General features: G+C 44.1%; 2 protein-coding genes across 2 annotated transcripts; both read left to right on the plus strand.

Moving 5' to 3' along the window:
- Positions 1–23,854: 23,854 nt before the first annotated feature.
- Positions 23,855–28,304, plus strand: LOC100769265 (doublesex- and mab-3-related transcription factor C1-like). The gene is given in 9 exon segments (XM_035453945.1): positions 23,855–23,902; positions 24,279–24,327; positions 24,330–24,381; positions 24,456–24,613; positions 25,033–25,091; positions 25,393–25,526; positions 26,836–26,896; positions 27,079–27,221; positions 28,196–28,304. Coding segments are annotated over 9 exon segments (813 nt in total).
- Positions 28,305–42,086: 13,782 nt separating this feature from the next.
- LOC100768212 lies at positions 42,087–45,489 on the plus strand. The gene is made up of 6 exons (XM_035453946.1): positions 42,087–42,150; positions 42,458–42,516; positions 42,872–43,008; positions 43,953–44,019; positions 44,192–44,513; positions 45,473–45,489. Exons 1-6 carry the CDS (start codon positions 42,087–42,089, stop codon positions 45,487–45,489), a joined length of 666 nt encoding a protein of 221 aa, XP_035309837.1.
- Positions 45,490–72,089: the final 26,600 nt, after the last annotated feature.

Consider the following 72,089-nt stretch of genomic DNA (forward strand, 5'->3'; position numbering starts at 1 on the left):
GCAGTTCCGTGTGCAGCAGCTATGTTGGAGAAGAGTACATTGTGAGCCAATGTGCATGTGTTCGTTTGCGTGCCCTCACAAGCTCAGTAGAAGCAGAGAGCATCCTCAAATCTGGAGTGCTCTGAGAAGAGAGAAGGGGGTAGAAGGGAGATTGGGGAGAAAGGGGAGGGCACGCAAGAAGGGCAAAGGAGGGAAGAAGGGAGGCTTCCAGGGGAGATAGAGAAACAATTTGTCCTCTGCATCAGCATCATGGCCTCATTCTGCTTTGATAAGGCTCCTACATCCTGGCCAGAATTCCTCAACAAAGTATCCACACTGATCTGCTCCCCATCCGGAGAACAATTGCTTTTGTGCTTTGTACTGGGAAGATCTTTGGCCTGCAGTTAGTTTTGAGCATCACAGACCCAGAAAGCAAGTGAAACCCTTGTAGGGGAATGGTGGGTCCAGAGGGAAGTATTAAGCGCAAAGGCCCCAAGTGGGGGGGGGAGAATTGGAGGATCTCTGTTGAGAGAAGTTAAAGGAGAGAGCACCGTGGAGAATTCCAAGGCTGCAGGATAGATGGAAGGTGTGTGGAATGTGAGGCAAAGACTCCTACAGAATCATTTCATTTGGAAATGCCTGATGGGTAGAGAAGCCTCCACAAGGCTGCTTAGCAATGTATCCCGCCATGTATATGTTGGGCTTTCTTAATGAACCATCTCTAGGTCATGATGGAAAGGACAAAGTAGTGCCCATCTGAGTGGTTACCCAAATGGCAGTGCCCAGGTAATATCCCTGGCTCTGGGGGAGCCTGAAGGATCCATATAACAAAGACATTGATACTACTTAGCCTGTTCATCAGCCTGGCTGCAGAAAGAATGATGGGAGTTCCCAGCTCATATGAAATGCATGACAAGAGGCAGAATTTTGGGGTCAGGCCCCTGAGACAAGAAGTCAAGGAGGGCATAGAGATTTCAGGAGTATGAGAGGGAGAATACAGGAGAGTCGAGAGGCCTGGAGGCTTCAGAAGCAACACGTCTGGCCCTCTGTCCAAGCCATATGGTCTCATTCTGTGTCACGACCAGGCTCCCATTCTCTTCCTCATAGTAGAATTGTTTAGAAATGTATCCTGTCTGATCTTCCCCCTTCTAGGAGAACAAAGGCTTCTGTGCTCCCTTCTGGATAGATCCTTTGCCTGCAGTTTCCTTTTCTGCACCAGAAGCCTCCCGAGACAGTGGGAGAGCTTCTGAGAGGTGGATGGTGGGTACCAGGTCACCTTCCTATTTTAGTAACTGCCTAGAATAATTAGCCCCTTAAATAGGTGTGTACTCTGATCAGTCTTGCAAGGGCAGGGACAGTTGAGTTTGCCAAAGGACTGACTCAGGCCAGGGGCATCAAGAGATTTGTTCAAAGTTACAGGGGTGACACACACCAGACATTGGACTTGAACCCGAGTCTGACTGAAAGGCATGGGCACCCTGTGCCTCCTGGGTCACATGAAACTCTCCAAGTCCATCTCAGGCATTCTATCACTTGCCCATATTCCCAGCGCTCAGGTGATCCTGGTGTCTTTAATGTTGGTGACTGATATGTAGCAAATCACACTGGATATACCAGGTTAACAGAATATAGTGTTTTCCTCCCAGAGTTTGATGGACCATGTGTTCTGCATGAATTATCTGGGTCCTCCATATCTCAGCCTTTCTGACACCTAGTTGCACTCAAGGTGTCAGACACCTGGGGACTGTGGTCTCTATATCATAGGCTTGACTGAAAGGCTTGACTGAAGGTGAGCCAGTTGTTGACATGAACCAGTTCCTAATGGTTGCAGCACGAGGGCCTCAGCCTGTTTCTCTCTGTCAGATATATTACTGCCACCAGTTCCTTGCCAGCTGTCCATCTCAACAGGAATATGTGTAGTTAGTGCTGGAGGGAGGGAGTTTGCCTGCAGGATGGATGGCTTTAGTCTTGCGATAGCCTGCCCTTGGATGGAAATGACATATTTTCCAGATTCTGTTGGCTAGGTGTGTGCCATTGGGTTGGGTCCAATGTTAGGGACAAGGTTCCCGAAAGGAGGGTGTCACTGAGGGCTGTTTTACAAATGTGCTAACCACATATGTTGCTGCACTTACTTGGAATATGCAGTGAGGACAGGTGGTGACGGACCTTCTCAAGGAAGGAAGACATTGAATATAGATTGGAGAACACTGAATGCCGGACCTGTACTTAGTGACAATTCCGGGGAAAGCAGAAGCGCTTTCAGCAATCTAGAATTAGGTAAGCTGTGGGGCTCCCATGTTATTCTCTGTGGTTTTCTGAGGATTTGTGGTGTCACAGTGGAAAATATTCTAAAAATGGAAAGCATAAGACCAAGTGGAGCTCCAGTGGCCTCTGCACACTGCATTCCAGAGCCTAAGACATCACAGTGAGGAGAATGTTGAACTGAAGGCAGTTCCATGAGCCCAACAATTTCCTTTGGCATGATTCCCAGTTACCTAGGGAGCCGGAACCCCTAATCACAGCCTGAGCCAAGATCCAACCAGTTTTGTGCCAGTAGTGTGGATGCTGTGCATTTTTTCCAGCACCTGGACACAGACAGGGATCATGCTCTACTGTAATTTTATGATTGAATTCTCCCCAAAGGCAGAGCAGACAGGGTGAACCATTGTGCCCTAAACAACCGGAGGTCATGGAGGATGCCTTGTAGCGGTTAAACTGTGTTGGGAGGGGTTATTTGTCGTTGTCAGAATAAAAGTCATCACTCCCCTCTAAGCCCTACATGTGATTTCTGGGATGTTAAGACTCTGTATGTTCCATCTCCACAACCTTTAACCCACAGCCCTCTCGTTCAGCACTACAGTTGTCACTCAGTCCCTGATAGAGACAACCACTCTCAATGAAATACTTGAAAGCAGTGCTATGCTATTCTTTGTGTCTCAGAGTCACTTACTGCCACCTTTACCAAAACACACAAACCATTTACCAAGGAGGTACAGAAGATATTATAAAGTCAACCACTGAAGTGTGCTTAGCAGTGGGAAGGCAGCAGCAGTCAGAACTTGGTCACCAACTGTGAGTTATGTCTGTGGCACTATTGGTCTCTGAGCTTCTGAGCATCTCTGTTGTGCAGGGAAACAGAGGGTGGTCCTTGAGCACCCCGGGGAAGGGACTCATGGGCTATGTTTTGGTATCTTCTTGGGACAGGAATGGAGACAGCTTGGCTTGCTGCTGTGAGGGAGGCAGAGCTTGTGGTCACAAATATGTATAGTCCCAGGGTCCAAATGTGGCGGCAGGTGGTTCAGAAGCTCAAGGACATGGTAGTGATGTCTATGGCAGCCTGGGCTACAGGCCTTGTCTTGAAACAAAGATGGGGAGAGGGATTCATGTGAAGAGGGAGATGGAGGGGACTACAATGGTAAATAGAAAGCACCATGTTTTGTGCAGAGCTAGCCCTCTTCAGGAAAACCTTCATGGCCTCTTGTGACATCTGCTGACTTTCCCCATGTGTTAACTGGGAGTTTATGTGGATAAGAGTAGGGCCAGCGTTATATTTGTGATCCCCCAGACTCGGGGACCTCAACATATCCTACTGGTATGGGCCACCACAGCCCTCCCTGATCTATATATATTTGATAACAGCAGTGATATACAGAGAACTGGGTCACTGGCCTTTTGTGGGAAGCGTTCAATCTCATTGGAGAGAGAACAGACTCGAAAAGTTCTTGAGTTTGATTAGCATGGAGAAGGAAAGAAGATCCATCCACCCACACTACAAAGCTAGGACCCCACCCTTTCCATTGCACAGGAGGGTCTCCAATAGGACAGTTGTCCTCATAGAGAAAGGTCCAGTCTGAGCCACAGCAGGGTACAGAGGCATTCAGATTCTTCCAGGAGTGCGATGTACATTTGGGGTATGAAAGGAGTTAGTGTCAGAGAAAGGCAAACTCCTTGATCTCATTGTTCTTGTGAAGGCTGAGGAACTGTCCCCTCTGTGATATCCCATCCCTGTCCCTGGCCCAGTTTTCCACTGCCCCTTCTGCAGATAAGTACTTGCTGGCCAAGCACTTGATACATTTCCCTCATCTTTTTGAACCTTGGGATGCTTCACTGACTTGTATATCTGTTTCCTGCCCTTTCCTCCTCTCTATCCCAAAGCCATTCTAATCAAGACTTTATACTCAGCACAATACACCAAGGTCAATGACTAAATGACTTTTTCAAAGTGATGTCCCCTACTGTTTAGAATCCTCTAGAGATGATTATGTAAGGGTGGTATTATATTAGGGAAAGGGCGAGCTTTGCATTGTTAACTTCACGTTTACTAAGAGGCAAACACACTTGTCATTACAACTTCAATTTCCAGCTCCTACCTCATGTTCACGATTCCACAAAAGAGACATGGAGGCTCTTCCTGGTCTCTGAAATGGCCCATATGCTCTCCAAGACTAAAGCCCCACATCCACTAAGTATCTGTAACCAAACTCCAGGTTTCTCTTACATGAATTGGTGGGAGACAATAGGCTCCAGAGGGAAACACCAAGGCAGGGACTGTCTCACAAAGACCCTGAAGCCTTTAGGTGAAAATCTTTTTTCTCATTGATGTATTCAACATGCTATTATAATTTTGTTTCATAGCTGCTGTTTATTCCTTTTACATAGGACTGAGTTTCATGCAGACAGTGTCATGCAAGTATATGAGGAAGCACCCTCCCCCCACACAAGCCCTTACTCTCCCTTCTGTTCTTTCCCCAGTTATGGCAAGCCCCTCAGTCCTTTCTAGACTGTTTCACTTTGACTTTGATGTTATTTATACATCCACGATTTTATATATCTATATAAAACTTTTGCTCCCCAAGTGTTACAAAACAAATATGATTTGTCTGTGTGACTTGATTCACTTAAAATCCTACACTCCAAGTGCAGAAGAATGGGCGTAGATCTCCACCTCTCTCTGAGGAGAAATCCATGGCAAGAGAATGACTAGCCTTAATGTAAGACCTGAAAGTCTGATAATGCTAGACGTTTATGTCATCACAGACAAGGAATTTCTGAAAGACCTGTGCTTGTTTAGCAAATGAGCCACCAGCAAAGAGAGCAGTTAAAACACTAAATCCATCATGTAGAATGGGAGAAAATCTTCACTAACCAAATCTGGCAGAATAGCCATACCTAGCTGTGAGTCTTGAAAAAGGGAAGATGCCTGAGGAAGTCTCCATGGTTCTTAACTTGACGATGTCCTGGCCTAGTATGTAGTAAGGCAGGAGAAAAGCTTGCTACAAAACGATTGTCCATGAAGTCATGGCTTCTGAGACCAAAAACATTGACATCTGAAGCAGCTGTATGTTTTGTTGTAGCTCCTGTGGAGAGTGTCACCTTATCTCACCCAGGCTGGTACTGAACTGGTAACCCTTATACCTCAACCTCCATATTGCTGAGGATACCAGCATATAGCAACACAGTCAATGTATGCTTTTGATCTGCAGTAGGAGGAGAAAAATGTAGAGATGCCTAGGATAGGATTTTAAAGTAAAAGAGGGCCTGCTGAATGCTGTTTCCAAGAACATCTGATCCAGTGCACAGGGCCGGCCAGCCAGCGGCAGTGTATGGAATTATTACAGTTTGTAGCATTTCTCAGTTTCTAACAGGAGACAGACAAATGATTCTTATGTTGTTTCCATTCTGACTTGTGACATGGCACTCCTACTCCTTTTGAAATGGCCATTTCATTTCTGTATCTGGCATGTTCAAATTCTGGGTTGACTCTTCCATTGCGGCTTGTTCCTTTTTGTTCATTAGTTTGTTGTTCTCTTCACTTTTGCCATCAGAGTTCTCAGTGAGCTCCAATGTGTTTTTTCTCTGTGGTTTAACCAAAGACTGCGCTGCTCTCAGCCTCATGCTTCTGTGTACTATCTATTTCTTCAATTCCTTTGGATGATTCTTAATCGGGGTGACATACTGGAAGTTTCTTTTGTGCTCATAATAACCATATGAGGCTAGCAAGACTTACCTCGATGTTCATCTAGAATAAAGCATCAATGAGTCTTCAGGGATTCCCCCTCAGAATCGAATCTGGTATCTTGATGAGTGTGTGCCAGCCCCAAATGCTATGCAAGTGCCATGGCAGACTGTTCCCCATCAGCAATTCTGCTCCACACCTACTTCCTCTCAGATGTAGATAGAATAAACCACACAGTATAATTGATTCACATAAACTGACGTGCTGATGCATGCCTGCCTCTCTGTTAAAGGAGACTGAGTCTGGAGTATTGTGTGTTTGAGGTCAGCATGGGATACTGAGTTTCAGGTCATGGTCTTAGTTTTCTATTGTTGTGAGGAGACATCATGACCAAATCCACTTATGAAAGAAATTGTGTTGGGCGTTTGTTTTCAGTTTCATAGGTTTGTGCCTCATCATCATGGCAGGGATCGTGGTAGCAGGGTGATAGGCATGGTCCTAGCAGGCAGCAGGCAAGCAAGCATGGTGAAGGAGCAGTAGCTTCGAGCTTACAAGTTGAGACAACAACCAGGATGCAGAGAGAGAGAGCCAGCACCCTGCTATCGTGTGGGCTTTTGAAACCTCATAGTCTAACAGCAGTGTCACTGCTCCTCCACCACGGCCATCCCTTCTAGTCTTTCCCAAACAGTTCCACCAACTGGAACCAAGTATTGTAATATGTGAGCCTATGGAGGGCATGCTCATTCTCACCACCACAGTCACCATGCTGGGTAAAGTGACAATGTATCTCAAAACCACTCCCAACTCTCATGACAACCAAGTGAAGCTGAACCAACCAAAGCTACCCAAACACTACCACCAATCCCAAATCACTGTTAGAAAACCTCACTCTGCTGTCCTCACATTCTCATGAGTGTCTGACTGGACCAAACCCCAGGAGAGAAAGCATCCCAGAAGTGGCCTGAGAATGGGCATGAGGGAGAGAATACTGCGTGGGCCTGGAGAGATATGGGGGCCAGGCCAGATTCACCACTGACTGCGACTGTTAATGTAGAAGCTGCCTCTCCGGGCCTGCTATTCTAAATAAAGGTTTTCACTTCACTGCAGCAGCAAGTGTTGGTGGCTGCAGAACCATGTGATTTCAGCTGAGGTGAAAAGTCCATGCTGTCCCTCAGACAACCATGTAGCCAGCACAGAATCCTCCTCAGTGCTAGGTCTCTGCCCTCTAGATACTGTTAGATTTATCAGGAGTTCATGTAGGCATAAAGTAGCAATAAATATACAAAAAAATTACAAGGAGGACACTGAACTCAATAGCAAAGGAAACCCACGGATATACGTGTTTGCAAATGGACTACAGACCTGAGTAGGCATTGTTAAAAAGGAGATGTACAGATGGTCAACACATGTAGACAAATGTGCTTGGCAATAATTGTCTGGAGAATGTGAATCAAATTTGCAGTGACAGGTCGTCCCACCTTTGTGTTGGGCTTTCTGTCAGAGATGGGAATCAGGGCCAATAAAGAGCAAAGTTACCCTTGTACAATATTGTTAAAGTGTGAGCTGGTGCAGCAACTATTGAAAACACGGTCTCCAAACATTAAAATTAGAACTGCCCTGCATTTTAGCTGTACCTGCACAAAAGAGCTAAAATCAGTCACTCCAAAAAAATAACTGCATTCATACCTTGGCTTGACTGAAGCATCACCTAAAGTATCTGTACTAGGGACATGATCTAAATGTCTCTTAGTGGATAAATAGAGCAGGGATGTAGCTGGATCTGCATGCAAAACCTGCAATTACAGGCACTTGGCAGGCTGAGCCACAAGGAAAACAGTTGATGACTTTGCCGGTGCTACTGAATGAGCTTAAGTACAAGCATTGTGCAAATTAGTGAGATACAGTTACATGTCTTTCATTTTAAAATGGGCTGGGAATATAGCCAAGTAAGAGAATTTTTATTGGCCAAGTGCAAAGACTGCGGTTCAACCCACATCATCTGTAAAAAGTACTCCTCTCTACACACAGATGTATATACACACAAAATGAAGCATCATTTAGCCACAGACAGAAATCTTTCCAGGCCTATGAGTTAGTTGACTTCTTTACAACAACATGGGTACAGACAGACAAAAGAAAAAAGACAAATAATATGTTACCTGTTTTTTTAAATTTTTATTTGGATTAGAAACAAGACTGTTTTATATGTCAATTCCAGTTCCCTCTCTACCCTCCTCCCCTGCCCCCCAACTAACACCCTACCTATCCCATACCCTTTGTGCTCCTATGGAGGGTGAGGCCTACCATAGTGGGTCTTCTGAGTCTGTCATATCCTTTGGGATAGGGCTTAGGCCCATCCTGTGTGTCTAGGCTCAGGGAGTATCCCTCTATGTGGGATGGGTTCCCAAAGTCCATTCCTATGCTAGGGATAAGTACTGACCTACTACAAGGGGCCCATAGATTTCAGGTCTCCTCACTGATACCCACATTCGTGGTGTCTGGATCAGTCCCATGCTGGTTTCCCAGCTATCAGTCTGAGTACCAAGTGCTCTCCCTTGTCCACGTCAGCTGTTTCTGTGGGTTTCACCAGCCTGGTCTGTACCCCTTTGCTCATCACTCGTCCTTCTCTTCAACTGGATTCCAGTTCAGCTCAGTGTTTAGCTGTGGGTATCTGATTCTACTTCCATCAGCTGTTGGATGAAGGCTATAGGATGGGATATGTTAGTTTTCAGTCTCATTACCAGAGGAGGGCATTTAAAGTAGCTTCTCCTCTGTTGCTTAGATTGTTAGTTGGTGTCATCTTTGTAGATCTCCAGACATTTCCCCAGTGTCTGATTTCTCTTTAAACCTAGATTGTCTCCCTCTTATCTCTTATCTTGCTCTCTTCTGTTCTTCCCCCAACTCAATCTTCCTGCTCCCTCTTGTCCTCCTCAACCCTCCTATTCTTCTCTTCTCATTTGCCTGGCTCCCTCTCCCCTCCCCCATGCTCCCTATTTACTCAGGGGATCTTGTCCCTTTCCCCTTCTCCAGCGGACTGTGTATGTCTCTCTTAGACTCCGACTTGTTTCTTAGCTTCTCTGGCGGTGAGGGTTGTAGGCTGGTAATCCTTTGCTCCTATGTCTAGAATCCACATGAGTGAGTACATACCATGTTTGTCTTTTTGTGACTGGGTTACCTCACTCAGGATGGTTTCTTCTAGTTCCATCCATTTGCCTGGGAATTTCAAGTTTCCATTGTTTTTTTTCTGCTGAGTAGTACTCCATTGTGTAAATGTACCACATTTTCTCTATCCATTCTTCAGTTGAGGGGCATCTAGGTTGCTTCCAGGTTCTGGCTATTACAAATAGTGCTGCTATGAACATCGTTGAACAGATGTCCTTGTTGCATGAATGTGCTTCTTTTGGGTATATGCCTAAGAGTGGAATTGCTGGATCGTGTGGTAGACTGATTCCCATTTTCCTGAGGAATCGCCATACTGATTTCCAAAGTGGCTGTACAAGTTGGCACTCCCACTAACAGTAAAGGAATGTTCCTGTTTCTTCACATCCTCTCCAGCATAAAATGTCATTGGAGTTTTTGAGTTTAGCAATTCTGACAGGAGTAAGATGGTATCTCAGAGTGGTTTTGAGTTGCATTTCCCTGATGGCTAAGGATGTTGAACACTTTCTTATGTGTCTTTCAGCCATTTTAGATTCCTCTATTGAGAATTGTCTATTTAGTTCTGTACCCCACTTTTTAATTGAATTATTTGGTGTTTTGGAGATTAGCTTTTTGAGTTCTTTGTAAATTTTGGATATCAGCCCTCTGTCAGATGTGGTGTTGGTGAATATCTTTTCCCATTCTGTGGGCTGCCGTTTTTGTCTTGTTGACTGTGTTCTTTGCTTTACAGAGCTTCTCAGTGTCAGGAGGTCCCATTTTTTCTTTGTTGACCTCAGTGTCTGTGCTACTGGTGTAATGTTCAGGAAGCAGTCTTCTGTACCAATTTATTTGAGGGTAGTTCCTACTTTCTTCTCTAATAATTTCAGTGTGGCTGGATTTATGTTGAGGTCTTTGATCCATTTGGACATAAGTTTTGTGCATGGCAACAGACATGGATCTCTCTGCAGCTTTCCACATGCCAGAATCCAGTTATTGCAGCACCATTTGTTGAAGATTCTTTATTCCATGTCTACCTGTCTATTTTTTTCTGAGACAGGGTTTCTCTGTGTATCTTTGGAGCCTATCCTGGCACTTACTCTGGAGACCAGGCTGGCCTCGAACTCGCAGAGATCCGCCTGCCTCTGCCTCCCTAAAGGAACTCTTTTTTTTTTTCAAGACAGGATTTCTCTGTGGCTTTGGCGCCAGTCCTGGAACTTGCTCTGTAGACCAGGCTGGCCTCGAACTCACAGAGATCTGCCTGCCTCTGCCTCTCGAGTATTGGGATTAAAGGCATGTGCCACCACTGTCCAGCCTACCTGTCTATTTTTGTGCCAATACCAAGCTGTTTTCAGAACTAAAGCTCTGTATTAGATCTTGAAGTCAGGGATGGTGATGCCTCAGGAAGTTCCTTTTTTTGTACAGTGTTATTTTTGCTATCCTGGGTCTTTTGTTTTTCCATATAATGTTGAGAATTGTTTTTTCAAGGTCTGTGAAATATTGTGCTGGTATTTTGATGGGATTTCTTTGAATCTGTAGAATGCTTTTGGCAAGATTGCTGCGGCTCTTTAGTACAGTTCCTCAAGATGTGTGACCCCAACCATACACTTATTTCATTGCTACTTGATGACAGTAATTTTTCTACTGTTATGGATTGTAATGTAAATATCTGATGTGAAGGATATTTGATATGCAACCTCAAAGGGGTCTCGAACCACTGGTAGAGAATAGCTGGCCTAGGAGACTGTGATAGGTGATTATAGCAAGACCTGAGATCAGCAGCAGGGGTACATTATTTGGAAAACAAAAAACAGCGCTGAATATGGTGGTAGCACCTTGTGGGCACTGGCAGAGTTTTATGGCCATAATTAGAGTCAGAGTAGAAGGTGTTGGGCAGAATGGGTGTGCGTCTGATAAGAGGAGATGCCTGTATCCCACTTCTGCTTCTGGGTTGCTAGTGCAGCTCCCGAATGGAGTCAAATTTCTCTGAATATTTCAATACACATTTACTGCTTAATCACACACACACACACACACACACACACACACACACACACACACACACTCACACTCACATGAACAGGTTTACAAACTGAGGAGGCATAACCACTAGGAAGACTGCTCATCTCCTGGGTTTTGAAACTTCTAATTCTCTTTTGGGTTGATGAGGCCAAGCCCTGCAGGTGACCTTCGGGGGCTAGGACTAGAGACGATGGCATAGAGCTCACCTTCCCAGCCAGTTTGGACCTGAGTTAGTTTCTCTTTTGTCAACATGACACAAGCAAGGGTCATCTGGGAAAAGAAGACCTCTGTGGAGGAAATCCTTCCATCAGCCTAGCATTCATGTTTTCTTGAGGAACAACTGATGGCAGACGACCCAGCCCACTGGGGCAGTGCCATCCCTGGGCAGGAGGCTCCCTGTTATATAAGAAAGTAGGCTGTCCTACAGAAATGGAGGGAAAGGGCTTGGGGCTTGAAAAGCTGTCTGCCTGTACAATACCTGCCCCTCTGAGAGCACCCTCCCTCTCTCATCAAGAAAGGAGCCTCCTCCTGTCAGCCCACCCAGCTGGCCTGGCCAAGCATTTTTTCACTCCATTAGTTTGAAACAAAAGGAGTCTGTATAATTCAAAAGGAGAGCGCAATTTGTGTTTTTCTGTATCGTGTTTATGTTCTTTTGTAGCAAAAATACATCTCAGTAAACCTGCCCAGGGACTCCTCTGCCTTGGGGTAAAAGATGAGTTGTGATTCGTTCTCCCTTGCAATCTTCCCTAGGAAACTATGTTACAGTATCTTTCAGGGTCTCCCCTAGGAAGCCACATCTCCTGGAGGGTAATCTTGCTTGTCGAGTCAAGGTTGTTCTTGGTCTTGTTTTGAGGAGCTGGGAGTTTGGGTACTGTTTGTGAGCACAACGTGTAAAGGCCTTTTACAGGCTCCAGAGATTCTTGATGTATGTGCCCCTTTCCCAGCTCTTGGTAAACTCTGCTCAAGATTTCTCAGCTGTGAAGCCGACTTAGTCTACAAAGGGGTAGGCCTGCAAGACTGGTTGCATGGGAGTTTGGGGGGTCAAAGCTGCCGGCTGTCAGAAAAAGAAACCTGTTGACTGGAGACTGCATTGCAACAATGACCCCCTCGGAGTGAGCATCATTGCCTCCAGGGGGGACCATGATACCCTTGGGAGTATTCATGAGATACTTCCTTTTCCCTCCAAGATGTCCCAAGTCCATCACCAAAACATCATCCCCAGCACATATTAAATTGATGTCAGTATGAAAGTGGAGGAAATACACGAAGCCAAAGCCATAACACTGTAAAGCACGCTGGCATTTATTTCAACCTCATTGAACAAGATTCTTGGGAGAGCAGGGGCCTGTGCAGCAGAAGGTCTTGCTCACTGTCATGGCCCCGTGTCTCAGACTCCCATGGGTTCAGCCTCGGCCTGCCCGGCGCCCTCCCCTGAGAAGTAAACAGAGAGACAAGTGGACCCTCAGAAGCCCTGTGGGGATGCAGGGGAGGGCTAGGTGCTCTTTGGGGAAAGCAAGGGGCAGCCCGGCTTGCTGTGGGTGGTAAGAGAGACAGGCTGTCTCGGAGCCCTCACCTGAAGAACTTGGACACACGTGCCAGGGCTCTCTGGAACCAGCCCTTCCAGGTCCTTCTAGGAGCAGCAGCTGCCCTGGTGCCTCTCGGGCCATTGGACGAGTTCTCCATGGTGTGAGCAAAGACAACTCCCTGGGAGTATTGCAGGTTTCTCGGGGTCTGAAAAAGAGAGTAGAGGCATCATCTTTGCAGTCCCCTCTTGGCTGCTGTCCATGACCCCATTCGGCTACTGTGATGTGCATCTGCACTGCTGGTTGAGGTGCCGAGGATGGAGAAGTGGGGAGACCTGCCCTGACCAAACCTCAGTCCCTGGAGGCCGTTCCAGACCTCATGGAAATGACTCACCTGCCTAGGAGGTGGGATGAAGGGAAGGAAGATCATGGTTCCTAGAGAGTGTGATGGTACGAGTGACACCCTGCTCCTGGTCTTCTCTACCGAGTTCTGCTGGGCTGCCCACTATGCTGGGTGCAGAGCTTGAGGTCTGACCTCTGCAAAGCCTCAAGCCCCACCCTTCCGTGGTCAGAGCCCCATTGCTTCTGCCCATGGTCCCTCCCTACTTCCGTCCAGTACACTGTGCTCAACCAGTGGATACATTTCTGATGCGTGGACTCGTCCCTCCCCTCGGAACTTTCTTTGTTTCTTCCTTTGCTTTTCATCTTCACTCTGTCCAGCTCAGCATCCTGAACGCAAGTTCTGCTGGCTGAACTGAAAATGCAGAGGTCTTCGGGTGCATGGTGAGTTCTCCTCCCGTGGGGTTTCCACGGACAAAGTGCTCACGAGGCCTGTCTGTGGTCTCCCCATTTAGTTAGAACTGCGATGTTTCTCATGGCCTTCATGAGATGCACGGTCCAAATGTTTCATGAAAGCCGTGAACAAGGGCAGGGTATGGCCCCCTGAGGCCGGAAGGCCTGGACACCAGTTTTTCTCTCTGAGGGCTTTGCTCTGCACAGACTACCCTCGTACCTGCTCCTGAGCATCTGCTTCTGGTGAATGATGGAAAGTATTTGGGGGCCTGGGGAGCTTCTACAACGTGCAGGGCAGACCAGAGTCACGGGTCCAGACATAGGTTTTAAAATTTAGCGTTTTACACTTAGTATTGTGATTTATTTAGGGCTATGTCTTGCAAACTCTTGGAGCCCCTGAGCTTTGTTTGCTTTTTCCATTTTTTCCCTGAGGACATCCACTTTTTTTCTGTGCCTTTTCGTAGAGCCTGTGTCGTGCTGTCTCTGGCCTTCCTTTGATTTCACTGGTGTGTGTGTCCTGTCCTAAGGTGACTCCATGTTGTGGTGCTTACCACCATGTTGTAGCATGATAGTCTATTTCCGGAGTTCAGTCCTCCATCTTTGTCCCCCTCCAAATGTCGTTAGCCATTTTGTGCCCTATGCATTGCTATACAACTTTGAACAATAACTTTTCCTCTTTTTTTTTTTTTGATGATTTCAGAGTGTGGAAATCCTGACGTTTTTGTTGAGTGTTTTGATCAGTGGGCATAATATACTTTCTTTTATTTTAATTATTTTAATAGTTCTCTGTAAACAAATCTTTCAGTGATTATGCTAATATTTTAACATATACTTCATTTAATGTTATTGAAAATGTCATCTTTTTTAATTAGAAAGAAAATTATTTTACACGTCAATCCCAGGTCCCTCTGTCTCCCTTCCTCCTCTGGCCCCCCCAAACTAAACCCTACCTATCCCATACCCTTTCTGCTCCCCAGGGGGGTTGAGGCCTTCCATAGAGGGTCTTCAAAGTCTGTCTTATTCTTTGGGATAGGGCCTAGGCCAACCCCCTTGTGTCTAGGCTCAGGAAGTATCCCTCCATATGGGATGGGCTTCCAAATTCCATTCCTATGCTAGGGATAAGTTCTGATCCACTACAAGAGGCCCCACAGATTTCCAAGGTCTCCTCACTGACACCCGCATTCAGGGGGTCTGGATAAGTCCCATACTGTTTTCCCATCTATCTATCTTGGTCTGGGGATCAAGAGCTCTCTCTTGTTTAGGTCAGCTCTTTCAGTGGGTTTCATCTGCCTGGTATGGACCCCTTTGCTCATCAGTCCTCCTTCTCTGCAACTGGATTTCAGTTCAGTTCAGTGTTTAGCTATGGGTGTCTGCTTCTACTTCCACCAGCTGCTAGATGAAGGCTATACTATGGCATATGAATTAGTCATCAATCTCATTATCAGGAGAGGGCATTTAAAGTAGCTTCTCTTCTGTTGCTTAGATTGTTAGTTTGTGTCATCTTTTTAGCTCCCCAGACATTTCCCTAGTGCTGATTTCTCTTTAAACCTATAATGTCTCCCTCTATTATATTATCTCTTATCTTGCTCTCTTCTGTTCTTCCCCCAACTCAACCTCTCTGCCCCATCATGTCCTCCTCATCCCTCTTCTTCTCCCCCTCTCATTCTCCTAGTTCCCTCTCCCCTCCCCCCATGCTCCCAATTCGCTCAGGAGATCTTGTCCCTTTCCCCTTCTCCAGGGGGACCATGTATGTCTCTCTTAGGGTCGTCCTTGTTTTCAAGCTTCTCTGGCAGCATGACTGCAGATTGGTAATCCTTTACTCTATGTCTAAAATCCATATATGAGTGAGTACATATCATGTTTGTCTTTTTGTGACTGGGTTACCTCGCTCAGAATGCTTTCTTCTAGTGCCATCCATTTTCCTGTGAATTTCAAGATTCTATTGCTTATCCCCCCCACCCCCGCTAAGTAGTACTCCATTGTGTAAATGTACCACATTTTCTCTATCCATTCTTCGGTTGAGGGGCATCTAGGTTGTTTCCAGGTTCTGGCTATTACAAATAATGCTGTGATGAACATTGTTGAACAGATGTCCTTGATGTATGAATGTGCTTCTTTTTATACATTTGATTCTAGTTTATTGGCATAGAGTGGGTTTTTGCATAATAAGTTATTGTCTTGCTTTGCTCAAATTATTTCTGACAAGGCAATGGCTTTTCTTGGATTTTGGAGTGTTTCCCATGTAAAATATTATTAAAAATTATTCTTTGAAAATTTCATGCAATGTATCTTACTATATTCTTTCCCCTCCCCAACTCTTTCCAGATTCCCTCTCCCTCCAGGTTCCCCTTCCTCATTTTCAATCTACATGCCTCTATTTACATTTATTGCCCCACTGAACCAGTCAAATATTAAACTATAATACTTTATGTCTGTTGTGAAAATATGGACTATCATTCTACCACATTTCTAAAATATTGCTGGAACATTCTGCCTTTCCCTTATCATGTGTTTTCTGTCACACATACAACCTAGACCATACATCAAAGTACGAGTGACAGCGTTTGGAGGAAGAAGGAAAAGTAAAGGGTGTGAAAAAAGGTTACTAGTTCAATCAGCCTTCAACTCTAAATGTGGATAGTGTGTATATTATGTACAAGGGGATCATTTCTGTGTGGAGGAAGAGGACACAATGGACAGGGAACAACAGAGGGTAATGGGGGTAAATGTGAACAATGTATAATAAGATACCATTGTGAAAATGTCATAATACCCATTAATTTGTGTGAAATCATAAAAATTAATAGAAATTTATTTAGCTTTTCAACATTAAGCATTTCCAGCAAACTTTGGTTTTTGCAGCAAAATATTATTGTATTGAGATTATTTTCTTATGTTCTTAAATTATCATACCTTCTTATGTTATTAAATACCCTTTCTGGCTCAAATCTTAGTAAACTTCTTTTATCCAACTAGTATAGTAAAATTCATTCATTGATTTCTTTTCCTTTCCTTTTTTTTGAGACAGGGCCTTACTCTGTAGCTGATGGTGTTCTGGAATTCACAGTGCATCCCAGTCTGGCCTCCAACCTACGGTGATCCTCTAGCTACAGCTTCCTGTGTGCCAATATTACAGCAATGCGCCACCAGGCTGGCTTTCTTTGTGATATTTGAATGTTAGTCATTATGAGCACTTGTTACTCTATCAGAGAATCTGGGTTCAATTCCAAGAACCCACATAGTGGCTCATAACTACCTGTAACTTCATTTCCAGGGATTCTGGTACCCTCCTCTGACCCTGCAAGCACCAGGCACATGGTGTACATACATACAGGAAGGTGGAGTATGCACACACATAAAAATAAATAAGTATGTCTAAGAAAAATTAATGGTAAAATGGTCTTGTATTCCTAGAGTAAGCTGTGCTTGTTAATGAATATTTTTCATACACAGATTCAAACTGCTAAGATTTCATAAGAGATCTTTGCATCTATGCTCGTGAGAAATAGTGGTCTGTCATACTTCTTGTGCTGTTTTTTACTTTTAATAATTTTTATCAGTTCTTTGAGAATTTCATACAATGTATTTTGATTATGTTTACCACTAACTCTTCCCAAACTCGCCCCTACCTCCTTAACTTCTTATCTTTAATTTTGTTCTATTTACTATTAATACATATGTATGTGGGGCTTTATGAATGTGTCTGCTGGTGCCCAAGAAGGCCAGTAGAGGATGTTGGATCCCTGTAGCTGGAGTTACGGGTTATGAACAGCTTCCTGTTGTGAATGCTTGGGTATGAACTTGGGTCCTCTGCAAAAGCAGTACACCCGCCTAAATGCTGAGCCATTTCCCTAGTACTATCTTTTTAAATTTAATAACACATTGACTCCAATTTGTGCTCTCCCTCCTGCTTCTGGGTATAGGGTCATCTACTTGAGCATGGTCAACCTACCATTAGCCACACCCTTAAAAGAAATCCTGACTCTCCCTGTCCCAGAAGCCATCAACTGTCCATAACTCCTCAGTTACAGGTAGGGGCTCATGAACCTCTCCCTACATCATAGTAGAATGTTGTCTTACTTTTGTGCAGGTCTTGTGTAGGTAGCCACACATGCTGTGTTTTCATGAGTGCAGCAGTCCTGTCATGTCGTATCTTGATGACATTATTTCATTCTTGTCCTCCATCACCATTGGTTCTTACAATGTTACATGTCCGTCTTCCAGGGATAGCTTTGGGGGTGTGTATGACATAGATGTCCCATTTGTGGCTTAGCACTCCATAATCACTTGTTATCTGACCTTGGCTGGTTCCGTTGTTTCTTAGTTAACCACCATTCACTGCACAAAGACAGACACTTCTCTGATGAGGTCTAGGAGCTTCACTAATCTATGGGTAGAAATATACAAATCTAGAAAGCATGTGCTACTATGTCAATTTAGTAAAATAATAATAGTTGATTTACCTCTGGGACCTTTGAGCTCCCCAACCATGGGTTCTTGAAGCCAGATTTGCAGGCATTGAATCCAACCAGAAAGCAGTTTATCCCCATACCATTTTTTACTATTGTACCCAGGGTTATATTTTGCCATGGTGGTCATTATTGTAGTTCACAGGATTTGCAGCTGGGTAAGAATATTGGTGACATTTTCCTCTCAGCAATCTACACTATTAGAGCTAGCTAGCAGAGAGTAAGCTTACAGGTCTGCTTCCCATCTCACTACAAGTGTTCTGGGATTTCCATTGCAGGACACCTCATCATGCATTTATGTGGGCCCAGGGGGGTCAAACTCAGGTTGTTAGGCTTGTATAGCAAGTGTTTTTACTTGATGAGCCATTTCCTGGGCCCAAATTTTAAAAATTAAAAGTATGTTAAAATTATTATTATTGTTATTATTATTATTATCAGCAGTGTGTGTGTGTGTGTGTGTGTGTGTGTGTGTGTGTGTGTGTGTGTACATGTGTGTGTATGTGTACAAACAAGGATGTACATGTATGTGCTAGGGTATGCATGTGGAAGGTCAAAAGACAGCTTTCAGGAGCTAGTCTTTTCTTTCCACTGTGAGATCTGGGGAATAAACTTGGGACTTCAGGCTCGCTCAACAAGTGCTTTTACCCACTGAGCTATCTTGTTGGCGCCCCTTTATCATAAAAGTAATGTCAACTTCATAAAATGAATGGAGAGGTACTCTCTGTTTTACTCTCTGAAAATGTTCTCGTCATATTGCTCAAATTTTTCTTGAAATATCAGATATTATTCCTCAGTGAAAGCAGTTAGGAGATTTGCTTCCTGAGGACATTTTCAATTCTGAACTCAGTTTTTAAAAACTGACAACATTTGAAAGATTTGTTTTTTATTTTATGTGTATGGATGTTTTGCCTGCTTGTACATCTGTGCAACATGTGCATGTGGTGCTCACGGAGGCCGGAAGAGGACATTGAATCAACCGGAACAGAAGTTGTCCAAGGTTGTGAGCCACCATGTGGGTTCGAGTATTGAACCTGTGACCTATGAAAGAGCAGCAAGCGTTCTTAACTGCAGGGGCTGTCTCTCGAGACCCTTAAAAAATTTAATAACCCCTTTTACTTTAAAGAAGTCTTTAGAAACAATTATCATTTAATTATACAGCTAATCAAAAGACTTATTTAAAAAGTATCCAGCTTTTGCTGATCTTTGTTGACAATCTCAGAGCACTGCTGCTTTTTCTTATGTCACAGATGCTCTGCCCTCTGTCTCTTCCCTTAAGGTATAGCTCAGTCTGTAATCACTTGTCATTTTGCTTGGCCTTGGGTACCCTTAACTGCTTTGTATGACTTCCAGTGTGGGATTCAGACAATGCCTCTATTTTCTGTCTGAACTCTCAGTGGGACAAGCAGGGTGTCCTTCAGGGCAGCCTGTTGACTGGCTAGTAACATGGACCATATGGCAGTTTTAAAATTTGTACTTTTGTGGTGATTGTCCCTATTATTTTCTATACTGGGTATACTAGTTTATGTTTACCACTTACATTCTCTGTGTGTGTGTAATCCATGAGGTCTTTGCCATATTGCCTACCTAGGCTGTCCTTCAGCTCCTGTGCTCAAGACAACTTCATAACTCAGTCTTTTTATTTTCTGGGATTACAGGTCTCCCTGATTTCCATTAAGTTCCTGTTAATATCTGTATAATCTATCTTGATATCTATACTTTAAATTTTTATTAACCTGTATAGATTTTAATAAGTTATTTTAATTATTTTAGAGAAATATTTCAACTGTATTCTTTATACTTTCTTAATTTTCTATTGGATTGATTTTTGTTCTTTGTTAGTCTTTTCCTTCTGTTCACCTAGAATTTATCTCCTTTATTGTTTTATTACATGGCTGTTTATTAAAATGGAATGTCAGGCCATTGATTCAAAACTTTTATAATATAGTAATTTTGAAATTAATAAATTAATTAATTTCTAAATTTTCTTTTATGTGCATACATGTTTTACCTGTCAGTATGTATGTGCACCATGTGTGTTCCTGGGGCTCAAGGTCAGAAGAGGGCACCAGATACCCTGGAACTGCAGTTACAGATGGATGTGTATGCTGGGAATTGAACCCAGGTCCTCTGCAGGAGCAGTAAGTGCTCTAAACCTCTGAGATATCTCTTCACTTCTCAATGAATTTTTAATTTACCAATTTAAAATTTTAATTTAAATAACTTCATCAGCTGCATCTCATAAATCATGTCATTTTACTTTATTTAGTTGGAAATAGTTTAACTCCCATCTGATTTTTTGTTTGACTTATGGGTTGTTAAAAATTTACTGGTAACTTCCAGATATTTTTGGAATTCTGGATAAGGTTTGTTGCCAGTTTGCCATTTAATTTTGTCATGGTCATACAAGACAACACATTGTACAATTTCAATCTTTTGAAATATTCAGTTAACGCCCTTATTGGTTATATTAAAATATACATTTATTTTTGGGTTGCCACCCTTAGGCTAGGACAAATAACTATAAACAGTTATTCAGTAATGTGTTGAATTTTAAATGCATATATTGGAGTTCCCAGGGAAACAGAGTGAGGCAAAATGAGAGTGCATTGACTTATCAGAATAGATACCCTTCCTTTATTGGTGAAATAGATACACAATGTAAAACTTTTCCCACTTGATCTTTGGAATTTAACTACATTGGAGATTAGTATTTTGATGGTTCAGCACAATTATATGCCCGTTATGTCCCAGATGTGCTGCGTCTGTGAATTAACTGGGACTTTTCAAAGGGGGAAAGAATATGCTGATTGGTGTAGCTTAGGGTTTCAGAGGCAGCCTGGCTATGGAAATAATCCTCAGTGTGGTCGGTTGGCCACATCATCTGGCAAGCCACTTAGCTTCCCTGTTTTGTTTCCATGTGTAAAATACAAGTAAGGACAGTTTTTCCCCCTGGCTTTATATTAGAAAGTTTCAAATGAAGGGAGTATGATGGAGACTTATGTGGCCAATATATTTAATTGCATGTTCTAGATACTATACTATATGTTTCATTTTAAAAATGTGATATACACTTAAGATTTTTCTGCTTTTTGACTATAAGGTAAAATTAACAAGTGGGAAAATTTATTAATATCAGCCACTGAATTCACAGATAAAAGGAGCAGAGCCCTGAACAGTTCCATACAGGTAAAATCTTATTTGATTTTTCAAATGCACATTTAAGATGAGGGATGCAAAGGACATTCCTTAATCTGGTAATAGGGGAAAAGGAAAGAAACAGAAAGACAAGAAGGAGGAAAGAAAGGAAGGAGTGAAGGAGAATGTGAGGAAGGAGTGAGGAAAAAGGAAAAGACACAAGTAAAATAAACAGAAAGACAGAGCAGATATTTTCACAAAGAAATGGTGGTGACATATTTTTAAAAATCATCAGTGACAAGAATAAGTCCAAAATTTTAATATTATGAGGCTTTTTACTGGATGTCCAAGCCAGCCCCGTATGAAACCCATACATGAAATTATATTAATATTATTCAGGGTAAAAGAAAATTCCATATTGTCTATAGATATGTCTATTTTATAAAATATAATATGGTGGCTGACTTTAATATCAGTATACCAGTGAAAAATCCAAATGCATTTCTGTAATTAGAAGCATGGGAAAAGCTTTTTCATGATAATCAGAGATCAGACACGAGAGAAGCAACACTCTAGAATGTTCTGGGATAAAAACTACACAAGGTATACCAGATAGGAATGTACAAAAGATAAAATTAAAAATAAAGTGGACTATACAAAAATAGGATAGAGCCACATAAAGGGATAGACATGCCAACCTGATGACTGATGACCTGATGACTAGGAAGGTCAGGTATCCTCTGGATAGCCAGTTCCCTCTCCATTCACCCCCCAGAATCAAAGAAAATGCAATCCAAACTTGTTGCAACTCAGAGTGTGCTGGGGAATTGGCATGCAGATACTCACATATACATGGAAGAACAAAAGGCAAGGAACAGGAAAGTCACATTTGGGTCTGAGGAACAAGAATTAGGGGTGTTTCGTTGGAGACATCATGTCCTGCAATGGGCTGACACAAAATAAAAAGAAAAACAAACAAAAAACTTAAGGCAGTGTAGAGTTAGCAGAGAAACTGAGGGATTTATCCCTGGAACAGAAAAGAGAGTTCAGAGACAGACTCAAAGCAAATGGAGCACCGAGTTCCCAGACATCGGTCAGTGTTCTCTGAGGGTTTAGGATAGTGACAGTAAGAAAACCTGCTCCATGCATACTGTACTGGGTATGGTGATGCACTCCTGAAATCACAGCTTTTGGGAAGCAGAAGATGGAGAATCACTTCAAGTTCAGGACAACCTGGTCTATATAGTGAGACTCTGTCCCAAACAAAACAAACAAACCAAAACAAATTGTATGCTGAAGTTTGAAAAGATATAGTGGCAGGTGGATATGCTAAAAATGCATAAGCCTAACATTTTATATCCGAAAGGAGGCAATTCTGGCAAACTTGCCAAGGGATCACAAAGCTCAACTTCACTAGCTTTCATAAGTGAGCACAAATGAACAGTACAAGGCAGGAGGGCAGTCCCCCAGCTCTGCAGTGTTAGGGGTGCAAGTGAGTCTCAAAGTGCATTGTTAGTGGGTATTTCCAGCAGTGACCAGCCTGGTAAGGCAACGGGTGGAAGAAGGGCTAGATTGTTCTTGAGGATTCAACTGATTGATTCTGACCTTCGAGAATCTGGGGTAGCTACAGGCTGACATCAAGATTATGACCTTCATAGTCCATGCCTCTTCTTCCTTCTCTCTGTTCTTTCTAGGTAGCCAATGCCTTCTCCCTTTCTGCTATTTAAGTGTCAGGGAAGAAAATCCCAGTGACTTTGGAGATCCTTTCTGTCCCTGGCACTCAGGGGATCTCCTTTTAGGAGATCTCTGATCCCTGGACCCTCATGGCAGAGCTCAAGCTGCTGCTTTGACTCTTAAGTTGGGGAAGAGCAGAATTAGTACACTTCTGGAGGAAGTTATCTCTGCTACTTGCTTGGGGTGAGAGCAAGGTGGAGGTGTTGGAACAGAAGCAGCTGCGCCTGGTGTAATTCTTGAAATATGGAGAACAGTTTGAAGGATTAATGGGAGGATGTGTGGAAATCTGAATGAAAGTCAAGAGGGTGTGCTGGCTAGGGAGTGAAAAATTAGTTCACTAACAGTGTCTGTTATTTCTACCAAGGCCCACTATGTTGGCCTGAAGAATTCTGGGACTGAAAGAAGGTTGTGGGGATAATAATAATTGAACGATGTCTAGAGATTTGGGAGAAGAATACTTAGTTTTTGAGACAGAGTCTCACATTTACACCAGTTTATAGTCCTAACAATAATGTACAAAAGGCTCCAATTTCTCCTTACCTTCCTCCAGGCTTGTTACTATTTTGAGGGGAGCAGCTATCCTAGTGGCATGAATTGGCACCTCATTGTGGCTTTGATTTTCATTTTCCCACTGATTATTGCTTCTGAAAATCTTTTCACTTTGCCATTTGTATGCTTCAAATAAATGTCTGTTTCTGTCCTTTGCTTACATTTCAGTAGGTTTTTCTACTGTTGAATTGTCCATTTTCTTGTTTTGAGATGCTGTCTCCCTAGCTAACCCAGGGTGATCTCAAACTTCTGATCCTCCTGCCTCAGCCTCTCGAGTACTGAGATCAAAGTCTTTGGTTATCAACACTGATTCAGAAGAATAATATAATTTTTAAAATGAGAATCAAGAGGGTAGTGAGTGTAAAGGGGGGTCAAGATGATAGTCAAGATTAAGGTTAAGTGTTAGAACATCCTTAATGGAAAGTTAAGGGAAATATGGAATTCATGAAACTACTGGCTGAGAGCATGGGACATAAAATCCCATGCTGGAAGTGAATGAATGAAGGCCACGAGGAACGCAATTAATGATGCAACAGAATGGAGTGTAGTGATTGTTGAAGATGCAGGACTGTCTATCTGTACCTGAAAATGGATTGTGGGGAGTGAAGGTAAGCAGAAAAACACATTATCAGGTTGGACTTCTATGGGACTGTGAAGAGCTTCATACTTGTGGGACTTCTGGGAAGGAGACTATATAAGAAGGCCTAGGTAATGTTGAGAACACCATAGGGAAATAAGGGAGTGAAAACTTATTCCAGCAGTGAGCAGAATAGATAGTAAAGTCCCAGTCACTAAAGATGTTGCTTTCTAGGGACAGAGTAAGTAACCTGGAGATGGGGGGTCCAGGTGCTTTTCTGACCTCCACTCCTGACCCTAAAGCCATGGAACACAAAACCACACCTGCTGTACCCTGCTGCTCTTCTGACTCCACATGTAACAGTGGACATAACTGGGGGAAAGGATTTGGTTCCAAAAGACCTATAGGCCACTCTGACAACTTCTACAACCATTGCATCACTATCCAAATCAGGGATTAAAAGCATTTCTGCCTCTTCCAGTCCCACAAATGTCACATTTGCACTTGTGAGTATCATGTTTGTCAAGGTAAGGATCAGGCCTTTTGCACATTACTGACCTCAGTCCTTCAATCTTTCATGTTAGGGGAAAACATGGGCCCTTGTATGCTGTGAGGGCCTCAAGGAAGGAGCAGGGGGCAAGGCTGAAGAGGCACCTGGACCAAGGACTGATAAAGAATATGGCTGTTGCCCCTAAAATCTACAAGCATGGCAAGAGGTTGCCTGTTGAAGCAGAAAACTGCAGTGAGTGTCTTTGGCTGGTAAAAGAAGCTGAATTTAGGTGGAGAGAACATTAGTTATTCTGTCAGTATCCCTGTCTTAAAATTCCAGTGTGGCTGTTGGTATTCACTCATCAAACTAATGTTAGGAATCAAGTGCTTTGGAGAAATGTCCAAGTTTGTTGCTTATATTTTATGTAGGTAGACTTTTGTTGTTGAGTGGTAAGTTTGTTGTTTTGAGATACTGTCTTGCTAGTTAGCCCAAAATGTTATCATACCTCTGATCCTCCTGCATCAGTCTCCCTAGTGTCCATTCACTAGAAAAAGAAAGCTATCCAAGAGCTGGGAAGGATCCATAGTGTGACAAAGCTTCCAAGTGGGGCTGGAATATTTGGAATGATGGTGACAGTGAGGTTTGTCTAAGCTGTGCCTGGTGTTTTACAGATGGGAAGGAGAGTACTGTGCACAAGAGTGAGGCCAGGTACCACAAAGCACCACAGGAGGTAAGGAGACTCTTTTGCTTATGGGAGGTGCTTCCAGAAGCTACTTTCCTGGCCCCATGTACTGTGTCTTAATGACATGTGTTCCATCCCCAAATCTACCATGATTTACTATGTGACATTGGGATTAACTACATCTTCCTGGATTTTAGTATGAACTGAAAATTAAAGGTAAGCCTCAGTGATTTTCAAGGTCTTCAAGTTCTGACATTCTGGGTTGCTGTGCTTATCCTACAACATGTTCACCTCTCCTCTTTTCATGGTTGGCCTGGTACCCAAATTCCTATTATTGTCTTTACTCCAGATGGGAAAATCTCAAGGAACTCTGATGCATAGCCAGGGAAGAGAACGTTCAATCCTGCCTTATACTCCTGTGACCTCAGAGCAGAAACCAATGATTTCTTTTTCCCGGGACCCTCGTGGTCTCTCTGCCAAAAGGTGAGTTGAATAAGGACCTAAAACCAGTCATATCTCATATTATTCCATGTTCAACACTGTGGTTGGTGCCATGGGAGGTAGGCAAATAAGAAAGGAGAAGAGGAGAGGAGGAAGAAATGTAGCAGCAGGAGAGGAAGAGGAGAAGGAAGAGAAGAAGGAAAAGAAGAAGGCAGTACCTTAGAAGGAGCGATGAAGAGAGGACACTGAGGCTTGAGAACTCCCAATCTTGGGGACTCGGATAAGTGATTTCATCTTTCCGAGAATATGTTTTCCAGTAGCCACTCTTGGAAAACAGTCTACATTTATAACATTGACAAGAGAGCTAGAAGAAAGCATACCACACAGTAAGCATTCAGTATGCCTGGGCTGTTACTCCATACTACAGTAAATGGACGTGAGAGAAGGTTCTGTTGGAATTGGGGGTCATGCTGGGGAGGGCCATAGAGACCTAGAGGAATGCTGAAGGTGGCAGAGGAAACTTCCTAGAGAAGGGCCTGGCTTGTCCTCCATTGTGGGTTCTTTTCTTCCTTTCTCAGCTAGTTTTGGGAATGGGGAGGGAGACAGAGTCACAGTGAGTTTCCCAGGAAGCAGACTCTGGAGACCAGCATTGAGGTGAAGATCTCATTTAATGTGTGTGTTCACTGGCATATACACATACATTGCCCAATCATCTACGAACATATTGAGTTACTGCCCAATGAGTCCAAATAGCACACAACTCGAGTTATGTGAGAGTATATGGGGTGGGCAGTATGTCCAGGCAGTGTGTGTGTAGACAAAGGGCATAAAGCTGGCAACTCCCTGGGCTTAGATGCCAAATTATAGGGTTTTCAGTTAGTTGGGACTCCATTACGAGCCATCTAGTGTTCCAGAAACTTGAGTCTGCTCAAACAGCCACAGGAGGTGTTGGCAATTCTCATGTTCCCTGTCATTTAGTGACATCATCTGAACAGAGACTGACACCTCACTTCATAAGCAGTGGGGATTGGGCAAAATGGAAGCAAGAGCCAGCCCCTGAAAAAGGAGGGGCATATCTTTCCAGCTACTTTGCAGCATAGTCACTTTGGATTCATCATCATCTACATTATAGACCTGGGAAGAAAGATCTGGGATAAGTTAGTGTTTCAAGAAACATATAGAAGTTTCCAAAGGAAACGGACCCAGAAGTGCCTAGTTCAAAAGGACTAACATTTTCAGGCCATTCAGATGTCCCCATCCTGGTTTGCAAACCCCTGGTCCTCTATGTGTTCTGGTAGTAGGTTTCCACCAGAGGGTTTAATCCCCTGGCCTCTCCTCTTATTGTTTCCAGATTTTCAAGTGTGATCCTGCAACCCCGTGCTACCCCTGGCCCTCTTCTACTGCAGTCACAGGTCTTGGCAAAGTAGTGGGGTCCAGGTTCTTGGGAGGGAATGAGCATAGTGGATGGGAAGAGCAAAAAGCCTTGGGGTTGGGATAGGTGCTAGAGGGAACTGGGCACTTAAAGGGGCACCTGTGCTGGTGGGAGGAGGTGTGGTTTCCCAGCTGCAATTATCTAATGTCATTTCTTTTGCAGGTCCCCAGAGCCACCAAGCAGGATTCTGTTGCTGCTACCTCAGAGTGGCAGAGGAAGCTGGAGGCTGCTGAGGCTCTGTTGACCCTGAAAAACTCTTGTCAGCCTCCTCCTGATTTTCTGTCTCTTCAACAGCCTGGCAGCATGCCAGGTAGCTGTCTTCATCAAGGTGGAACATGGGGTGGGGGGAGTTGGGAAGTCGGAGGGGTTGTGGTAAACTGGTTGTGCCCGGGAAGCCGGATTTTGGATCACCTTGGATCCCACACTTCAGTTCCTCAGTTTGGTGTAAGAGGTGTTACTCAGGGGCTTCTCGGTGAATCTTCAGTTCTCAAGTGTCTTTAGCTCAACAGCGAACGCTGGGACCTGAAGTAAAAATAAACCCACCACCACAGCAACAACAAAAGACCCCTGTAGACTGAGGCCCCCCAACGTGGCCATGTCTTACTGGAGCATATCAAATGGAAGAAATAGAATTAGGTATAATGACTCTCAGCCCAAGGCAATGTCTCCACTCCACCATAGACTGGGGAGGACTACTGGGAAGTCAGGCCCAGGGGATAAGAGTTGGGAATGGAACGAGATCATGCTGACAACTTCAGTGCTTTCCATGTAGATGTGAAGCCTGGATGCTTCCCAGCCTAAATATTTCCAGTCACTTTCACTGCTCCATCCAGTCATGAACTCAAAGGAGAATTACATAGTTGGGGAGGCTGGAAGGGAAGGCTGATTCCTGGTGAGAAAACAACAAAATCCTTAATGAAGTGTGTTAGTGGGAAGCCACTTTGGGTGGTGGACATACTGGAACAAAGGGTAATGAGTGAAGCTGGAGACCTTGCTTCTCACAGAGGTCTGGCAGAGTGGGTGATGCAGGCTCGGCCAGCAAACCTGGGAGAGGGGTTGAGGAAATGTAGCATTTCTCCAACACAGTGAGGATCATATATATAGACCTCAGGTTTGACTGAAAGAGAAGCAGCAGTAGAGCCAAGACCAGAGATAAGGGAGTGTGTCTGTTTTTGGTTTCAGTGACAAATCTTAGATTGGGTGGGACACCAAAGTGTGAGGGTTTCACTGGGTGATGACATGTATATAATCTGGTTCTGTATTTTGCTTTTCCTTTCAGGTCCTGCTGGAGAGCGAGAACTGCCCCTTCTAGTGCCTACCTGCCACCACCGTCTGCCACCTCTGTCTCACTTACTGGACATCTGAAGTGCATGTCCTTCTTGACCTAAGAGCCCAGAGTGGAAGGCCTAACTAGAGCACTGCCTGTTTGGTATCCTGTTTTATGTCTGAAATGACTAACATTTTTAATTTTTTTTTTATTTTTGAAGTAAGTTCTCATGTAGCCAGCTTGGCCTTGGCCTCAGTATATAGTTGACAATGACTTTGAATTCCTGATTCTTCTGCCTCCACCTCCCAAGTGCTGCGATTAAAGGCATGAGCCACCATGCCTGTCTTTTTAAAAAAATTATTACTAGTTTAAGTGTTCGGGAGTTTTATAAGCTTTCAGACCCTTTTTTATGACATGGAGCATTTACTCAACTCAAGTTTGATGTTACACCTCTATCCATTATTCTTTTGGAATAATTGCTGTTGATGCTTCTTAGAGAAACAGTATTGTGTGATCTGATGTGATCAATCAATGGGATTCTGAGTGGGTTTGTATGCCACAAATGTTTCATTTGTCCTGTGACTGTATATACAATGGCACACTCCTGTATGTAATCATTCATGTGGAATCATGAAGATTTTTCACTCTGTGTTTAGGCATATGTGTGTGAACAAATAATAAACGTGTGCTGTAGGCACTGAAAAATATGACTTGTTTTTTAAAAACAGTATAAGATAAATATCAAGGAGTATTGTTTACCTTCACCAAGTCCCAAGTTAACAAATCATTTATTTAAATTAATGATTGAGTGAAAAATTCAAACCTTGATGCAGCAGATATCAGTCAGAAGGTCTTCTCAAAAGTACCCCTTATTTGCTACCCAGGGTAACACATTGAGTGATTGATAGGAACATTTTTTTTTTGTTTTTGTTTTTTCAAGGCATGGTTTCTCTGTGGCTTTGGAGGCTGTCCTGAAACTAGCTCTTGTAGACTAGGCTGGTGTGGAACTCACAGAGATCCACCTGCCTCTGCCTCTCGAGTGCTGCAATTAAAGGCATGTGCCACTACCGCCCGGCGTTAAGAACATTTTTAAAGTCTGAATATTCTGAGTCTTTGATCGATGTTCCAAACACATGAACTGCAGGTCTCACCAGGCAGAGAGCTAGCTAACTGAACATAGCTTCATCTGGATTTTTAATTGTACTTTTACTTCCTTTCTTTACTGCCTCATTTAAAATGTCAGGGTCTCTCTGTGTAATGCAGGTTGGCCTTGAATTCACTGTGTACCTCAGGTTGGCCTCTAAAGATCTTGTGGTGAGCCTCTCAAGTGATCTAAGATTATAAATATGCTTTATCATGTCTGGCTTCCTGCTTCTATTTTTTAATGACACCTGTTTGATGATGATGATATCCAACTACTACAATTCTTTTATCTTCTGAGGCTGTGAAAAGTCAGGATTCTTATATTCTCTATTTGATGGCAGAGAAACAAACACATAAAATCAATGAGGATTTGGAGAATTAAACTGGGCTGAAGTCCATCTCATATCCTCTTTCTTCCCATGATCCCAAAGTGACATGAATATGACATCATGTTCCTGCAGTAGTATTTGGTCAAAGCCTCACCTTGGTTCACATTTGAGTTAGCTAAAGGGGGAAATATATTTTGGCAGAAGAATGTTGCACAAGAAGAGGGAAGACAACAGAAATAACACAACAGATATTTGAGGAAGGAAAGAGACTATTATTTCCTTGGGCCCTTTCATTTTTGTGAGGATTATTGCCTTTGTGTCGGGGGTTTTCAGACCTAACACTCTCCCCCTCCCAGTGTTTTATAATTGACAAGTCTCTGTCTGGTATATTTTAGTTCTCTTTGGATATCTATGCTAATGTACAGTGTTAAGCTTTTTGGTATATCTCCTTTTCTCATGTACTGTCACAGTTCACAGTTTAAAAACCTTACCTCTGCTATATTTTGATTCTTATATCTTATATGACACCATTGGTCAGGTCTGAACATATCCATCTTTTCAGAGCATCTCTAGAGTGGGTTATTTTGAACAAGAAGTGTTAAGGTAAAAGAATCTCTGCTGTTATACAGGCCAAGCACAGGCTTTCTAAGGGAAAGTGTATTTAAGGGGAATTCTCTTTGTTGTCTCATTTACTGAATTCACAGTATCAAAATGTCAATGAACTCCCAAGTTGGAGATATTTTTTCCATGTTAGTACTTTAAGTTACCACTTGAACATGAACAATAGTGAGATATTGAAAAATAATTAGAGATTGATGAATTTTAACTACACATTATATTTCTTCATTTACAGTATAATGAATATGGTAAGTTTATAAATTTTTTATTATAGTAATTGCTTGCATTTAGGAATGGCTGCTCTCAAGTACCTGACAATTTAGCAATTAACTGTTATGATCTAGGAAGAGCCAGTCTAAGAAGTCCAAGGCTTTCCATCTTTTTTCCAAGAAGACTATTCAAAGTAAATCCAATTAGCATTGTGTTGCCATAAAGGTGAAGAACATATTAAAAAAACTTTGGGGAGGTAGTATTTGAATAACAAAAGGATTTTTGAAAATGTTGAGCAGAATGTACTGTCAAAATCATTTAGGTTGAAATGCACATTAGTGTACAGAGACAAATGTTGCTATGAGGTTAGTTAAAATAGAAATAAATATTTTTATTTTAGACTGGTTTAGAAATACATCAGAGTTGAAGGCTAAGGAGCACAGGAACTCACCAAACCTCCACACTATCTTTGTGAGACAAGACACCACTTATATTGATGTATTTTGTAATTTCAGTAAATCTAATAATCCCTGCCTGTTGTTCAACTGATAAACTCAATTTCACATAGTTTCTAAATAGGCAAAGATTTGAAAGTGTTTACCTAGTGAAAGCGATCAGCATAAAACAGACTGAGATATGTAGCAGCGAAATATGTGAATTAACACTACATTGCACACAACAGTGCACAGTTCATAAGAACACAAATGGCAGCACAGACATGAAATCCCTGAGACACTTGTACACTCCAGAGTGGAGAATGAAATGTGAATAAAAGGAGATCAATGAGTAACTAGAGGGAGGACCCTTGCAGAGACACTACAGCAAATCAAGAATTGGCTTCAATTCAATTCTCAAGCAATGAAATCTAAACAGGCAACAGAAAAAAATTTTGAATTGGAGTTCTTCATCAAGAATTGATAATCATGTAATTTAAATCTTTCCCAGTGAAGTAATCCACATGTGAAGACACTGACATTTCTTGAATTGCCAGACAGATAGTGAGAACCCCCCCAAGGCCAAGATTTTACAGAGGCAAAGTCAAATTTCAGTCTCATATTAGGTATTTGATGTTTTCCAAGGTGGAAACAGAAAGTGAAGTGTCTGGTAGTGTTTCTTGCACTCTTTTGAGGCCAGCAAAACAAAGAAATGGTTCCAACCTTGCTGAGGGTGATGGCCTATGATCCTCTGTACAGTCGGGAGTAGGAAGGGACATGGCTCAATCACTGGAGCAGCACTGGGAATCTCAGTGGTTCTTAAAAACTAACTCTCTGACGAGACATTTTGGTGCTTGTGGGGAGGAATGCTGCACTAAATCTGCAAGAAGCGGCAGCTGAACAGTTCCTCTGGGAGGATTGAAAAGGCCAGCAAAAACTTTAATAGCATTTACAAGTGAGTTCTGTTTTCTTTTGCTACTCCTCATTCAAGAACTTCCGCAGTTGACACTTGAAAGATCTATAGCAGAAATTCTTGTTGCAAATTAAAAATGAAATTTGTAAAAACTTCAACTTGCCCAGGTCCAAAACAATCTTGAAATCATAAAGATGTGTTCAGAAAAATAACTAGACTTAATAGAACCTATATTTTTCATTACCCAAAATATATAGCTTTAGGCCAAAAGTACAAAAAGCTCATGATGAATAGATGATGCCCATAGCTTGAAATATCTGCTAAATCAGTAAAAATCAAGCCCATCAACTCTGTTCTGTAGTTCATTTCCTATCACTGAAATTTCATACTCATGTTTAGGTGAATTGCCTAGCTACAAGAAGGTAGAGATGGTAACTCAGAATTTCCTCAGCTTCCTTTTCCTCTCCAGGCTCTTTGTGATTGTGCAGTCATCGTCTGTAACCCTGATGTATATACTGTCTCACTGGTTTCCCTCATTGTCCTAAACCCTGTTTGTCAGCATCTCCCACTGCATCAGAGGGCTGGAATCCCATGGTTGATACTCATAGGGTCAGTACACACAGTAAGTGTGAACCTTTGTCTTTGGCGGGGATAACATTGTTGGGCCTGTTATCTTGTTTTTTTTCTTCACTCACTATTCCAGTAATTCTGCAGATTATTGTGTGGATTATCTCTATGATGCAGAGGACATCTGAGATGCTTACTATCCAATTCATATGAATGTCTTAAAATGAAATTCCATGAACGCCTGAAACACCTGCTGTTTCCAAATCTTGTTCTTTCAGTGATGTAAGACTTAATAGTCTTTGCAGCTCTACAACAAGAAGGTGTTGCTTTGGTTTGCGTGTGTGTGTGTGTGTGTGTGTGTGTGTGTGTGTGTGTGTGTGTGTGTGTGTGTGTGTGTGTGTACACATGTGTATGAGTATACTTGCCTCTTTTATGTGTTGTGTGCATGTGTGTGGTGTTCTTGCTTATGTATGCTTGCATGAGTGTGTGCATGTATGCCAGAGAGCAACAGTGAGTTTTCTCTTCTATCATTCTCTATCTTAAAAAATTATTTTTCTGGGTGGTGGTAGCGCACACTTTTGTTCCCAGAACTGGGAGGTAGAGGCAAGCAGATCTCTGTGAGTTCGTGACCAGCCTGGTCTACACAATGATTTCCAGGACAGCCAGGACTGTTACACAGAGAAACCCCATCTCAAAAAAAATATTTTATGTGTATGAACTGTGCCTACATGTATGTATACAGCACATGTGTGCCTGGTACCCATGGAAGTCAGAAGAGGGGGTAGGATCTCTGGAAGTGGAGTTTTGGATATTGTGAGCTACTGTTCTAGGAACATAACCTGGGTCCTCTGCAAGAGCAGACTTAACTGTTGAGCTATCTCTTCAGCTTCTCCACTTGTTTTTGAGACATACTCTCACTAAATCTGGAGATTGCTATCTAAGCCAAGTTAGTTGATCAGTAAGCCCCCAGTATTCATGTGTCTCCACCATTAGCCCTAGGGTTAGAGACTTGTACCATGGTTTTTGGATTCTACATGTGTAATGGGAATCTTCATGATCATGCAGCAACCTCTCCACCCTGTAAGCCATCTCCACAGCCCTAGCTAGGTTAGGGCATGTGGTATACAAGTATGTCATTCTTGTTCTTCAAAACATCTAATTTTCAACATTGGCAATTAATATAATGGGCCAGTGAACTGAACAGACAGTTCTCAAAAGAAACATGTGGCCAATAAGTATCTTAAAAGTGTTCAACATCTAAAGCCATCAGAGAAGTAAAAAATTAGCACTACTTTGAATTTCTGTTGCAGCTCAGTGAGAATGGTTATAACGGAGAAAAAAGTAACAACAAAATCTGGTGAGTTTGTGGGTAAAGTGGAATCCTTACTATTAGTAGACGTATAAAACTGATGCAGTCACTATGGGAATCAGTGTGGAGGTTTCTTGAAGAGCTAAAAGTAGAAGTTCTTATACTCCAACTGTGTCACTTCTGGGTGTGTCCCCACTATCTCTGATTACTGAGACATTTCACATCTATGCTCATTGTTGTTCTATTCCACAGTAGTGAGGAAATAGAATCAGTGTAGATGGACACTAACTGATGAATGGATAATGAAAATATGGTACACGTCCATAATTGGATTTTATTCAGCCACAAAGGAAAATAAAATTTACGGGACAATGGATAGAATTGGAAAATATTAAATCCACCTCAGAAATACAGTATCTCATGTAAATCTCATGTGGATCATAACTTCTAACTTTTATATATGTATATTTTGGATTAAATGTAGGTAGATACTAGGAAACTATAAAGGGGCCCATGAGAAGGGGAAGAAAAGGATCAAGGAAGGGGATAAAGAAGGTAATAGACACATGTGATATAAAAGTGGAAAGTGGAGTACTGGGCTAGAAGCATACAAGTGGGGAGCGGGGCAAGGAGATGGGGAACAGAAACACATTTGTGGAAAGAGTCAAAAAAGAACTAAATCCATATGGGAAGGCCACAAGGAAAACTATTCCTTTACATTCAGATTATAAAAAACATAATAGCAAGAATAATTTTTGAGTTGAACTATTTTATTTTTCCTTAAATTTTTAAACTGCTGTGATGCGATTTTTTTTTTAAAGAAAGGATCTCATCAAATCATGATATGGCTTACATGGGGCTAAAAGTTGTGATCTTCCTGACAGAACCAGCAGAACAGCTGGGATTACAAGCGTGCGTTGCCATGCCACGTTTGTGGTGATCTTCTTTTCTTTTCAGACTAATGTTTATTTTTATGTGTATGACTATTTGCCTCTGTGTGTGTGTGTGTGTGTGTGTGTGTGTGTGTGTGTGTGTGTGTGTGTGTGAGTGTGTGTGTGTGTGTCTGTCTCTGTGTGTGTGTGTGTGTGTGTGTGTGTGTGTGTGTGTACACGCGCGTGTGCGCACGGGAGCCAGACACCACATAATGCCTGGTACCCTCAAAGGCCAGAAGAGGGACTCAGACCCTTGGAAATGGAGTCACAGAGGGTTGGGAACTGCCGTGTTGGTGCTAGGAACTAACCTGCATCCTCTCCAAGAGCAACAAGTGTTCTTAATCTCTGATCAACCTATCCAGTGCCTGCTGTGGTTCTCTTCTGTGTCACTTATGGGATGCCGTCTGGACACCTCTTCCTGTACCACTGACCACAGTACAAAGAGTATAGGCAGCCAAGAGGGATGGAGGAGCCTGGGCACTTCTTCTTTAGCAGACTTGCTATTCATATTTGAGAGCATGATGGCTGAGGCTGGCTGTGGTAGCTGGAACTTCTTGCATATTGCTAAGGTAAGCAAATAGTGTTCGTAGAGGTGTCCAGGGATCTCTGGGTTCTGCTGTGTGCCCCTGGTACTGTTATATAAGTAAATTTCAAAATAGGCTTTCTTTCTTTCTCTGGAACTAGCTCTTGTAGACCAAGCTGGTGTCGAACTCACAGAGATCTGCCTGCCTCTGCCTCCCGAGTGCTGGGATTAAAGGTGTGCGCCACCACTGCCCAGCCTCAAAATAGGTTTTCTAACCTACACTTGAGCATCATGGTGAAGAGCACACAGTGAAGCAAACTGGCTCATTTATGGTAGGTAGAAAGGGAGTTGGTACAAAGACAAATATATCTGCCGAGGACACCCTTTAATAGCCCACTTCTTTCAACTAGTCCTTAACCCTTTCTACTACTTCCCAATAGACCACTGAAGCATTGCCTTAGTTTCTTTTTCCTGTTGTTGTGATACAATAACCTGACCAAAGAAATTCAGCCCAGAGCTCAAGATACGTTTGGCTACATCACATCCATAATTAGGAAGCATAAAGAGATAGCTTTTGCTTATTTCCTTTGCTGTGGGGTATTCACTATAAAAGACTACTTGGACACAAGTTTAAGTAAAAAGAAACTCTTTATTAGCTGTCCAACTACTATATTGAGTGGGTGGGATCCTAGTGCAGCAGTGAGCCTTTCTCAGGGTGAGTTTTTAAGCACAAAAACCATGGTCTGGGTCGACATACTTCAGTTAACAAGAACAGTTAACCAGAAACAGAAATATAGAAGCCAAAAAGCAAGGTGAATAACTTTGGAGACTTTCTAATAACTATGGACATTGGTGGATTAGGTCTTTGGTTTTGACAAGTGGTACTGTCTACATGCTGAGTTTTACAGCCCGAATGGCACTTCCATCATGGCCTCAGTTTTGTTAAGGTCTCAGGGCCTACTAAAGTCTGGTGCCCTGTTACACTTTTTTCCATTTATACAGTTCAGGGTGCTAGACAGGGAAAGGTACTGCCCACAACTGACACAACTTCCTATCTCTATTAGCATAATTAAGATAATCCCTCAAAGGCATGACCAGAGGCCATTTCTTAGGTGATTTTAGATTCTGTCAAGCTGATAACACAGGTATGAATCATCATCATCATCATCATCATCATCATCATCATCATCATCATCACAGTAAACACAATAATAACCATAATAATAGTAAACATAATAATCCATCAATGGAGTCAGAGACCTTACAAGACATTCACTCCTCAAAGGCTCTAGCTCTGAATCCAGCTGCCCCAAGGACCAAGCCTTCATTCAATACATTATATTTTGGCAGACATTTAAAAGGTCCAAACTGGCTGGGTATTGGTGGTGCACGCCTTTAATCCCTGCACTCGGGAGGCAGAGGCAGGCAGATCTCTGTGAGTTCGAGGCCAGCCTGGTCTCCAGAGCGAGTGCCAGGATAGGCTCCAAAGCTACACAGAGAAACTCTGTCTCAAAAAAAAAAAACCAAAAAAGGTCCAAACTGTAACATTTCTCTATTACTCTTTTGAATTACTATATTAGCATTTGTCTCACAGGGGCAAATAATAATTTAACTTAAAGGAATGTAGTTCAGGTTAATAGAAATTAATTTTTAATATTATGCATAAACTAAACTTTGTAAATCCTTAGACCAGTGGTTCTCAACCTTCCTAATGCTGTGACCCTTTAATACAGTTCCTCACATTGGGGTGACCACCAGCTATAAAATTATTTTCATTGCTACTTCATAACTGTTAATGTTGCTACTATTATGAGTCAACATGTAAATATCTGATATGCAGGATATCTGCTATATAATACCTGTGAAAGGGTCATTCAACCCCCCAGAAGGATTGCCACCCACAGATTGAGAATTGCTGCCCTAGACCATGTTGGCTGTGTTGTTATTGTCATAAAAATGACTTCTTCATACTGCTAAAGCCCACCATGATTCACAATCATGGTCTCAGGCGACACTATACCTTTAAACTAGATAATGAAAGAAAAGAATTACAAACCACTCCCCGATTGGGTATATAGATCAATTGGTAAAGTGCCTATCAGGCAAGATCCCCCAGAACCAACACAAAATCTAGGCTGGCATCTGTAACCTCAGTACTGCTGGTAGGGGAGATCAGAGATAGGCAGAGTACTAAAATTAATTGTTTAGGCAACCTAGTCAGATAGGTGATGTCCAGGTTCAGTGAGAAACCTCTCAAAAAATAAGATATTGAATGAATAAGAAGGACACCTGGTTTCAACCTCTGGGCTCTGCATGAATATGTACATGTACCCACATGAACACTACATTATGTTGCTCTAGAGCAGTGGTTCTCAACCTGCCTAATGCTTTAACATTTTAATATAGTTCCTTATGCTGGAGAGACCCCCCACCCATAAAATTATTTTATTGATACTTCATAAGTGTAATTGTCTACAGTTATGAATCATAATATAAATAGCTGATATGCAGGATATCTGATATGTGACACCCAAGGATGTCAAGACCTGTAGAGGAACAAAACTGATAGAATAAGTATACATTAAAAAGAGATGTATTGGATTGGTTTACACGATTCCATCCAGGGTAGTCCAACAATGTCTGTCTTTATACTAGAGAGACTGAGAACTGCTATTTTTTCAGTTCATGAAGCTGTGATGGCTATTCTTGGCTGTCAAATTAACTGTAACTAAAATGAACTATAATCCTAGAAGTGAAGGACACTACTGTGATCCAGATCTCAAGGCTGGAGGACACTTCTTTAATCCAGATCTTCATGCAAGGAGGCACACCTTTAACCTGGGCCACACCTTCTGTTGGAAGCCTATTTAAGGACATGGGAGAAGGAAGGGTGTTCTTTGCCTGCTTGTGCTCACCTACATCAGCGCAGTAGGGTAAATTTTAAAAAATTTAATGGGGCAGGTAGGAGAATTTAAATATGGACAGTCTGACAACCTGGCTAATAATTGCAGTTAGCCACTTTTTTGGTGAGATAATGTTATTGTGCTCACCTGGGAACACTACACAGTTCTTGGGAGATGCATGCCAAAGCAATTTAGGGGAAGAGGTTGAAACATTTAAAAGGCAAGGTGAAGCTTCAATTCCCTACAAGAACCTGGTAAAACAAGCAATGTGAGTATATGGTTTAGATAAAAGAGCATTCACTGTATTTGTCTTTAGCTAGAGGAGGCGAGGGAAGTGGATTGTTCCTGCAATTGTAGAGTTGCAGGTGAGCATTCTTAATGAAATTTGCTTGAAAAGCATCCGGGAAATACGGAGAGCAGAGGCCATACATGAAAGGAGATTTGCACGGAGTTATTAAGGGTGTCAGTGAAAGAAGGGTAATTGCTATCCTTTCACCCTGCACTAGTTCTCGAAGGTTGTCCCCACCCCAAAACACAACCACCATCAGCAAGAAGAACAGAAACGTTGTCCAAGACCAGACTCTGCTTCCCACACGTGGTCCTGTAATCTGAGACTACAAGCATGGCGCTCAACAGAATACGTTAAGGAACCATTGTGAGCTCGCCATGGGGCTCGTGCTTGTAGTCCCAGCGCTCAGAAGGCTGAGGCCAGTTAGAGGACAGTCTGGGCTACACAGCCAGTCGAAGACAATCCTGAGTTACATAGTGAGACCATTTTCAAAAGATTTTTAGGAGCTAGCGACACGGGTAGGCGGATAAGAGCACAGGCCGCTGTTCCGGAGGAACTGGGTTAGATTCCCAGCACCACATGGTAGGTCACAACCATCTACAACAAAATTGGGTCCCAGAAGCTCTTCCCGCTTCTGAGAGCCCTGCACCCATGTGGCACAGAGACAGGCATGCATGAAAGTCACACACATAGAATGAATCAGTAAATCTTTAAATAAATTTTAAAAGGACAAAAGAGGAAGAAAAATTAGAAACCTAAGAAGCTACAGGCATCACGAAGTTAGGCGATGTCCCAGGATCACTGCTCTAAAGTAATAAAGCATCAGGTTAAAGTTTGTACATAGGGCCTGTGTACAATTATTCATATTTGCCTGAAATTACCCAAAACATGGTTTGAAGGTGGGTTATGAGTGTGTGGCTGCACATTCCCCTGTGTATGTGTGCGTGTTGAGGCAGGAGGTGGACTCTGTGTGTCTTGCTCGCTCGATCCCTCTTCACCTTCTTTCACCTGTATTTCACTGAACTTGGATCTCAGATTTGCTTGAAGAGGCAAGCAAGACCCAGGGTTCCTCTTGTCTCTGCCTCCCCAGTGTTGGGATTGAAAGACCCTTCCTCCACGATCAGCCTTTTTTGGGGGAGGGGTTAAAGACAGGGTTTCTCTGTGTAACTTGTAGACCAGATTGGCCTCTGCCTCCAGAGAGCTGGGATTAAAGGCATGCAACACCACCAGCCCACAGTCAGCATTTTTTGTATGTGTTCTGGGGTTCACACTCGGTTCCTCGTGGTTACTCTGTACAGACTGAGCTATCGATCTAGTCCCCGCATGCTGACTTTTTTCCCCTGTTGGTCTTTCGAGACAGGGTTCTCTGTGCAGCCCTGGCTGTCCTGGAGTTCGCTCCATAATCCACACCCGGCATCAAACTCACAGAGATCCCCCTACTTCTGCCTCTCCAGCGCTGGGATTAAACACGTGTGGTGGAGTGCTGGAATTAAATATGTGTGGCACAGGGGATGCCAGGCTTTACCCCCACGTGATGAACTTTGGAAAGGTGAACAGGAGCTTTGCAGGCAGTTGTGCTGAAAGCACTGGCACCTCACGTTTCCCATGGAGGCAACCCAGGTCAACACCACTAGAGAGCGCAAGTCTCATTTCTCTCCCCCAGAGACACTGAGAACACGGGTCACGTGGGTCAGTGTAGGCCACAGAGCAGCCATAAGGTGGCGACAAACTCGCTGTGAGGGGAGTAAGTCTGAAAGCTCATTGGTCCAGAAACAACACTTGCTGAGGAGAGAAAAGAAGCACTCACACACCTCATTGGCAGGAAACTGAGTTGGCAGAGCAAGGAGCTCTGCATCTTCCCTCAGAGCTCAGCTCCTTGCTTCTGATCCGCTGGACACTGAGGTAAACACAGCCTGGTATCAAAAATAAGATCTGTACATTCCTTGTCCTGTTCTCCCCACCTCCCTTATCTCTGGGCAACCCAGTTCTTTCAGCTTTCTGCCTCCTCACGCAAGTCTACAGGGACAAGGCTGGAGAGGCGAAGCCTGTGGCCACCTACCCCGCCCTCTCATGGAGCAATAGCTGCAAGTGTTCCCAGGTTCAGGACCTTGAAGGAGGCTTCTGCTACTTTTGACTCAGGTGGGGCAGAAAAGGATGGCCGGGTTTCTTGAGGAGAACCTGTGCTCTTCGAACTGCAGGAGGGAGGGACTGTCAAGGAAGAGAAGAAGCTGTGCTCGGGTGCCACTGGTGAAATGTGGAGAAGCATCTAGAAGGTTTGCCAGAGGCTATAACAGAAGGCATGGGTTTTCATGACAGCAGAGTATGTTGTCCCGAGAAAACAGACTGCTGAGGAACTATCAACTGGCTTGAAGCAGGCATAGCATTTCACACTAGGTCAAAAATATAATTTTTTTTCGGTTGCAGAAGAATGCTGGGGGAAAAAAAGGATGCAGGAAGATAGATGAAAGAGGTCCAAGACTCTAGAGGACAACAATCTGTATTTATTTATTTATTCATTTATTTATTATTACATTATCTTTACTGTGGTAAATTATTGTAAATAAGTTGTCCCAGTGTTATGAGTTGCCACCAAATTCATCATTCTCCTGCCTGAGCCTCCCGTGCAGTGGGATTTCAGGCAGCAGGCAGCCAAGTTGGCTTGGGAAGAACACAATTCCATGAGGAGCACATGGTCAGTGATTTCCAAGGGGATCAAGGAATTATAAAGATTAAAGTGGGGCTTGATGATAAACCATAACCAGGGAAGAGGGAGCATATGGCATCCCTTGAGCTAAAAACCAAGTTTGTTCACTTCCATGTGGACAGTCAGAAGTCAAGTTAAAGTTGGGACTTTAGGGAACCAACTAAAGGTTGAGCCATAAGCCAGGAAGCAGTTGGCTTTGGCAGGGCACAGGGTAAAGCAACAGAGTGTGGTAATTGCTGAAGAAGTTGCAAGGGCACACCTGTCTGTGCCTCAAAGGGTGTGTGTGTGTGGGGGGAGTGTGTGTGCAGATTTGTATGAGTGTGTGAATGTGTGTGTGTGAATGTGAATGAGTGTGGGTGGGCATCAGTGATGGTGATCAGGCAAAGTCATGATCAGCCTTCTGTGCGGCTTAGAAGAACAGGATGTTAAGAGAAGTCAATGTGCAAGAGGGGCTTGTGTGGTGGAGATTCTTGAGTGACCAAGTGAGACCAAGGTTAAAACAAGATTCCATGGTGAAAAGAAGGGAGGGATAATTGGTCACATCGACGAACAGGATGGCGGACAGGAAGATTCTAGGCACCAGACATAGAGTTATGAGGGGGTGGAATTCTGGTGGCCATTTTGATGACCTCTCTTAACTCTAGAGCCATGGAACACAGAACTTGATGAGCATTCTCTTTTCTGATGGACTTGTGACTCCAACCTTACGCTGGTTACAGGACAAGATCACCAAAGAGGGGGGTCAAACTTGGTCCCAGAGAACCTGCCTGTAGTTAGCTCTGATCGTGTGACACCCATACCACCAGAACAAATCGGAGGTGATACACATTTCTGCCTGTTCCAGACCTGCAAGTACACCTTCTCAGGAGTGTAATATCGCTAGGGGAGAGGTCAGGCCTCCTGTATGTGTGACTAACATGATTCCATCCCCTACTTCAGGGAGTCTGGTGGAGCCTTGCCTACTGTGAATTCTGTGGAGGACAGTGTACACAGAGAAAGAGGCATCTCACTTGAGGCCTGAGAAGGACTATGGCTGAGGACCCCAACTCTCAGATGAATTCCAATAAGCGTCCCACCAAATCAGGAAGAATGGGTGAGTGTTTCTGGTCAGGGAGGGAGGTCTCAGTTTGGCAGCAGTAATCCTATATGCTTCTGTCACCAGCCATGGCACAGAATTGCCACTTGACCCTGGGCAAACCCTCCCCAGACCTTAACCTGTCCAGGTATACATAAGGGGTCCTATCAGTGCCAAGTATCACGTGTCTACAGACAGGAGAGACATTTTGGGTGTGGTATTGAAAAGACTGATGGTGACTTGAGTCCTCAGATGGGGGGTAGGTACTTTCAGAAGAATATTGTGGGAAGGGAGGCACGGCCAAGAGCTGTGTGGTCTCTTACAGATGAGCAACAGAATGCCATTTATCCATCTGAAGTCCAGCCTCACATCATGCCTCGGCAGGTAAGAAAATTAAGTTGCTACAGGGAGAGGCTCCAGCCCCGAGGGCATTGTCCAGACAATTTCAACTGTGCCCTAAACTCTGAGGTTCTAGCACCAGTCCTGTCCTGTGCTTCCAGTATGACCTTGGGAAAATAATTTCTCTTTGGGCCTCAGTATCCTCAATTACAGGAAAGAACAAAAAGGTGAGACTGTGTGGTTCGTCACCAGGTCTTGAGAGCTCTGTCATCCTCCATGGCTGTCACCAAGGTTTTGAGAGCTCTGCCATTCCCCATGGCTGTCACCATTTTAAAACATTCCCATCCCTTCTGTCTTGGTGGGCAGACCTGATATTGTACATGGATGTCTGTCTTTGCAGGAAATCTCCCAGGTGCCTGTGGTGCTACAGTGGCCCACAGCGTTCATACCTATCAACTGTACTCCAGTGACTTTGAGTCCTCAAATGATGATTGCTTTGTCATGGGATCCCTGCCAGCCTGTGACTATACCCTGCTTGTGAGTACAACAGAGACCAAGGAGCCAACTGTGGCTAATGGTACTGTGTCAAACTCGTGCTAGGTGCTATGGGGGTAGGAGCAGCAAGAAGGGGGAGGAGGAACAGGAGGGGGAGGAAGACATGGTTCAAAAGGATAGAGAGGGAGAGAGGGATGGAGGCAGGAAGGGAGGAAGGGAGGAAGGGAGGAAGGGAGGAAGGGGAGACGGAGGGAAACAGGGACCAAAAAGTATAGGAGAATGACAGAGGTACATTTCAGCCTAACTTGCAGGACAGGGTCCTCCCAGATTTAGTATTTCCTGTATGGCATGCTTGGGAAAGTATCTTTCTGAGCCGTTCACTTCCTGTGGGCATGCTTAGAAAAGTATTCTACACAGCAGAATCAGAGAGGACAAGCTGGATGCATACAGCAGGCAGGGCCTTCAAAATGTTGAGATTATTCATCCACACTGAAGTGAATGGATGTGAGGGAAGGTTCTGCTGAAATCTGAAGGCATAAGTGGAAGGGCCAGAGAGGCCCAGGGAAATGTTCCAGGCCAGCAGAGAATGTGTCTGCTAGATGAACTTGGCTTATCCTTCATGATGGGTGGGAAGTGGGCAAAATGGAGGCAAGAGCCAGTCTCTGATGAGGTCCATGCTCCCATCTTTCCTGGTGCTGTGCAAATCAGAAAGACTCTTGGTCATCTTCAGTGTACCGGGGAAGGAAAGACTTCCCAAAACTGTAGGGTCTTGGGGATGATCTATGGAAGGAGGTTGGAGGGAAAACAGGTCAATCAGGGGGAGGATCAATCCCAGGCCCAGTGGACTAGTGTCATTAGTCCTAATGTCCACAGCCATTCGCATTCCCCCAGACTGACCTTGCAGAGTCCCCGGCTTTCCATGTGTACTCGCGGTAGTTGTCATCTATAGACCTTAACCGCCCGGCTTCTCCTCTGCTTGCTCTCAGGGTCTCTAATGTGGTCCTGCAGCCCTGCATCAACACCATCCCTCCTGTGCTGCCGGCACAGGTCCTGGTAAATGAGTGGAGTGGGGTCAAATTCCTTAGAAGGGATGGGCTTTTTGCGTGGAAGAAGCTCATACAGAAGCTCACGCATGTTTGGTGGAAAGGACTGGAGGCTGAAGGGTCCATTGTGGTCAGGGAGGTGTCTTGCCTGATTTCACTCTCTCATGTCTCCTCCTTTGCAGGTCTCCAGCAACATCTGTCTCCAGGGCCGTGGCAATGCCAACCTGGCTCCTGGCAACTCCACCCAGATCAGTGATGCCTCCAACCAGGGCCGTGAAATCTGCACCCAGCTCCCTGATGCCTCCAACCAGGGCCGTGAAATCTGCACCCAGATCAATGATGCCTCCAACCAGGGCCCTGAAGTCTACACCCAGATCCCCGCTATCTCCAACCAGAGAGCTGTCTCTGCTGAGGTGGATAGGCAGAAGGTACTGGATGCTGCCGAGGCTCTCCTGATTCTGCACAACTCCCCTCAGGCCTGGGAGGAGACACGCAGCATACCAGGTAGCTGGCTCCTTGAATGAGGAACGTGGGGGTGGATAGGGTATGGACACTGGAGGGCTAGTGCCCAGATACTGGTAGCTAGAGTGGGTGGTTTCACGGACTTGAAGGCCTGAGCCTCGAGCTCTTCAGTCTGATTGAGAAGTGACAGCCAGAGTCTACTCAGCAGATGTTTGCTTATCAAGAGTTTTGCTCAACAGCACAGGGCCAGCACCCTGAAGTCAAGAAAACTGGGAGGCCTTCAGGGTGCCAAGTTCTTTCTGGAGTTCAGGCAGCGTACGAAGTGGAAGGAATAGGAGAGGGAAGAATGACTCCCGGCCCACAGTTGTATCCCACTTCGCAGCAGCCTGAGAAGGACTGGGAGGATATGCACAGGGGCTAAGGGTCTGGAATGGAGGGAGATCATCATGCTGGCTTGAGACAGTTTCCATGGAGACACGGAACATGGATGCCTTCCCGTGCTGACTTTTGCCAGCAAAACTCAAGTCCATCGAGGAAGGGATATGTGAGTTCAGAAGAGAATTTCATAGCCAGGGAGTCTGGAAAAGAAGGCTTCTGAGTAAAAATGGCCAGTGCATAGCACTGTGTGAGTGATTGGGAAGTCACTCTGGGTACATATCCTGAACCAGAGGATGCCACATGAGGCCAGAGAGCTTGCTTCTCACAGAGGTCTACCTGGGTGGGCGATGTAAGCCATGTCGGGAACTCTGGGGCCGGGGTGAAAGATGCAGGATTCTTGTCAGAGCAAGGATCTTCTTCAGAGATCTTGGGCTTGACCCAAAGGGACCTGTGGCAGGGACTGATGGTGGCACCACTACTGCACTGAGGGAATTCAGGTAGGGACAGGTCTCTTCATTGGTCCCAGTGGAAACCTTAGGCTGTTTGGTCCACAGCGTTATGACTGCAGAGCCAGGTCATGACCTATTTGTGATCTGACTTTGCCTTTTTGTTTCTGTCTGCAGGTCCTGATGGGGAGTGAAGACTGCAGCTGTCCTGCCTCTGGATGTCACCTCAGCCTACACGCTCTGCTTCACTGAATGACAACTGGACATCTTGATATCACCCCACCCTAGCCCTAAGAGAGCTGTGAAGTTGGCCTGTCAAGGGCTGCCTGTTTATGAATTTGCAGTGTACTTCCAGCTCAAACTGTTAATTTCATTTTCTTAAGGCTTTAGGCATGTTGTGGGCTTTCAAAAATCTTATCCTGAGGTAGGGAATGATCTAACTGTTGTGGTGTATTCTGGACCTTGCATTGTTTTTGTTTGTTTCTTATTTGTTTTCCGTTGTAGGATGTGAATCTTTCTGTGTGTTGTAAAAGATGAACTGTGCAACATAATGTGAACTGTCTGTTCACAGGTTCTGAGTCCATAACGATGGCAGCAATTTTTGTCCCTTCATTGTTTGCATACTTGAACGATCCTATTTGAGCCATATCTTTAGATAAGCCAGGATACTTCACTTGCATCTAGTGTCTGTGTGTGAACACGAATAAAGTTTTATTGTTGTAAAGCACTGAGAAGTACAGGCTGACTCCTTAAACAATGTAAGCTGGATATTTGGGAACAGTGCTTTCTCTTCTCGGGCACTAAGCTAGCTAATAGTTTATTATTATTGACAGCCCGTTTTACTAAGGCACCAAGATGACCAGGCATCAGGTAGAAGAAGCCTTTGTCAAAGGCGCAGCCCCTTTATTGGCTTACCAACTTGAGCCTGTGTAGTAAAACCTCCAAAGAGGACTTTTCCCTGTCCCATGGCATGGCATGTCAGTCTTTACCATGTGAGCAGAGCGAATTGGGATTTTGGCAGAAAGCATATCATTCCACCTTATAACACATGGATTACTAATAAGACATTGTCAAAGCGGTTCGTGTCCTATGTCACGTTTGTCGCAAAAGTTCCAACCTCATCCTCCCTTTGCTCCCAGAATCTAGTCCTCTGGGACTCTAATCATGTGGTGTCAGCAATCGCATTTTAGTAATTAAGCCACGTATATTGTTGTGCTTTTAACTTACACGCTGATTATGGTTTTAGAATTCCCTGCTCCACACCACCAAACTCGAAAGTATTTCAAATTTGGAGTGCAAACAATAAACCTTTTGACCACAATTTAGAAGCAATTTGGCACTATATCTTTCATTCGTATCTTTACACTCAATTTGAATGAGCAGTATATTTCTTCATTGATTATTAATGGGAACCGTGTATTTTCTGCATAAATGTAGTCATGACAGAAATTGTGAATCTCAAGGAAGCCCCTCTATAATAGCTAGCCCTTACACATATCTTACACTAAAATATCCATGTTTAATTTTACTTTGAGGCAGGGGATATGTAAAGCAAGATTGATTCCTACTGACACCCTGAACCTGCTTCTTGATCCTTGAAGAGACTACCAAAACAATAATGAAAAGAAAACAATATTTAAGGCATGATATGATGATGTAGTGCAGACTTGACTGTAAGAAGTTTTTTTCTTTTTTGATCACGACCAGATGATTTCTATTAACCAGTAAAATTGTCAGTCTATGTATAGAGAAATGATCTCTGGCAACAGCATTTTAGCATTTTAAGAAGGTGAATATCTCCGGGAGCTGCTTCTCGAGAGAAATTCAGTAACACTGGAAGGTCTTTTGCTGGAAACCTTTGCATAAAGCAAGGCAACTCTCATCCTGGTGACCTGAGCATGATTTTGGACTCCTCTGAACTTTTTAAAATTTATATATTGGTTTGATTAGTCATTTATTTATTTAGTCTTTGTGATGATATTTTTTTGTGATCTAACCAAATGTTTGCCTGAAGATCAGAGGGAGGAGCTGGCCACACTCTTAGCCATCGACCCCTCCAGTGGTGGCACACACCTTGAATCTCAGCACTGGGGAGGCAGAGGCAGGTGGATTTCTGTGAGTTCAAGGCCACCCTGGGATACATGAGATTGATCCAGTCTAAAAGAGAAACAGAGCCCGGCAGTAGTGGCTCATACCTTAAATCCCAGCAATTGTAATCAGATGCCTTTAATTCCAGCACTAGGGAGGTGGAGACAGGGCTGATATGTCTGGGCCTAGAGAGGATTATAAGGCGGGAGGATACAGGGGCTCATTGCCTTCAGTCTGGGGATTCGAAGGGACAGGATCGCAGCTTTGGTCTGAGGATTCAGTAGAGGTGAGAGATCTCTCTTGTGGCTGGCTCCTTCACTTCTCCGACCTTTCAGCATTTACCGTGATATCTGACTCTGGGTTTTTATTAATAAGATTTATTAGAACATTCTACAAGTCTTCTCTCATATATGATCCCAAATGCCATTTCTTTCCCCTTCTGTCTCTCCTCCAAGCACCCTCCCCCACACCCTCCCCTTCTCTTCCAGATCCACTCCACCTCTGTTCTCCTTCAGAAACAAGTAGGCCTCCCCTGGGGAACCAACCATATATGGCATATCAAGTTACAGCAAGACTATGCACACACCCCCATATCAAGGCTGGATGAGGCACCCCAATAAGAGGGAAAGGGTCTTAAAAGCAGGCAAACCAGTCAGACACAGACCCTATTTCCAATGTTAAGAGTCTCACAAGATCACTAAGCCACACATACAACCATAGTGTATTGCAGAGGGCCTAGATCAGACCTATACAGCTCCAGGATGGTCTCTTCAGTCTCTGTGAGCTCCTATGAGCCATAGTTGGTTGATTCTGTGGGCCATGTTTTTCTGGCCCCTACAATCCACTCTGGCTCCTAAAATCCTTCTTCCCCCTCTTCTGAGGTATTACCCAAAGTTCCAAATAATATTCATCTGTGGCTCTATGTCTTAGTTAGGGTTTCTATTGCCGTGAAGAGACACCACAACCACAGCAACTCTTATAAATGAAAACATGTAATTGAGGTGGCAGCTTACAGTTGCAGAGGTTTAGTCCATTATCGTAATGGTGGGGACATGGCCACATGCAGGATGGCATAGTAGTGCTAGGGTGGTTGCTGAGAGGTCTACATCTTGCATAGGCAACAGGAAGTGGTCTGACACACTGGGGTGTGGCTTGAGCACATCTGAGTCCTGAAAGCCAACCACAGAGACACCCTTGCTTCTTTCCAACCATTTTCTTTCAAACTACCATAGTCTCTGCATTTGCGCTTATCACTTGCAGGATGAATCCACTCTTGTGATGATTGTGCTAGCCTCCAGTCTACTAGGATAGCAGAATATCATTAGGAATCATTTCCTGTCCTTCCCCCCAGTCATGTATAGTTCTATCCTAGTTCTCTGGCCATCTAGCCTCTGGTTCCAGGCCATCCAGGAACGGTCGGGCATGGGATCATTCTTGTGGGGTGAGTCTCAAGTTGGACCAGTCATTGGTTAGCCACTTCCACAAGTTCTTCTCCACCATTACCCCAGCACATATTTCAGGTGGGACAAATGGTTGGTTGGTCAGAGGTTTTATGACTGGGTTGGTGCCCTGCCCCTAGACTTGAAGCCTTGCCTGGTTATAGAAGATGGCATTCTCTTCAGACCTTGAAAGAACAACATTCAGCATCACATGGAAAAACAAAACACCCCAGGTTAGCTAAAACAATCCTGTATAATAAAGGAAGTTATGGAGGTAGGAGGTATGGTCATCTCTGATTTCAAGCTGTCCTACAGAGCTCTAACAACAAAAACTTCATGGTATTGTCATTGAAACAGACAGGTTGCTCAACAGGATAGAATTGAAGACCTGGACGTAAATCCACACACCTATGGACACCTGATTTTTGATTAAACAAGTTAAATTTCACACTGGAAAACGAAAGCATCTCTTCTGAACTTTTACAGAGCAGATGAACCTCTGAGAAACAGGAGAAACCCAAAAACCAGACACCAACAGAGCCAGAACTGACCACAAAAGTATCCAGAAGACAGGTAGGAAACCTGTCAATCAGGAGCCACCTGGTTAGTGGAAGAACAGATGGTGTGAGGTGGTCCCACATTTTCCTGCATCTCAGATGGTCAGGCAAAACAGACAGAAAAATTCAAATCCAGTTAAAAGGAATGCTGTGACAAAATTCATCATGAAAAGCCCTTTATGGTCTTCCCTCTGCCCTCTGCCCTCTGCCCTCTGCCCTCTGCCCTCTACCCTCTGCCCTCTGCCCTCTGCCCTCTGCCTGCTGCCTGAAGTGAGTCTGGGCGTTGCTCTGACCCCAACTTCCAACATAACCCCCTGCTCACTTCTTCCTAAGCCTCCCCTGGACAAGAGTGGACCTTCCCAGACTAGAAGGCCCATCCTGAGTCCAGAAACCCCTCACCCTTGTCCCCCATCTACCTGCTGCCTGAGGTGAGTCTGGGCCCTGCTCTGCGCCCAACTTCCACCATAACCACCTGCTCCCTTCTTCCTGAGCCTCCCCCTGGACAAGAGTGGACCTGTGCAGACTGGAAGGCCCACCCTGAGTCCGGAAACACTTCACTCTAGGTTCCCCCTCTGCTCTATGACCTCTGCCTGCTGCCTGAGGAATGGGAAGACGACAGAATAAGAACACACTCAACAACAGAAAGACCCATATGACACCACCAGAATCCAGGGACTCCACACCAGCAAGAACTGAAAAGCCCAATGCAGAGGATGAAGAGATGAACCTTAAAATTATCTTATGAAGAAGATAGAGACCATTACAGAGGAAACAAGAAAATCCCTTCAAGAAATAGAAGAAAAAACAAGCAAGAAATTATATGAAGTGGAGGAAAAGACAACCCAAAAACTTCAATAAATAAATAAATCTCTTAAAGAATTTAAAGAAAGCCAAGAAAAAAAGCAAACACATGAAGGAAACAATTCAAACAGTTCATGGTTCGAAAGCAGAATTAGAAACAATAAGGAAAACACAGAATGAGGGGATGCTGGAAATAGAAAACCTGGGTAAATGATCAGGAACCTCTGATGTAAGCATAGCCAACAGAATACAAAAGATGGAAGAAAGAATCTAAGGTATTGAAGACTCATTAGAGGATTTACAGTCATCGACCAAAGAAAATCTCAAGTCCAACAAACCTGTAGCTCAAAATACCCAGGAAATATGGGACACGTGAAAAGTCCAAACCTACGGATAATAGGTATAGAAGAATTTGAAGATATTCAGCTCAAAGGTACAGAAATCTTATTGAAAAAAATCATAGAAGAAAACTTCCCCAACCTAAAGAAGGATATGCCTATGAAAGTACAAGAAAACCAAATAGATTGGACTGCAAAAAGAAGTGCCCTTGCCATATAATAATCAAAACACCAAACTTACAGAATAAAGGAAAAGTAATAAGAGCAGCAAAAGAATAAAGCCAAGTAACATATAAAGGCAGACCTATCCAAATTACATCCAACTTCTCAATGGAAACTTTGAAAGCCAGAAGATCCAGGATAGATGTGTTACAAACACTAAAGGAATATGGATGCCATCCCAGACTATTGTATCCAGCAAAGCTTTCAATCACTATAGATGGAGAAAACAAGATATTCCATGGCAAACCAGATTTAAGCAATACATATCCACCAATCCAGCCCTACAGAAATTACTGGAAGGAAAACTCCAACCCAACAAAGATAACTATGCTCAAAAAACCATAGGCAATAGATAATCCCACTTTACCAAACTCCCCAAAGTGGGTAAATCCACACACAATAACACCACCACCAACAAATCCAAAACCAAAAAAGAATCAACAATCAATGGTCATTAATACCCCTCAATGTCAAAGGTCTTAACTTGCCTATAAAAAGATACAGGCTAACAAAATGGATATGAAGACAGAATCCATCCTTCTGCTGCATACAAGGAACACATCTCAACTTCAAAGACAGAGGGTATCTCAGAGTAAAGGGTTGGGAAAAGATTTTCCAATCAACTGGACCCAGAAAAAGCTGGTGTAGCAATCCTAATATCTAACAAATTAGACTTCAACTTAAAATAAATCAAAACAGATGAAGAAAGGCATTTCACACTTATCACAGGAAAAGTCCATCAAGATGAAGTCTCAATCCTGAACATCTATGCCCCAAATACAAATGCACCCACATTTGTAAAAGAAACATCACTAAAGCTCAAATCACACAGGACACCTCACACAATTATACTAGGAGACTTCAACACCCTGCTCTCACCACTAGATAGGAACACCAGACAGAAATTTAATAAACAAACAAAAGAACTAACAGATGTTATGACCCAGTTGGGTTTAACAGATATCTATAGAACATTCCATCCGAAGACAAAAGAATATACCTTCTTCTCAGAGAAACATGGAACCTTCTCTAAAATTGACAACATACTCCGAAATGTAGCAAACCTACACAGATACAAAAAAAAAAGAAAAAAGAAAAAAGAAATAGAATAACCCCCTGTGTCTTACCAGACCCGCATGCTTTAAAGTTAGAATTCAACAACAACACAAATTGAAGAAACCCTCCAAACTCATGGAAATTGAATAATTTGCAATTGCATCATGCCTGGGTTGAGGAAGGAATAAAAAAAAGAAATTAAAGACTTCCTAGCATTTAATGAGAATGAAGACACAACATACCCAAACCTAAAGGACACTTTGAAAGCAGTACTAAAAGGAAAGTTCACAGCACTAAGTGCCCACATGAAGAAACTGGAGAATAGTCACACTCGAGTATTAACAGCGCAACTGAAAGCTCTAGAAGAAAAGGAAGCAAACTCTCCCCGGAGGAGTAGATGCCAGGAAATAATCAAAAGGAGGGCTGAAATCAATAAAGTAGAATCTAGGAAAACGCTACAAGGACTCAATGAAACAAAGAATTGGTTCTTCGAGAGTGTCAACAAGATAGACAAACCTTTATCCAAACTAACCAAAAAGCAGAGAGAGAGCATGCTAACTAACAAAATCAGAAATGAAACGGGGGACATAACAAAAAACACTGAGGAAATCCAGAGAACCATCAGGTCATCCTTTGAAAATCTGTACTTCAAAAAATTCGAAAATCTAAAGGAAATGGACAATTTTCTGGATAGATATCCCTTACCAAAATTAAATCACAAACAGGTAAGCAATTAAACAAATCTATAACTCCTAATGAAATAAAAGCAGTCATCAAAAGTCTACCAACCCCCAAAAAGCCCAGGGCCAGATGGTTTCAGTGCAGAATTCTACCAGAAATTCAAAGAAGAGCTAATACCAGTACTCCTCAATATTGTTCCACACAATAGCAGCAGAAGGGTCATTGCCAAACTCTTTCTATGAGGCTACAATTACCGTGGTACCCAAGACACAACAACAAAAAAGAATTACAGAGGAATATCCCTCATGAACATTGATGCAACTTATTTAACAAAATACTGGCAAATCGAATCCAAGAACACATTAGAGAAATCATCCACCATGATCAAGTTGGTTTATCCCAGGAATGCAAGGAAGGTTCAACATACAAAATCCCATCAATGTAATCCTCCATATAAACAAACTGAAAAAGAAAAACCACATGATCATCTCAGTAGATCTTGGAAAAGCCTTTGACAAAATCCAACATCCCTTCATGATAAAGATTTTGGAGAGAACAGGAGTAACAGAAACATACCGAAACACGATAAAAAGCAATATACAGCAAACCAACTGCCAACATCAAACTAAATGGAGAGAAATTCAAAGTGAGTCCTCTAAAATCAGGAACAAGTCAAGGCTTTCCACTCTCTCCATATCTCTTCAATATTGTACTTGAAGTTCTAGCTAGAGCAATAATACAAGAAAAGGAGATCAAAGGGATACAAATTGTAAAGAAAGAAGTCCAACATTCATTATTTGCAGGTGATATGATAGTTTACATAAGTGACCAGAAAACCTCTACCAGGGAACTCCCACAGCTGATAAACACCTTCAGCAAAGTAGCAGGATACAAGATTAACTCAAAATGAATAATCAGTAGCCCTGCTATATACAGAAGATAAATGCGCTGAGAAAGAATTCAGAGAAACATCACCCTTTGCAATAGCAACTAACAACATAAAATATCTTGGGGTAACACTAACCAAAAACGAGAAAGACCTGTATAGTAAGAACTTTGAGTCTATAAAGAAAGAATTTAGAATACACCATAAAATGGAAAGATCTCCCATGCTCTTGGTTGGTAGGATCAACATAGGAAAAATGGCAATTTTGCAAAAAGCAATCTACAGATTCAATGCAATTCTCATCAAAATCCCAGCACAATTCTTCACAGACCTTGAAAGAACAGTACTCAACTTCATATGGAAAAACAAAAAACCCAGGATAGCCAAAAACAACCCTGTACAATAAATGAACGTCCAGAGGCATCACCATCCCTGACTTCAAGCTCTATTATAGAGCCATAGTCCTGAAATCAGCTTGCTATTGGCACAAAAAATAGACAGCTTGACCAATGGAATCGAATTGAAAACCCTGATATTAACCCACACACCTATGGACACCTGATTTTTGACAAGGAAGCTAAATTTATATAGTGGAAAAAAGAAAAATTCTTTAACAAATGGTGTTGGCATAACTGGATTCGGACACGTAGAAGATTGTAGATTGATCCATATCTATTGCCATGCACAAAGCTTAAGTCCAAGAGGATCAAAGACCTTGACATAAATTCAGCCACACTGAACTTCCTAGAAGAGAAGGCACGTGGTACTCTCGAACAAATTGGTACAGGATACCGCTTTCTGAACATAACACTAGTAGTACAAACATTGAGACCGACAATTAATAAATGGGAGCTCCTGAAACTGAGAAGTTTCTGTAAGGCAGAGGACACAGTCAGCAAGACAAAATGCAAGTTCACAGAATAGGAAAAGATATTCACCGACTCCACATCTGACATGGGGCTGATCACAAAAATATACAATGAACTCAAGAAGCTAGTCACCAAAACACCAAACAATGTCATTAAAAAGTGAAGTGCAAAACTAAATAGAGAATTCTCAACAGAGGAATGTAAAATGGCTGAAAGACACTTGAGAAAGTGTCCTTAGCCATTAGGGAAATGCAGCTCAAAACCACTCTGAGATACCATCTTACACCAGCCAGAATGGCTAAAATTAAATACACCAATGACAATCTATGTGGAGAGGATGTGGAGAAAAAGGAACACTCCTTCATTGCTGGTGGGACTGCAAACTTGTACAACCACTTTGAAAATCAGTATGGCGGTTTCTCAGGAAAATGGGAATCAGTCCATCTCAAGATCCAGCAATTCCCCTCTTGGGCATATACCCAAAGAATGCACATTCATACAATATGCACATATGTTCAACTATGTTCATAACAGCATTATTTGTAATAGCCAGAACCTGGAAGCAACCTAGATGTACCTCAATTGAAGAATGGATAAGAAAATGTGGTACATTTACACAATGCAGTACTACTCAGTGGGGAAAAAACAATGGAATCTGGAAATTCACAGGCAAAGGGATGGAACTAGAAGAAACCATCCTGAGTGAGGTAACCCAATCATAAAATGATACACATGGTATGTACTCACTCATATGTGGATTTTAGACACAGAGCAAAGGATTACCAGTCTACAATCCATACTGCCAGAGGAGCTAGGAAACAAGGAGGACCCCAAGAGAAGATTGCATAGTCCCTCAAAGAAGGGGAGGGGACAAGAACCCATGTGCAAAGTTAGAGCACGGGGTGGGGGTGGAGAGAAAGGAGGTGGGAGGGGAAGTATGGGAGAGGGAAGAGAACAAGAGGACTGAGACAGGGGAGGAATAGAGGAGGGCAAGAAAGGAGATGCCTTGATAAAGCGAGACAGTACAGGTATGGAGTGAGGTCTGGCACAGGGGAAATGTTAGAGGATTCAGAGGGATGACCGCAACTAAGAAGCCAGGCAGTGGTGTTGAAGATGTCCCTCCCCTATAATGAGATTGGTATCTACCTTGGTTACCATTCCTAGAGCCTTCATCCAGTAGTTGTTCCAAGCAGAGACAGAAACCCACAACTAGGCACTCAACCGTACTACTGGAATCCGGTTTTGGAGAGGGAGGAGGGATCAGCAAAGGAGCCAAGACGGTGCTGCAGAAACCCACAGAAACAGTTGACCGGACCTAGTGAGAGCACAGAGACCCTAGTCATAAAGCTGGAGAAACAGCATTGGACCAAACCAAGTCCTCTGAATGTGGGTGCCAGCTAGGAGGCCAAGACAGTCTATGGGACCTCTAACAGTGGAGCCAGTCTTTAACCCGAGAGCACACATGGACTTTGGGAGCCCATTCCCTATGGAGGGATACTATTGCTGCCAAGGTACAGCAAGGAGGGCCTAAGCATCTCCTAAACGATATGACAGACTTTGAAGGTCCCTGGTGGAGGGCCTCACTATCTCTGAGGAGGAGTTGGGGGTGGGTTGGGGGAGTTGGTGGGGAACATGGGAGGATGGGAGGGTGAGGGAATGGGGTATGGATATGTAAATATGAGTAGTAATTAAAGAATTTAAATTTAAAAGTAAGAAAAGCCCATTACAGTGTAGCATCAGCTGGCCAGCATCATCCAAACCATCGCAAACCACAAGATTCTCATCTCTTGCAGGACCCAAAGGATCCCTGGCGTCAGTTGTGCTCACACAGCTTCACCAAAGCGCAGCAGTATTACAGCGGTGTAGTTAGATTGTGTTTGCTGAACCAAGATGGACAGCTGTGGTCCAAATAAGCCTGTGGAATCAGCTGCCAGAGGCACCAATGCACCCAGCACAGTGGCTGTGGGGAAGGAGGGTGAACCAGCAAGCCAGGTGGGGTGTGGGGAGGCATGGGTGCTGTGGGGAATGCCTCCAGCTAGACTGGATGATAGCAGTACCTCTTGAGATACTTCCCTAAGATGATGTGCCCTGGCCCGGGCAAGGCTGCACCAGCGACCCTGGAGAGGAGTCAGTGAGCACCAATCACATCTGTCTTGTCAGCATGCATTCTTGAATCCTCTGCTGACACCCTGAAGAAATGAAGAGCCAGTAATGCCCAACATGCAGAAGCAAGGTCACCTGAGCTGAGGCACTTTCCCATTCATCTGAGTTCCCCTTCCTCCTTCCTCCTGCTTTTGGCCCATGTGGTTTACAGCGATAGCATCCAATCCTGCTTTTCTTTCTTTTGTTTCTCAGGCTCTGAGGCTCTTGTAATATCGCTCTGGTGGAGGAGACCAAAATCGAGAAATTGATCGAGTGTGTTGCTGTGAAGTGAGGCTTTGTGTCTTCTGCCTGTGCCCTCCCTCTTGTGCTTGCATCCTTCACTGTGCTGAAAGCAGCACCAGACCCCCCTAGAGGCCGCCACCCAAGCTCTGTGTTCCCAGGCTCCTGTACATGAGACCAAATAAATGTCTTTGGCTCACAAATGACCCATTTCTTTTGGTATCAGAAAATGGACAAGGGTAGAAACTGACAGGTGACATTGTTGCCTCAACAATATTTGAAAATACAGAGGTGGCTTTGGATGTCAGTGATTGTTAGAGGCTGGCAGAGCTTTCTATTGTGCCTGAGAGTAAAGGGATGAGGAGCCAGGTGTCCTGACAATGTCTAGACTAGAAGGGAATCCTTTCAGACCATGTATCCTGTAAGAGATAATATCAAAATGTACATGTAACTAAGGGCACACCATAACAATAAATAAACCTAAACTGAAAATTGATAAAAGCCCTGAATAATGTATGTATGTATGTATGTATGTATGTATGTATGTATGTATGTATGTATGATGTACACAAGTGACGAAAGGGCATAAAAAGAAAAGTTCAACATCACAAACTGTATTAGGCTGGGTTTTCTAGAGGAACAGCACTAGAACACTTTGTGTGTGTGTGTGTGTGTGTGTGTGTGTGTGTGTGTGTGTGTGTGTGTCTGTGTGTGTGTGTGTGTGTGTGTGCGCGCGCGCGCAAGCAACAAATACATTTATTAGGTTGCACAGAACTCTGTATCTGCTCACCCAGCAGCTCCAATCTGCTTGTGAAGGCCTCGATATTTCTTGAGTTTACCTGGTATTCAGTACCTATGGGTATGCTGGTGGCCGTAGAGCAGCTTCAACAGCTTACAGAAGGAGGGGGCTCTGTGGGATGAGCCTGGAGGTACCCTAGAAAAGAGAAAACCTTGGTCTAGGTCTCATGAAGGCTTGCCTGGGACCAGGTACCAGTAACGTGCCACACATCAGTTCTATAACATGGAAAATATTTGGCCTACTAAGAAATTCAGTTGTCATCTTTTTTTCTTTTTTTTTCATTCATTTATTTAGCTCATAAATAAAGTCATGCACAATTATGATACAGAATACAGTATGTTCACAATGGCATGGCTAAATTAAACCAATTAACATGTTATATCACACATATTCATCATTTTTGTTTTGAGAACACTTAAAGTATACTATCTCACAACTTTTAAAATATAGCATATTGTTATCAACCATATTTATCATGCTCTCAGTAGAACTCTAGACTTCACAGAGTCCATGCCTCTTGTCCAACTGCAGTTTTATATCCTTAAACCAATCCTTTCCCCATTGTTAAAAGACCCACATTGAAGCCTAATAGCCACAATTCTGCTCTCTGTTCCCATAAGTTCATCATTTCTAGGTTACACATAAAATTGAAATTGTGTGGCATTTGTCTTCCAGTGTGTCACTTATTTTTTTTGACAAGCATATAACTTTACTACTTACTAAAGATGAAATCAAATTTGCATGCACAGGTGAGCACTCACTGAAACACCTTGGATTCATCACATATTTGAGTTTCAATTAGCTTATATATAAATATATTTATATTTATATAAAAAGAGCAATAATGGCAATACAATATGTTATGCATCAAAAGCAGCAACAGCTTTTCCAGGTTCTGCAGTCATTTGAACAAAATTGTAGAGACATCCAGCACACTCCATTTAAAAAAAACAAAAAACAAACAAAAACAAAAAAACAAACAAACAAAAAAGTAAAAAAACCAAAATCCCAGAAAACAGCACAGTTCTGTTACTCTTGTGGTACTGGCACAAATTTTTTTTTAAATTAGCTTCTCAGTCATCATCTGGGAAGAAACCATTCTGAGCAACATCATTAAAAACAGCTCTGATAAAGCATGGTCACTACTATGTATCATAAAGCAGGTCCACATATGAGTGAATACATCTCATGTTTGTCTTTTTGTGATTGGGTTACCTCGCTCAGAATGGTTTCTTCGAGTTCCATCCATTTTCCTGCAAATTTCAAGATTCCATTGTTTTTTTCTGCTGAGTAGTACTCCATTGTGTAAATGTACCACAATTTCTCTTGTACCACATTCTTCGGTTGAGGGTCATCTAGGCTGCTTCCAGTTTCTGGCTATTACAAATAATGCTGCTATGAACATGGTTGAATATATGCCCTTGTTATATGAATGTGCTTCTTTTGGGTATATGCCTAGGAGTGGAATTGCTGGATCTTATTGTAGACTCATTCCCATTTTCTTGAGGAGTCGCCATACTGATTTCCTCAGTGGCTGTACAAGTTGGCACTCCCACCAGCAGTGGAGGAGTGTTCCTCTTTCTCCGCATCCTCTCTAGCATTAACTGTCATTGGTATTTTTGATTTTAGCCATTCTGACAGGAGTAAGATGGTATCTCAGAGTTGTTTTGATTTGCATTTCCCTGATGACTAAGGATGTTGAACACTTTCTCATGTGTCTTTCAGCCATTTTAGATTCCTCTATTGAGAATTGTCTATTTAGTTCTGTACCCCACTTTTTAATTGGGTTGTTTGGTGTTTGGGGGACTAGCTTCTTGAGTTCTTTGTATATTTTGGAGATCAGCCCTCTGTCAGATGTGGGGTTGGTGAATATCTTTTCCCAGTCTGTGGGCTGCCGTTTTGTCTTGCTGACTGTCTCCTTTGCCTTACAGAAGCTTCTCAGTGTCAGGAGGTCCCATTTATCAATTGTTGACCTCAGTGTCTGTGCTACTGGTGTAACGTTCAGGAAGCGGTCTCCTTTACCGATTAATTCAAGGGTATTTCCCACTTTGTCTTCTAATAGGTTCAGTGTAGCTGGATTTATGTTGAGATCTTTGATCCATTTTGACTTAAGTTTTGTGCAAGGCGATAGGCTTGGGTCTAACTGCAGTCTTCTACATGTCTGCAACCAGTTATGCCAGCACTATTTGTTGAAGATGTTCTCTTTGTTCCATCATATAAATTTGGATTGTTTGTCAAAAATCAGATGTTCATAGGTGTGTGGGGTGATATCGGGGTTTTCAACTCTATTCCATTGGTCTACCAGTCTATTTTTGTGCCAATACCAAGCTGTTTTAGGGACTATAGCTCTGCAATAGAGCTTTAAGTCAGGGATGGCGATGCCTCCAGAAGTTCCTTTATTGTATATGTATGTTTTGGCTATCCTGGGTCTTTTGTTTCTCCATATAATATTGAGAATTGTTCTTTCAAGGTCTGTGAAGAATTGTGTTGGGATTTTGATGAGGATTGCATTGAATCTGTAGATTGCTTTTGGCAAGATTGCCATTTTTTTACTATGTTGATCCTACCTATCCAAGAGCATGGGAGATCTTTCCATTTTCGGGTATCTTCTTTAATTTCTTTCTTTAGAGACTTCAAAATTCTTTTTTTTTCTTTTTTTCTTTTTTTTTTTTTTGGTTTTTCGAGACAGGGTTTCTCTGGGGCTTTGGAGGCTCTTGTAGACCAGGTTGGTCTCGAACTCACAGAGATCCACCTGCCTCTGCCTCTCGAGTGCTGGGATTAAAGGCGTGCGCCACCAATGCCCAGATGAGACTTCAAAATTCCTATGGTACAGGTCTTTAACTTTTTTGGTTAGTGTTACTCCAAGGTATTTTATGTTGTTTGTGGCAATTGTAAAGGGTGATGCTTCTCTGATTTCTTTCTTCACCAATGTGTCATCCATATATAGTAGGGCTCCAGATTTTTTTGAGTTAATCTTGTGTCCTGCCACTTTGCTGAAGGTGTTTATCAGCTGTAGGAGTTCCCTGGTTGAGTTTTTCGGGTCACTCATGTAGACCATCATATGATCTGCAAATAGTGAGAATTTGACTTCTCCCTTTCCGATTTGTATTCCCTTGACCTCCTTTTGTTGTCTGATAGCTCTAGCTAGAAGTTCGAGGACAATATTGGAGAGGTATGGAGAGAGTGGACAAACTTGTCTTGTTTCTCTCTCTCTCTCTCTCTCTCTCTCTCTCTCTCTCTCTCTCTCTCTCTCTCTGTCAGTTCTCCATTCACATTTACTAGGGGTGGTCTTTTTGTCCATGACACTGGTAGCTCTTCTACATAGCTGTCCCTTTCTGTCTTCTAGTAATGTTTATTCCATTCCTAGCCATTTCTCTAATTCCCTCACTCAATATCATTAAAAATTTCAATAATTGAAATGATTTTAAAGTGCAAAAAACTGCTTAACTTACCTCCATGCACATTGGTCAAAAGTGGACTGATTCACAAACACTGCTAGGTCTCTGGCAGCTCCCCCCAAACCGTTCCCATCAGAAGCAGCCACTATGCACTTCAGTGGCTACTGTACCTGCCCCTGGGTGTCTCGTGAGTTTTGTTCCAAGATCCCCTGTGAGCATGAAGATCAACAGATGACTGAGTCCTTACATGGAATAGACTGATATTTATCCACCTCTCTACTACTTGTAAAATTGAACAGCCCACAGGCAGTATTGAAAGGAGTCAGGGGCTCTCAAAAAGAAAACAAAAAGGAGTCAGGGGATTGTGAAGGACATACGTCCCAAAGGTCTGTACACATTCATGGCTGATAGAGTTAATCCCTGAATACTTTGCATGTGTGGGTATTTGAAGTTACAGATGTACCACAGCACACTTGGATGGACTGTTTGCACTTTTGTGCACATGAAGGAGCTGGAACTTCACCGTCTAGCTTATAGAAAAGTTTACTAAAACTAAATTTACAGCCCAAACATAAAGCAACCAAAGTAAAACCAGGCAAAAGGGACTGTGGGCTAGTGAGTGGTTCTGTTGTTAGAAGCAGGTGTCACCATGTCCTGCTTTGGTCCATGGGCTCTAGGCTTCACACTTATATCCTCCTGTTGGTGTAGCAAGTACTTTTAGCTACAGAGCCCTCTCTCCAGATGGGACTCGTTGAATTTCAGGAGACATCTCTTAGCCAAGTAATGTGTTCTTAAGGAAAACTGTGTCTTTGGAACTTGGCATGGTATTGTTTCCAACCCCCGAGAAAGGAGGAAAGGTTGTTTCAAGACATATATGCCTTCACTTATTAGGAGACTGCCCAGTGTGGGATTCGCCAACGGTACAGTACAGTTCTAGGCAAAGTATCTTGTGGGTCAGATTTTAATGGGGAAAATGTTTTGCTTTGGTTCCAACTTTGAAGATACGTATCTTGTCCAAAGGGGACTTGAGCATTTTAGAAAGAGATGGCGATCACCCACATTTTCCTCACGTCTGCACTGGAACGTGGATTTGTACAATATGAAATACTCATCACTTTATACTAAGCGCCACTACTAACCTGCCTCCTATAACGTCCTAATGACCCGTCTTAATTATAGGCAATAGCTGACTCACACATCTAAGCATACTTGAATTGTGAGGACTCTCTGAAATCTACCAGTGCTTTAAAAGACTTTTTTTGTAAATGTCTGCAGTTTGATCCAGGGTCACTTGCCTAATTAACCTCTGAGGGCAAAACCTAACACTACTTACTGGTCTGTCAAAATATGTATGAATAAAATGACTTCTAATGATACTCTCCCATACTCCTAGACCAGTGTCTTATCCAGTCATCATCAGAGAGGCTTCCCCGGCAGCAGATTGGAACTGAGGCAGACAGTCACAAGCCAGACATTACATGGAGGAAGAGAGACGAAATGGGAAGTGTCTGTCAAATCCCTCCCCTCAAATCTCAGATACTCCCACTGAAGAGGAAGCAGAAAGAACGTGAGATTCAGAGGGGATAGAGGACACCGGGAAGACGAGTGCCTCTGAATCAACTAAGGAAGGCACATATGAGCTCACAGAAGCAGCAAGCACAGGGCTTGCATGTGTGTGTACAAGGTTCTCTGATTGTGTGTGTGTGTGTGTGTGTGTGTGTGTGTGTGTGTGTGTGTGTGTGCGTGCGTGCGTGCGTGCGTGCGTGCGTGCGTGCGTGTGTGTGTGTGTGTGTGTGTGTGTGTGTGTTCGCAAGTATGCCAGTGTGGAGGTCAAGGAACAAATTGTGGGAGTCAGTTCTCCCTTTAGATATTGTGGATACTGGGGAGTAAACTTGGGTCTTTGGGCTTCTCAGTAAGCACCGTACCCTGTTGAGCCTTGTCTTAGTTAGGGTTTCTGTTGCTGTGAAAAGACACCACAAGCACAGCAACTCTTATACGGGAAACATTTATTTGAGGTGGCTCATTTACAGTTTCAGTTCATTATCATCATGGTGGGGAGCATGGCACTATACAGGCAGATGTGCTGCTGGAGCTGAGAGGCCTTACACCTTGACTCAGAGGCAACAGGAATTCGACTGATTCACACCGAGGGAAGCTTGAGCAAATGAGACTTCAAAGCCCACCCCCACAATGACACATTTCCTCCACCAAGACCACACCTCCTAATAGTTCCACCCCTTTGGGGGCCCATTTTCTTTCGAACAATCTCAAGGCCTTTCCCTGGACCATGCAGTACATTAACTTTTGCATTTTATCCAGAATGTTGGCTTTCTTGTTGGGTGCACCCCTCCACTCCTTTGTTTATTTTAGTTGTTTATGGCTTTAGGTATAAAATTCAGAAATGGTGGTCCTTTTCAATAAGAGGAAAGAAAGGACGTTTGTGTGTACTGCAGGGTCTAAGTGACTTAAATGTGGGCCAGCAAGAGTAAGAATTGAACAGAAGGTAAACTGTAGAGCACTGTGGTCAGGTAGGGTTCGAAGACTTGGGCTCCCGTGTGTATGCCATGCAACAACAAGCAAGCCATATTTGATACCCAGGCCTCAAATATCTCATCAGTAAATTGAGTCCTAATAAAGAATATCTCACTCAAGAATTGAAGTAACATAGTATCTAGGACTAGCAGAATGAGAGGCACAATGAGAGAGTGTCAGCAAGCTCATGGGGACTTACCATTGTTGGCTCATCCCCTGACAGTAACTCGTCTCTAGACTGTGAGGTCTATGAAGGCATCTGGCCAATGTTGTTGTCCCCACTGTCTTAGCCTGTTTCCAGGCACACTAGAGGAACATAAAGTGACGGATGGAGCAAACCACAGTTCCTGTATATTGAAGCTGCCCATGAGTAGCAGAGGTTTTTTGAGTTTGGACTTTTAGAATCTGGTGAAGCTGGTATGGAGGAAAGGAACATCATGTCAGTGTGCCCTAGGAAGGAAAGACCCTAAACTATAGAAAAGAATCTGCCACAACTGTTAGATTTTTAGTGTATTTGTAGAAATTTTTTCCAGGAAAACAAAACTCAGCTCATATTGGACTTCTCGGAATGGAAGGGGACTTGAGAAGGAGGTCTGTGTTGTTAATGCATGCTGATGCTTGCTCTAGAGTGTAAATAGCAGTCTATGTGTAATTTTAGGATATGCCAAAGCACATGCTATCCCCAGTGGTATACACTTTTTAAATTAAATGTAAGCTTAGCTAGCAATATTGGGAAGGAACTATAAATGCCACGCACTATGTTGCAAAAAGAGTGAATAGAGCCACAAATACTTCCATGCATGCGCAGTATATTTGTGACTTTTGAAATAGACATCTGAAATCGGCACAAGGGATGTTCATTAATCTTTTACTAGAAGTGGGTAAGGAAAGAACAAGAAAGGAAGGAAGGAATGAGAGTCGGGAGCAAAGAAGAGAGGGAGACAGGCAGGAAAGAAGTAGGGAGACTGGGAGCCTGAATGGAGGAAGGAAAGGTTTTGAAAGTGAGCACGGAAAAGGGATCCAGAGAAAAAGTAATTTCATCTGATAATGTTGGGGATGTTTTACTAAAAGTAGCAACAATTCAAACAAGCCCCTCGACGAGGTCCCCATTAGACTGCCATCTGAGGAGTCATGCTAACACTGAAAACAACAATAAACAACAACAAAACATCATTGTTTTAAATTACCTGAGATGCAGAGAAAAAGTTCAGAACGTGTGTGTGTGTGTGTGTGTGTGTGTGTGTGTGTGTGTGTGTGTGTGTGTTCTAATATAATGGGATTTAATCTGGTGGCTGACTTTAGGAACAATGTACCAGTTAAAAAGTCCAGTGTAGTTTTTGTAAATCAGATGCAAGTAAAGTTTTTCCTGCTAAGAGGATATCAGGCAGGAGAACGGAGACACTCTAGAGTGTTCTGGGTTAAACAAACAAACAAACAAACAAACAAAAAACACAAGGTATACCGGATATGAATGTACAAAAGATGGAACTAAACATGAAAGTGGACAATACAAAATTAGGACAGAGCCGCATAAAGGGAGAGACATGCCAACCTGATGACCCGATGACTAGGAAGGCCGGGTATCCTCTGGATAGCCAGTTCCCTCTCCATTCACCCCCAGAATCAAAGAAAATGCAATCCAAACTTGTTGCAACCGAGAGTGTGCTGGGGAGTTGGCATCCAGATACTCACATATACGTGGAAGAACAAAAGACAAGGAACAGCAAAGTCACATTTGGGTCTGAGGAACAAGAATTGGGGACGTTTCTTCGGAGACATCATGTCCTGCAATGGGCTGAGAAAAAAAATAAAAACAAAAACAAACAAACAAAAAACTTAAGGCAGTGTAGAGAAATTGAGGGATTTATCCCTGGAACAGAAAAGACAGCTCAGAGACAGACTCAAACCAGATGGAGCACCGAGTTCCCAGACATAGGTCAGTGTTCTCTGGAGTTTTAAGATGGCTGCTGCTGAATGAGAAAACACGATGTGTGGTGGTCCATGCCAAGCTTGCACGCTGGGTTCTAAAAGGGCAAAAAACAGTTTAGCAAGTGGGACCGACTGAAACTGTATGCACACACAGCCACCCCTTATTTCACAGCCAAATGGAAGCGATTTTCAGAACCACCACTAGAAGGTGCAAACCTTAATTTGTTCCTCCTTTGCTAACGGCCGGATTAGTTAAGTGAGCACCAGTAACCACTAGAGGCGCCATGTCCGCGTGTAGGCGGAAGTGGGTCTCGGAGCTGCCACTAGGGGGCGTGTTTTCGAGGGGGCGTGTGTTGCAAGGCAGGAGGCGGAGCCAAAGAGCGAGTTTCAGCTGAGGAACGAAGGAAGGAGGGTCGAGAAACAGGCGCGTCTTCTCTCAGGGGCTCGACTCCTCAACTCCCTGATTATGAAGGGCTGGAGTCCCGAGTAACCACAAGTATGACCTTCATGTTCTTCTGTGCCTTTCTTCTTCCCTCCCTCACGCCAAGGTGCCCATTTCCTTCATTTTTAGGCCTCTTTAGGCGAAGCCTCTGGAGATGGGAAACAGCCTGAAGGGAAACTCCTCGCCCCCACCCCGCCCTTCTGCCCACTCAGTCTCTGCCCAGTCCCCACGGGCCCTGCCCCAACCCCTTCAGAGATCACCTATCTCCGGGTTGCCTGGCAGTCTGGGAATTACCACAGTGCAGGTGAGGCAGGTAGAGGGCGTGAGTGAAGAGAAGAAGCCATACTCGGACCCAACCGTCGAAGTGTTGATGCGCGTATGCAAGACTGGTGGACGACGGGGGAGAGAACATGGGTTTGATGAAAGCAGAGGGCTTATGTTGAGCCAACGGAAAGCTGACTCTGCCGGAAAGTTTGTCTTTGGGCTAGGTCAGGGCCTGGTAGTCCGCGGGGGCTTCGACAAACATGTGTCGCATGTAGAATGCTGGGAAGGGATGAAAGGGTAAAAGAATGCAACCGAGAGAGATCTGGATGGAATCCGCGAGAGTATTGTTTGTTTGATACCCAGCATTTTACTAGTTAGCTCGAGTTGGTCTCAGTCGTGATCCCCCTATCCCAGGCTCCTGGGTGGTGGGTTTTTTGGTGTGATTCATGTGTCATGCCTACTGCCTTCAGAAGAACAATATGATTTCATGGGCAGGAGTGGGGGGTGTGGGACAAAAGGATAATCTGTTGAAAGGGAGACCGAGGCAATAATTAAGATTAAAGTGTGGTGTGAGGAAACCTTGAATGGAGGGCAAAGAGAAAATAGAACACTGGGTATCCATGAGACTACCGACTACTTGGTGCATATTTTCCCATGTGGGGAGTGAATGAGTGGAGGGCACTGGCAAGACAGCTGTCAGTGTCTGGGCTTTGGTGTGATTGTCCAGGGAGGTCTGGGGCTACTTGTGTATTTCTGGAAATGAGATGTGTGGAGTGAGTCTGACAAGACAGATCCTGTAAACGTGCCAAAGCAAAGAAATTCTCAGGAGCAGTGCTGGTGGGAGGTGGTGGGTGATCCAGAAAGCCCGGGAAGGATGGAGACTATGCCAGTACAAAGGGGGAGATGAAGATCAAAGAAAACCCTGAGAGGAAAAATTGACAGTAGGAGAGGTGAGCTTGTTGGAAACCATTCTGGTCACCACAGATGGAATATTTATATTTCTTTGATTGGGTAGTTTGGTGTAGCTCTGTTTGATTTGGTTTGGTTTGGTTTGGTTTTTGGTTTTGCTGAGGAAAGAGCAGTTATACTTTTGCTGTGGATATACAGTGGCATTCCTGCTCTTCACCCTAGAGCCATGGAAAAAAAAGACAAAGAAGATGTCCCCTGCTGGGGTTTCAACTTGGAAGTTAATAGCAGAAACAAGACAGGAGCCCAAGTGGGAAACCAACATGGCCTCATAGACCCTGCAAATCACCCTGACAGAGGCAACAGTGGTGGCACCGGGAGCCAAGAGAGGTGAGAAACTCCCATTCTTGCAAGTATGCTGTCTGGAATGGGGAGGAGGTCAGGCTGCTTGCACATGGGATAGAGTGGCTTGGGGGATACACATTGGGGATACGGTGGCATTTCTGTTCTCCATCCTAGGGCCATGGAACAAAAGGACAAAGTGGATGGCGCTTGCTGGCCCTCCAACTCAGAATGTGACACCGGGAACAAGAATGGAGGCCCACTGGGAATCCAAACTGGCCTCGTAGAACCTGCAAATCACGCTGGCAGAGACCACAGGTATGACACCAGGACTCACAGCAGGTGAGAAAGGCACCTCCTCGTGAGTGTGGCATCTGGGTTGGGGGGCAGGTCAAGCTCCCTTACACATGGGGTACCGTGGCTTGTGGGAGATGCCTGGGGAGACAGTGGCCATGGGGTTACAGTGGCATTTCTACTCTCCATCCTAGGGCCATGGAACAAAGGGACAAAGTGGATGGTGCTTGGTGGCCCTCCAACTCAGAATGTGACACCGGGAACAAGAATGGAGCCCCACTGGGAATCCAACCTGGCCTCATAGAAACTGCACATCACCCTGGCAGAGACCACAGTTATGACACCAGGACTCACACAAGGTGAGAAAGGCACGTCCTCGTGAGAATGGTATCTTGGTTGGGGAGCAGGACAGGCTGCCTTACACATGGGGTACAGTGGCTGGGGGATACGCCTGGGGATACAGTGGCCATGGGGTTACGGTGGCATTTCTGCTCTCCACCCTAGGGCCATGGAACAAAAAGACAAAGCGAATGTCCCTTGCGGGCCCTCCAGCTCAGATTGTAACACCGGGAACAAGAATGGAGCCCCACTGAGAATCAAACCTGGCATCATAGAACCTGCAGATCGCCCTGGCAAAGGCCGCAGCTGTGGTACCAGAACCCAAGTCAGGTGAGAAGACCCCCATCCTCAGGAGTATGGTATCTGGGTGGAGAGGGGGTCAGGGTCCCTTACAAATGAGGTACAGTGGCATTTTAACTCTCCATCTTAGGGCCATGAAACAAAAGGACAAAGTGGATGGAGCTTTCTGGCCCTCCAAGTCGGGATGTGACCCCAGGAAAAAGAAAGGTGCGCCACTGGGAATCGAACCTGGCATCATAGAACCTGCAAATCACACTGGCAGAGACCACAGAAGTGGAACCATGACCCAAAGCATGTGAGAATCCCCCATCTTCCTGAGTATGGTGTATGGGTTGAGGAGGAGGTCAGGCCCACTAGCACATGGGGTGCAGTGGCTTGTGGGATACACCTGGGGATACAGTGGCCATGGGGTTACGGTGGCATTTCTGCTCTCCATCCTAGGGCCATGGAACAAAAAGACAAGGTGGATGTCCCTTGTGGGCCCTCCAGTTCAGATTGTAACACCGGGAACAAGAATGGAGCCCCACTGGAAATCAAAACTGGCCTCGTAGAACCTGCAGATCACGCTGACAGAGACCACAGTTGTGACACCAGGCCTCAAAACAGGTGAGAAAGGCACCTCCTTGTGAGTGTGGCATCTGGGTTGGGGAGCAGGTCAGGCTTCCTTACACATGGGGTGCAGTGGCTGGGGGATACGCCTGGGGATACAGTGGCCATGGCATAACAGTGGCATTTCTACCCTCCGTCCTAGGGCCATGGAACAAAAAGACAAAGTGAATGTCCCTTGCGGGCCCTCCAGCTCAGATTGTAACACTGGGAACAAGAATGGAGGCCCACTGGGAATCCAACCTGGCCTCGTAGAACCTGCACATCACCCTGGCAGAGATCACAGTTATGACACCAGGACTCACAACAGGTGAGAAAGGCACCTCCTCGTGAGTATGGTGTCTGGGTTGGGGAGCAGGACAGGCTGCCTTACACATGGGGTACAGTGGCTGGGGGATACACCTGGGGATACAGTGGCCATGGGGTTACGGTGGCATTTCTAGCCTTTATCCTAGGGCCATGGACCCAAAGGATAGAGTGGATGGTGCTTGCTGGCACTCCAACTCAGAATGTGACACCGGGAACAAGCATGGAGCCCCACTGATAATCAAAGCTGGCATCATAGAACCTGCAAATCACCCTGGCAAAGGCCGCAGCTGTGGTACCAGAACCCAAGTCAGGTGAGAAAACCCCCATCCTCAGGAGTATGGTGTCTAAGTAGGAGAGGGGATCAGGATCCCTTACACATGAGGTACAGTGGCATTTCAACTCTCCATCCTAGGGCCATGGAACAAAAGGACAAAGTGGATGGAGCTTTCTGGCCCTCCAAGTCGGGATGTGACCCCAGGAAAAAGAAAGGTCCGCCACTGGGAATCGAACCTGGCATCATAGAACCTGCAAATCACACTGGCAGAGACCACAGAAGTGGAACCATGACCCAAAGCATGTGAGAATCCCCCATCTTCCTGAGTATGGTGTATGGGTTGAGGAGGAGGTCAGGCCCACTAGCACATGGGGTGCAGTGGCTTGTGGGATACACCTGGGGATACAGTGGCCATGGGGTTACGGTGGCATTTCTGCTCTCCATCCTAGGGCCATGGAACAAAAAGACAAGGTGGATGTCCCTTGTGGGCCCTCCAGTTCAGATTGTAACACCGGGAACAAGAATGGAGCCCCACTGGAAATCAAAGCTGGCCTTGTAGAACCTGCATATCACACTGGCAGAGACCACAGTTGTGACACCAGGCCTCAAAACAGGTGAGAAAGGCACCTCCTCGTGAGTATGGCATCTGGGTTGGGGAGCAGGTCAGGCTCCCTTACACATGGGGTACAGTGGCTGGGGGATACGCCTGGGGATACAGTGGCCATGGCATAACAGTGGCATTTCAACTCTCCATCCTAGGGCCATGGAACAAAAGGACAAAGTGGACGGTGCTTGCTGGCCCCCCAGCTCAGATTGTAACACCGGGAACAAGAATGGAGCCCCACTGATAATCAAACCTCGCCTCATTGAACCTGCAGATCACGTTGGCAGAGACCACAGTTATGACACCAGGACTCACAACAGGTGAGAAAGGCACCTCCTCGTGAGTATGGTGCCTGGGTTGGGGAGCAGGTCAGGCTCCCTTACACATGGGGTACAGTGGCTTGGGGGATACGCCTGGGGATACATACAGTGGCCATGTCGTTAACGGTGGCATTTCTAGCCTTTATCCTAGGGCCATGGACCCAAAGGACAGAGTGGATGGTGCTTGCTGGCACTCCAACTCAGAATGTGACACCGGGAACAAGCATGGAGCCCCACTGAGAATCAAAGCTGGCATCATAGAACCTGCAAATCACCCTGGCAAAGGCCACAGCTGTGGTACCATAACCCAAGTCAGGTGAGAAAACCCCCATCCTCAGGAGTATGTTGTCCGGGTAGGAGAGGGGATCAGGATCCCTTACACATGAGGTACAGTGGCATTTCAACTCTCCATCCTAGGGCCATGGAACAAAAGGACAAAGTGGATGGAGGTTTCTGGCCCTCCAAGTCGGGATGTGACCCCAGGAAAAAGAATGGAGCCCCACTGAGAATCGAACCTGGCCTCACAGAACCTACAAATCACACTGGCAGAGACCGCAGAAGTGGAACCATGACCCAAATCATGTGAGAATCCCCCATCTTCCTGAGTATGGTGTATGGGTTGAGGAGGAGGTCAGGCCCACCAGCACATGGGGTGCAGTGGCTTGTGGGATACACCTGGGGATACAGTGGCCATGGGGTTGCGGTGGCATTCCTGCCCCCCACCCTAGGCTCATGGAACAAAAAGACAAAGTGAATGTCCCTTGTGGGCCCTCCAGCTCAGATTGTTACACCGTGAACAAGACTGGAGCCCCACTGAAAATCAAAGCTACCCTCATAGATCCTACAAATCACGCTGGCAGAGACCACAGTTGTGACACCAGGACTCAAAAAAGGTGAGAAAGACACCTCCTCCTGTATATGGTGTCTAGTTTTCGGAGGAGGTCAGGCTCCCTTACACATGGGGTCCAGTGGCTTTGCAGATACAGGTGTGGATACAGTGGCATTTTGGCTCTCCGTCATAGGGCCATGGAACAAAAAGACAAAGTGGGTGTCCCTTGCGGGCCCTCCAACTCGGGATGTGACACCAGGAACAAGACTGTAGTCCCACTGGGAATCGAAACTAGCCTCATAGAGCCTGCAAATCACCCTGGCAGAAGACACATAAGTGGCACCATGACCGAAGCCAGGTGAGGATACCCAATCCTCCTGAGTATGGTGTCTGGGTAGGAGAGGAGGTCAGGTTCCCTTACACATGGGGTGCGCTGGTTTGGGGCATACGCCTGGGGATATAGTGGCCATGGGGATACGGTGGCATTTCTGCTCTCCACCTTAGGGCCATGGAACAAAGAGGCAAAGTGGATGTCCCTTGCTGGCCCTCCAACTCAGATTGTAACAATGGGAACAAGAATGGAGCCCCACCGGGAATCGAACCTGGACTCACAGAACCTGCAAATCACCCTGGCAGAGGCCACCATTGTGGCACGAGAACCCAAGCCAGGTGTGAAACCCACATCCTAGTGTGTATGGTGTCTGGGTTGGGGAGGAGGTCAGCCTTCCTTTGTGGGTGCCAAAAGTAGAGTAGCTTGGGGCATACACATGGGGTGCAGTGGCCCTACTGCTCTCTACCCCAGAGCCATGGAACAAAAATACAAAGTGGATGTTTCTTGGTGGCCCTCCACTTCGGATTGTAGCACCAGTAACAAGACTGGAGCCCCAGTGGGAATCGAACCTGGCCTCAGAGAACTTGCCAATCACCCTGGCAGAGGCCAGAGTTTTGGCATCAGGACCCAAGCCAGGTGAGAAACCCGCCTCCTTGT

This window comes from Cricetulus griseus, unplaced genomic scaffold, assembly GCF_003668045.3.
Source record: "Cricetulus griseus strain 17A/GY unplaced genomic scaffold, alternate assembly CriGri-PICRH-1.0 unplaced_scaffold_98, whole genome shotgun sequence".
NCBI lineage: Eukaryota > Metazoa > Chordata > Mammalia > Rodentia > Cricetidae > Cricetulus > Cricetulus griseus.

Coding starts and splice junctions, on each gene's coding strand:
- LOC100768212 (XM_035453946.1), top strand. CDS start 42,087: ATGGCTGAGGACCCCAACTCTCAGATGAATTCCAATAAGCGTCCCACC. Junction 42,151..42,457: donor CACCAAATCAGGAAGAATGG/GTGAGTGTTTCT, acceptor GGTCTCTTACAG/ATGAGCAACAGAATGCCATT. Junction 43,009..43,952: donor CCTGTGACTATACCCTGCTT/GTGAGTACAACA, acceptor GCTTGCTCTCAG/GGTCTCTAATGTGGTCCTGC.